Source organism: Pseudophryne corroboree, chromosome 1 (genome assembly GCF_028390025.1).
Source record: "Pseudophryne corroboree isolate aPseCor3 chromosome 1, aPseCor3.hap2, whole genome shotgun sequence".
Classification (NCBI taxonomy): domain Eukaryota; kingdom Metazoa; phylum Chordata; class Amphibia; order Anura; family Myobatrachidae; genus Pseudophryne; species Pseudophryne corroboree.
This window is the reverse complement of record NC_086444.1, coordinates 1,173,971,260-1,174,043,348: the sequence shown is the minus strand read 5'-3', so window position 1 is coordinate 1,174,043,348 and position 72,089 is coordinate 1,173,971,260. Positions and strand designations below refer to the sequence as shown.

Here is a 72,089-nt window from a genome sequence, read left to right as displayed (position 1 = left end):
ATGTACTGGGAATGAAAGTGTCTGTCTCCGTTTTTGCTGACACAAGAGTATGTATACTGTATCAGTATATACTATTAGTGTGTTTCATCTACCACTACAATTAGCCTGGCCATACTTTACAATGGTCTTGGCTGTAATTTGAAAGATAATACCTGATCTGATATGGCAATATTGTTTAGCTTTGTTGCTGTTAGTAATATGCACTGCTTTGCAACATTGGGACCATTCAGCCTCACAGGGGAGACTGGATACTTTTTAGTATTTTGTTATGTCAGCAAAGATGTAGGGATATAAGCACTGATTTTATTTTCAGTGGATTCCCGGCAGGTTTGCAATCTCCTGACATAATCTGATAGGAATTCACTGAAAATACAGACTTTAGACTCCAAAAGATCTTTCCACCACCAATCAATATTTAGCACATTAGAAGTATAGAAACCCCGTATTTGCTAAGCATTGTGTTTCAAAACAGATAGAAGCTACCTATAGTCCAATGGAGAAAATAGAAAGAAAACAATAGATTAGCAACTGAGAGGCGTGTTGGTATGTCAAAAGAAATTCAATTAATCAGAGATTCATCTCAATGCCTATAAAAAGAAGCAGTTGCAACAATAAGGCTGAGGGAAATAGGGATGAAATAATTTTTCAAATGCTCACTACTTGCATGAGGTATGCAGCACTCCACCAGCTGACTGGAAGCACCCAGGAGACAGAAGCACACTAAGATATGCAGCTTCATATGGTACTGCAGGGCCTGTGCAGGCCTACATTCTTCCATGGGTGGTTGAACCTCAATGCTATATCTGATTTCAAGGTCAATCGTTACAACTTAATGAAACTGTATGACCTCATCAAGAACTATTTAGAGCCAGAAATGGCAAGGTCACAAATCATATTAGACCCGCACTAGCTACTGACTGCTCTGCATTTTGTTGCCTCTGGCTCTTTCCAATCAGTGACCTCTAAATTGGTGGGAATAGCTCAGCCAATGTTCTCCTGCCATCTCGCCCAGGTCATGGAAGCCCCATATACCCTCTCCTACACCTATATTTACTTTTTCAGCCAGGAGTCTTAGGGCCATGAGCTAAGTGTAGCTGTCACAGGCTGATCTGATTGTATTCCCGGTAATGACCTGGGTGAACCAGTGGAGGGTGCAGGGATGCAGAAGTTAAGAGGCTTAAGATATGGACAAGTCATATGCTGGAGCACTCTGGAGAATTACACAGTGAGCACAGAGAATTGTTGAGAGCTGAAGCAGAGGTGCGGAGTCTAACTCACCAGGGGTTTTCGCCAGTGACCCCTGCCAGGAAAAATGGTCTTTGCTACGCCAGACGAGCAGGTCTCAGCCCTCTGATCAGGTTTTTCTGTGGAGGCTGTGAGACGTTCTGGTATACAGGGATGCTTAGTACTGGATTATACCAAAGTGCTTAACCATCGATAGTGAGTCTGATGGTGACGTGATAGGTAAGTATATCGGAGATGGTGAACTCAGGAGTACTTGGGCAGCTGATAGCATGAGGACAGTCTGTATCGATGGCACAGCCAAATGGCCAATAGCAGATCTGGGCAGGAAACTGATAATGCGGCCTGTGAGACGAGAGCAGGGTTGGTCTAGGAACTGATGGTATAGCCTGGGAGCTGAGAATATCCACAGCCTGTGAGGCTAAGTAATCAGGAAAGGCAGGTACAGCAGGACTCAGGTAACCGGATCTCTGGAGCAAGCCTGGAGCCTTGGGAGCTAATGCTGGAGAACTTGCAGGAGAACATACAAGTTGTTCAAGGCAATGAGGACTCTGGGAAGCTTGCTTATATCCCTCCAGAAGGATGCTGATTGGTTGCTGCTGGCAGCAGCAGCATGCACAGAACCAGGAAGTAACTACTTGGATACCTGGATCATGTGACTCAGGATCATGTGACTCTGGATCATGTGACTCTGCCAGAGTCAGTGGACAACATGCCAGTAACCACAGAAAGCACCAGCGGCTGATCTGCGGCACAGAATACACCAGCGTGCCGGTAAGTGGCGTGTGCGAGCAGTGCGTGAACCATGTTTCCTGACAGTAGCTCTCTATAGTTATCACTGGGATGTGCTTGGAGTTGCACATACAAAAACCTTTTCGCAGATTTTCCTGAATGTAATCAGACATTGCTTTAGTCTCGGGTACCGAGAGTTGGTATTTGCGCCCCTTAGGAGGGGACATTCTAGGGAGAAGGTCAATGGGACAATCCCATTTACGATGAGGAGGTAACACATCAGCTGCCTGTTCACTGAATACATCACAAAATTCTTCATATGCTGTGGGTAGGCTGGGCAGGGGCTTAATGTCAGTGGACCAGATAGGAGTTACTTTACTTACGCAATACTTCTGGCAATAATCACTCCATTCCTCAATCTGAAGTGAGTCCCAATTGATGTGAGAATTGTGGAGTCGTAACCACGGCAAACCTAGCATGATATCGTAAGAAGACTTAGGAATGATGAGAAACTCAATGCGTTCCTGATGAAGAACCCCCACTTGGATGGTAACAGGAGCTGTCTGTTATGTGACTTCACTGCCAAGAATTTTACTACCATCGACTACAGTCAAGTAGAGGTACTGAGACAAAGATGAGACTGAAATATTACATTTTTTGACAAGGTCTGAGCAAATGATGTTCCCTGCTGCCCCCGAGTCTGCCAGGGTAGAGAAGTGATAGGAACCCTCTGGAGTCACAAGGGTAACTGGAAGTACTAAGTCAGGAGAAGGAGGAGACTTTATTAAACGGTCTAACCTGACTACCCCATTGCAGGTTTAGGGCTTGGTGTCTTCACGGACGCTCAGGACAGAAGCCGATAAAGTGACCGGAAGCGGCACATTACAAATACAATTTCTCTTTTTGCCTCCTGGATCGTTATTCTGGTGATAGCCTACAGTAGATCTATCTGTTTGCTTAGGTACTTCTGTGCTATCAGTCACTGGACGATGCAGAGGCGGGGAAGAAACTCTGGAGAAAACTTTTCCTGCCGCTCTAGACCTCTCTCTTTGAGATTATTTTAACACACAGGGAGATTAAATCTTCTAACTGAACTGGAAGATCACAGGTAGCCAACTCGTCCTTAATGCACTCTGAAACTCCTAACCAGAAAGCAGCAGTTAGTGCTTGATTGTTCCACTTTAATTCGGAAGCCAAGGTCTGGAATTGGACTACAAATTGTCCCATGGGACAGGAGCCTTGTTTAATATGGAGTATCTCTGTTGAGGCAGACGCCACTCGACCTGGCTCGTCGAATATGCATCTGACTGTGGAAACAAATTTGTTGTAATCAGTGAGTAAAGGGTCAAACCTTTCCCTTGGTCCTAGCAGAAGGGAAATTCTGTGGTTGTAGTTCAAATTGAATGTCACACTGATTAAGAAATCCTCTACAGAGCTTGGGGTTGCCATCATATTTATTAGGAGCAGGAAGCTGTAAGCAAGAGACAGACACAGAAGAATGAGCAGCTGGTGGGGTGGACACTACAGGGGCAGGTGACCTGAGTGCTTGCTGGAGGGCATCCAAGCGAGTGGACACTTCCTGTAGGTAGGTAGTGACTTTCTGCTGTGTGGCTTTTTGTGTCTCTATTCGTGAAATAACATCCTGAATAGCCGCTGGGCCCACACTGTGGTCATGTGCTGAGTCCATCGGCCTTGAACATTCTGTCATGGGCTGGTCTGATTGTGTTCCTGGTAATGACCTTGGCGAGCCAGTGGAAGGCGCAGGGAAGCAGAAGTTTGGTGGCTTGAGATATGGACAAGTCATATGCTGGAGCACTCTGGAAGATTACACAGTGAGTCTAACTCACCAGGAGTTTTCGCTAGTGACCCCGTCAGGGGAAATGGTCTTTGCTGCGCCTGACGAGCAGGTTGCGGCCCTCTGCTCAGGTTTCTCTGTGGAGGCTGAGAGACGTTCTGGTATACAGGGATGCTTAGTACTGGATCATACCGAAGTGCTTAACCATCGATAGTGAGTCCGATGGTGACGTGGTAGGCAAGTATATCGGAGATGGTGAACTCAGGAGTACTTGGGTAGCTGATAGCATGAGGATAGCCTGTGAATCGATAGTGTAGCCAAATGGCCGATAGAAGAGCTGGGCAGGAAACTGATGATGCGGCCTGTGAGACGAGAGCAGGCTTGGTCTAGGAACTGATGGTATAGCCTGGGAGCCGAGAACATCCAGAGCCTGTGAGGGTAAGTAACCAGGAAAGGCAGGTACAGCAGGACTCAGGTAACCGGATCTCTGGAGCAAGCCTGGAGCCTTGAGAGCTAATGCTGGAGAACTTACAGGAGAACTGACAAGTTGTTCAAGGCAATGAGGACTCTGGGAAGCCTGCATATATTTCCCCCCAGGAGGATGCTGATTTTTTGCTGCTGGCAGCAGCAGCAGCAGCATGCACAGAACCAGGAAGTAATTACCTGGATACCTAGATCATGTGACTCAGGATCATGTGAATCTGTCAGAGTCAGTGGACAACATGCCAGTAACCACAGAAAGCACCAGCGGCTGATCTGCGGCACAGAATACACCAGCGTGCCGATAAGTGGCGTGTGCGAGCAGTGCGTGAACCATGGTTCCTGACAGTAGCTCTCTATAGTTATCACTGGGATGTGCTTGGAGCTGCACATACTTTGGTCTGACATTACCTAAGAATAGGACTGATATTTAAATAAAGAAGTACCATGCCTATTCAATATGTGTGCTGGAGATGTGTGGCACAAAACAAAAACAAAACATGAGTTTTGTAGCTGGCTATCCTGAATTGTGTCACCATGCCTTTGTCCTCAGGCAGACATCCCTCCATGCTATGCTCGAGGCAGAACACATTCCATAGGGATAGCTACTGGGTATGTAGATCATATTTGATAAATTCATGCAAAACGGACACACATATGTGTATGCTAATAATTTTTGCTTTCCCATTATCATTTTAATTCCAGGTGATTCTGGCTATGGCTTTTGCTCCTGGATTTTGACTCCGTCGTTGCTTCTGCAAACTCCTGATGAGAATGGGTATAATGAGGCCCATGAATTTGCTAGACCATTGATAGAGGTACTTTTAGATTTTTTAAATCTATGTTCAGGTGACTAGATAAGTCTGGAGGTGTTCTTATATAGTCAATCACATGTCTCAGATACAGTATTATGCTCTACTGCTGTCTATTGTAAAATCTGTAATTACATCACCTCCCCCTCACCCTCCTGATTATGCAATAGAGAGTGAGCAGGTAGGGTCTTCTTACCATCAAATGACTCTCAGAGCACAGAAAGTGTGAATGAATGACAAATGTCAGTAAAACCATAACACTTTTTTCTGTTAGAAAAGAGTTTGCACTAATTTCACGTTACTATGCATTTCATTAAAAAAGTGTAACAGTTTAGATGCAATCTACATGCTAGCCTCACTATAGTAGCTTTTATGTAAAAACATTATGAAATGCCAATTTGTTACACATAATTTAGTCACTGTACATTGTGGGGTTGAATCCATAATCATAATTAGTGGTGCAATTACTGTATATCTCATATCTTTACAACAAGTGATAGTGTTAAGGACACATTGTGAGTGACATAGGGACTTATGTTGGAAAATATTGATTCCAGGTGCAGCTGTGATATTAAAGGGATAGTGTAAATAGAGTGAATGCAAGTAATTTGGCTTGTGTTACAAACAGTAGTTTTAGTATACTCTGCTATAAAGCTTGTGGTAGGTGGAATCACAGGAAAGAGCTTAAATTAATATACTCATTATGGCTATGTGGTGTTTTAGTATCCAAGATGAAAGTCCATTGGTTTTCTCTTTTCAGTAGTTCCTTATTAAGATTATTCTTTAAATTCCCTCTGTACTCTAAGATCCTTTGGTTGAGGCAGCATGTGGTCATACCTATGTCTGTGAGGTTGCAACTGCATACCAAACATTAGATGACCCTCATTGTGCTACAGTTAATGAAGTTTTGAATCTTTATCTGGTTGCCAAATTTGTCAATGATAGTTTTGGTTTTGATCATATGGGTGGTACTCGGCTGTGTTACTGCAGCAGCGGCTCCTAGCCTCCCTCCTTGCTAGGGCTGTTGCCGGGAGCAGGACCGCGATGCCAGATTTTTTTCTTTTGCGGTACTGTGAAGAAACACACAAAAAAAAAACATTACATTTTTAAAATGATAAGCAGTAAACACATATATCCACATACCATACTTCAACACTGGTTCTTGTGTAAAAAGGGGAGCTGAGTCTGAAGACTACAGCATTACTTTCATACTATAGGTGCAGGGGGTGCTGCTGTGGCCATACAGCTCAGGGGCAAATGCAGGCTTTCTAGAGAGGAGTTTCCAAATGCAAATCACAATCTCCCACTCTGCATAACATTAGAGCAAGTGCAGGAGTCTGGGGGAGCAGTAGAAGAACCTAGTACCAACCCTGGACATTAATTTACTGTACACATTGGTCATGGAATACAATAATATATAGTATATTGTGTCATACATATTTAACTAACATAAATAAAGTGGTCAGGAAAAGGTTAAACATTACATATTAAATGGATACACAAACATAATAGAACCAGTAGTATACAAAACTGCACTTTTTAAGCACACATTCTTCCCCCTCATGGTAAGACTCCTGTCTCTTCTTCCAGGCAGCTACTCTCTGGTCCAGTGCACTGACTGAGAGCTCATATCCACACATACAGCAAACTAGGTAGAAGAAGTTGCTATCACTGGGCATGTGCAGCAGCTCTGTTCTGTCCCTTAAACTGCATGATGTGGTGGCAGCTCTTGTATTCGTAATATATACTATTGCAATTGTTGTCATAATCTGAGCCCTGCGCAACTGGAAACCCACCATGCATTTGCCTATACAGCTGATGTGGACTCATCTTCCTGAACAAATGGGGTCATTCCGAGTTGATTGCTATCTGCATTCGTTTGCTGTGCAGCGATGAATCAAAAAAATTGCACTTCTGCGCATGCGTATGTGGCGCAATGCACACGCACTATGTATTATTACAACGAATGATGTAGTTTCACACAGGGTCTAGCGAAGCGTTTCAATCACTCTGCTGGTCGCAGAGTGATTGACATGAAATGGGCGTTTCTGGGTGTCAACTGACCGTTTTTAGGGAGTGTTCGAAAAAACGCAGGCGTGCCAGAAAAAATGCAAGCGTGGCTGGCCGAACGCAGGGCATGTTTGTGACATCAAAGCAAGCGCTGAGTAGGTTTTTTTTTTTTAAGTATATTTTATTGGATTTTCACAGTATACACCAAACATGCTAAACAAATTATAATAAAGTTGACATAGTTACAATACATTTTGTTGAAGATAGTATGTTTTGTTTCGATTTTTCTTATTGTTTTTCTTCGTCGGGCAACAAAAGAGGAACAAGGGTATTTGACAAACTTAGCATTACAGATTTCAAAAAGTACATTGTATCACTGTGCTTGTCAACTTTGTATAATGATAAGATTAATTAACACAAACCTCATCCTTCTTGTCATCTTAAACTGAACATTCCTCAACACCATTGGTAATCTTCAAAACGGTAACAATTACAGACAGTCAACAAAGCAATAATGTAAAACATGGGTGTTAAGGGGAAAAAAGGGGGGGGGGGAGGATAAACCTCTTCTCTTTGTCCAATATCAGGCAATAAAGGAAAGAATAGTGGTCTTATTACTTTATCATTATACTCAGTCATCATCTAGGCAGTCAACCAATTATTGGTTATAATATCAGGTCTAGTCAAAGGAAAAAAATCAAGGTTGTGTCTAGGGTGTCATGCCGCCGCGGCCGCCGCGCTTACCCCTCTGAGTGCGCTGGGTCTACTGGCGGCCGTCCCCGCTGGTGGTCTCCGGGTCTCGGTGCTTCGTTGGCGCTGGTCCCGGCGGTCGTTCGGGGGGCAGGTGCCGCGGGTGCACCCGGCGTCCACGAAGGATGTGTGGGCGGGTGACGTCATCGGCGCTCCCCACCAATCAGACGGAGGCGGGAAGTTCAAATTCAGACGCCGGGCAGAGCTCCGGCGCCTGAGTATCATCTCTTCCTTAGAGGAGAAAAACTCCAGTGCTCCAGCGTTCTTAGTGTCTCTTACCTACCGTGCTCCCAGCATCCTGTGCTTCAGCATTCAGCGTGCTTCTCTGCTGCACGAACTTCTGTGCTCCCAGCATTCATCATTGTGTGCTCCTGCAACACTCACAAGCATCCGTCACCGTGTGCTCCTGCAACACTCACAAGCATCCGTCATCGTGTGCTCCTACAACGCTCACAAGCATCAGTCACTGTGTGCTTCAGCAACGTTCACAAACATCAGTCACCGTGTGCTTCAGCAATGCTCACAAGCATCCGTCACCGTGTGCTTCAGCATCACTCGCGAATCCTCTAAATCACTGTGCTGTCACCATCATCCTTAAATTCCTGTCTCTGTGTTTATCAGCCTCAACCTCAGTGCTCCTCAGCATCACTCACAGTGATTCTTCAGCATCTCTCACAGTATTCACCAGCACCGTTCTTAAGTCCTTGTCTTTCAGATGGCTTCCAGTATCCATCACAAATCTTTCCTGCCGCAAAATCCTGCATGAAGAAAACATAACATTCGGCCATCTCTACTTCGGCCCAGCTGTGGTTCCCCTTCCCGGTCACCAGAAGAACCCCCGAGTTCACAACACCCTCAACCCAGGTCAGTGATAGTATACTCAGGCCCCATGGACCCGGGGGATCGAAACACAGAGTCGAGCGCCATCCAAAATTTGGCTTCCCAAGTTCAGAGTCAGGAGGCGACACAGGGCCAGGTGATGCAGTATCTCCAGGAATTGTCCGGTCGATTGGATCAGATTCAAGCATCCTTAGCTTTAGTAATTCCAGTTCCAGTTCCCGTAACCGCTTCAGTTGCCGTTTCCAGTAATGTCCAACCTTCGGCCGGTACCAGGTCACGCCTTCAGCTTCCTACTCCTTCCCGCTATAATGGGAATCCAAAGAATTGCCGTGGTTTTTTAAACCAGTGCGAGGTGCACTTCGAGCTTCTCTCACATAATTTCCCTACGGATCGGTCTAAGGTGGCGTATATTATTTCCCTGCTCGAAGGGTCAGCGTTGGATTGGGTGTCTCCGCTATGGGAACGATCTGATCCATTGGTTTCCAACTACACCGACTTCATCACGTCCTTTCGAAGAATATTCGATGAGCCCGGCAGGATGACCACTGCGTCTTCCGACTTGCTCCGTGTCCGTCAGGGCTCCCGCTCCGTGGGTCAGTACGTGGTTAATTTCCAGACCATTGCCTCTGAACTGCGCTGGAATAATGACGCCCTGAGGGCTGCCTTCTGGAACGGTCTCTCCGACCACCTGAAAGATGAGTTGGTCACTAGGGATCTGCCGGAGGCATTAGAAGAGTTGATCTCCCTCTGCGTCAAGGTGGATCTCCGGATGCAGGAGCGTGTAGGAGAACGTAGTTGATCGGATCGTTCCAGGTTCCGGCTTCCTCCTCCTAGGCCAGCGGCTGTATCCAGTCCGGACGAACCCATGCAAATTAACCGGTCCCGATTGTCTCCGGAGGAACGACAGCATCGTCGTGAGGGTAACCTCTGTCTTTACTGTGGAGCCGCAGATCATTTCCTCAAGTTTTGTAAATCCCGTCCGGGAAATGGGCAGGCCTAGCTTGTTCCGGAGGAGTCAAGTTGGGAGTAACGACCAAATCTTCTCCGACTTTGGATTGTTTGCTTTCCATGTCTTTGATCTCCTAGTCAGTTGTCAAATCTTTTAATGCCCTTTTGGACTCTGGGGCTTCTGGGAATTTCGTTTCTTTCTCCTGTGCCCAAAGTCTGGATTTAAAGTTGCAGTGTATCAAACGGCCTATTTCTTTGACTGCTATCAATGGTACCAGAATATCCAATGGCCTCATTACATGTCGCACAGAGCCCGTTAGGATGCAGGTCGGAGCTCTACATCAAGAACATCTGGAGTTCCTAGTGATTCCGGAGATGCCTCACGATCTTGTCCTCGGGTTACCTTGGCTCAAAACTCATAATCCCCACGTCGACTGGAAGTCTTCACAAATTCTGTCTTGGAGTCCATTCTGTCACACTAATTGCCTTACTCCCGTCTGTCCGCTCCATGCATCTTCTAGGTCGGACGAGGAGCTCATTCCGGAGGCCTATCAGGAGTTCATGGATGTGCTCTCTGAGCAGGCGGCTGATCAGTTACCACCCCATAGACCTTGGGACTGCCCCATTGACCTCATCCCAGGGAAGATGCTGCCTCGGGGTCGCACTTATCCCCTGTCTCTACCTGAGACCCAAGCTATGTCGGATTATATTAAATCCAATCTTCGCAAGGGATTCATTCGCCCCTCTATCTCTCCGGCTGGAGCAGGTTTCTTTTTCGTGAAGAAGAAGGACAGGGGGTTAAGACCGTGTATCGATTATAGTGGCCTACACGATATCACCATCAAAAACAAATATCCCTTGCCGCTAATCACGGAGCTATTTGATAGGGTTCGTGGAGCCCATGTTTTTTTGAAGCTCGACTTGAGAGGAGCCTATAATCTTATATGTATCCGACAGGGGGACGAATGGAAGACCGCCTTCAATGCCCGAGATGGGCATTACGAATATCTGGTAATGCCGTTCGGCATTAGCAATGCTCCTGCCGTTTTCCAGGGATTCTTTAACTAAATCTTCCGAGACATGTTATACCAAAGTGTAGTGGTGTATTTAGACGACATTCTGATTTTTTCCAAAAATCTTGCAGAACACAGGACACAGGTCAAAGAGGTACTTCTCCGACTACGAAAGAATCCTCTCTACGGCAAGATTTCCAAATGCACTTTTGATGTATCGTCAATTCCATTCCTCGGCTATGTCATCTCGGGTACGGAGCTTCGCATGGATCCGGAGAAACTCACTGCCATTCGCGATTGGACTTAGCCTCTCTCTTTGAAAGCAGTACAAAGGTTCTTGGGCTTTGCAAACTACTACAGGAAATTCATTAGGGGTTTTTCAACTATTGTTGCACCCATTACCGCGTTGACCAAAAAGGGTTCCAACCCGAGTTTGTGGTCTTCCAAAGCCGTGGAAGCTTTCACCCGGTTGAAATCAGCTTTTGTGTCAGCTCCGGTACTCCAACAACCAAATTTCGAGGAACCGTTCTTGGAGGTCGATGCTTCCTCAGTCGGAGTCGGAGCCGTTCTTTCCCAATACTCTGCGGATAAGAAATTGCATCCATGTGGTTTCCATTCTCGTAAGTTCTCGCCTGCTGTACAAAACTACACTATTGGAGATCAGGAACTTTTGGCAATAAAATCCGCTTTGGAAGAATGGAGATACTTGTTAGAAGGTGCAAAACATCTTATTACTATTTACACCGATCACAAGAACTTGTTGTACATCAAAACCGCACAGTGCTTTAATCCCCGTCAAGCCAGATGGGCGCTCTTCTTTACTCGATTCTCTTTTGTTATTAAGTACCGGGCCGGGACTTTCAATACAAAAGCTGATGCTCTGTCTCGTTCTCTAACTGCCTCAGATGAAGAGAATTCCTTTGAGAGGAGTTTAATTCTCAATCCAATCTCCATTTCCGCTGCTTCCACTTCTCTAAATCCTCCTCCTGGAAGAATGTCTGTACCAGTTGAATTCCGACCAAGAATACTACAGTGGGCCCATATCTCCAAGTTTTCCGGTCATCCGGGGGTCCAAAAAATGTTCGAATTCCTGCGAAGGTCTTACTGGTGGAATACCATGAGGAGGGATATACAAGATTATGTTAGTTCTTGTCCTCAATGCACACAGCACAAAACTCCCCGTCTGCCTCCTGCCGGCTTGCTTTGTCCTCTGTCCATTCCTAGGAATCCCTGGACCCATATTTCTATGGACTTCATTAACGAGTTGCCCCACTCCAAAGGTTACAATACCATCTGGGTGATTGTCGACCGTTTTTCGAAGATGGCACACTTCGTTCCGTTGACAGGTCTACCGACGGCTCCCAAACTGGCTCTACTATTTATCCGGGAGCACTTTCGTTTACATGGCTTACCTCAGGAGGTGGTCTCAGATCGAGGGGTACAGTTCACTGCCAGGTTTTGGAGAGCTCTCTGTTCTGCCTTACAAATTAAACTCAAATTCTCATCTGCCTATCATCCCTAAACAAATGGACAAACTGAACGAGTCAACCAGGATTTGGAGACTTTTCTCCACGTTTATCGCTCTCCTTCACAAGACGACTGGGTGGAACTGTTACCCTGGGCAGAGTTTGCCCATAACCATTTGTTTCATTCCTCCACTGGTGAATCTCCGTTCTACATCAATTACGGGTTCCATCCACGGGTTCCAGAATTACCAATCCTTCCGTCGGAGGAGGTTCCGGCTGTAACTTCCACTTTACAACACTTCAGTCAAATTTGGAGTAGGGTTGATGCTAACCTCAAGAAAATCTCCGTCCGATACAAATTCTTTGTGGACAAGAAACGGCGAGCCACTCCTCAATACAAGGTTGGCGATAGGGTATGGCTCTCCACCCGCAACCTCCGTCTAAAAGTACCCGCTATGAAATTTGCTCCAAGGTTCATTGGTCCTTACCCTGTTTTACAAGTCCTGAATCCTGTGGTCTGCAAATTGGGTTTGCCTCCTCACTTTCGTATACCAAATTCTTTCCATGTCTCTCTCCTTCGTCCTCTCATCCTAAATCATTTCCATTCAGAGCCTTCTAGCCCAACCTCAGTAGAGACTGAAACTGGAACAGAATTTGAGATCAAAACTATTCTGGACTCTCGTTAATATCACAAGAATCTACAATGGAATGGAAGGGTTATGGACCTGAAGAAAGAAGTTGGATAAAGGCTTTTGAAGTCACTGCTCCCTGACTAATTCGGATCTTTTATTCTAGACACCCAACAAAACCAGGAAAGTGTCCAGGGGCCACTCCTAGAGGAGGGGGTACTGCCATGCCACCGCGCTTACCCCTCCAGGTGCGCTGGGTCTCCTGGCGGCCGTCCCCACTGGTGGTCTCCGGGTCTCGGTACTTCGTTGGCGCTGGTCCCGGCGGTCGTTCGGGGGGCGGGCGCCGCGGGTGTACCCGGCGTCCACGAAGGATGTGTGGGCGGGTGACGTCGTCTGCGCTCCCCGCCAATCAGACGGAGGCGGGACGTTCAAATTCAGATGCCGGGCAGAGCTCCGGCGCCTGAGTATCATCTCTTCCTTAGAGAAAAACTCCAGTGCTCCAGCGTTCTTAGTGTCTCCTACCTACCATGCTCCCAGCATCCTGTGCTCCAGCATTCAGCTTGTTCCTCTGCTGCACAAACTTCTGTGCTCCCAGCATCCGTCATCGTGTGCTCCTGCAACGCTCACAAGCATCCATCACCGTGTGCTCCTGCAACGCTCACAAGCATCCGTCATCGTGTGCTCCTGTAACGCTCACAAGCATCAGTCACTGTGTGCTTCAGCAACATTCACAAACATCAGTCACCATGTGCTTCAGCAACGCTCACAAGCATCTGTCATCGTGTGCTCCTGCAACGCTCACAAGCATCAGTAACTGTGTGCTTCAGCAACGCTCACAAACATCAGTCACCGTGTGCTTCAGCAACGCTCACACTCATCGGTCGCCGTGTGCTTCAGCATCACTCACGAATACTCTAATTCACTGTGCTGTCACCATCATCCTTAAATTCCTGTCTCTGTGTTTATCAGCCTCAACCCCAGTGCTCCCCAGCATCACTTACAGCGATTCTTCAGCATCTCTCTCAGTATTCACCAGCACCGTTCTCAAGTCCTTGTCTTTCAGGTGGCTTTCAGTATCCGTCACAAATCTTGCCTGCCGCAAAATCCTGCATGAAGAAAACCTACATTTGGCCATCTCTACTTCGGCCCAGTTGTGGTTCCCCTTCCCGGTCACCGGAAGAACCCCCGAGTTCACAACACCCTCAACCCAGGTCAGTGATATAGGGAAGTACAAATTTGGTTCTGTAATTCCTTTGGTTTTGAGGAGATGTATACTCCCCATTTAAGCAAGAAACCTAAACCCCTTCGTGCTGCTTGAAATGTCGCCTAATAACAATCGAAATACATATATCTCATAAGGAGAACATCAACTTCCCTCAGTGATGGGGGTATGACTAGAAATCCAAGCATTTAGAATCACCTTCTTTGCCACTGTCACAAGGTTTGTCAGGAAGGGGACTAAATGAGAGTGGGGTCCATCCAGAGTCCAGTTATCAAAATTTGCAAAAAGCAAGGGAATGGGATCTAGGGTCACCCTCACGTCCAATACTGAGTGTATATAATAGATCAACTTATGCCAAAAAATTTACATTTTTCCGCATGTCCACAAGTTATGGAATAGTGTTGCTGAAGATGCATTACACTTTGGACACCGGCCCGACTCCTCCTTTATGAAATGATGTCTCTGACTCTGAGCCATATATGCCCTAAAGATCATTTTAATATGTACCTTCTGCAAGACAGGGGTCCTTAGGATTTTGAGGGTCTTATCATAGTATTTGAATAGAGCATTGTCGGTGTACAAAGATGGCACATCATGGAGCCAATTCGATTGTGTAATGTGTATCAATTTGGGAATCTTGGGCTTCATCAACAGTCCATATAACAACCTTGTTTTATACTTATTCTCTGTGTATTGGGAAACTATTTGGTTCAAAGGATCTAATCCGGCCCCAGTCTCAGGGCCCGGAGGAATGTACATGGCAAAATGTGTAACTTGCATCAAAGGGAACAAGCTATTACTGAGAAGACTATATTCCGACTGTAAGGCTCTAAAGGATTTAACTTTGCCTCCTGGGTCAAAAACTTGTGAAACAGCTCTCAGACCTTTTGAGATTAATCTGAGGCATGCCGAGTTTTCCATACCTGGAGTAAAAGAGGGGTTACCCCATATGGGAATCCATTCTTTCCTCATCGAGTTTCTATGTATCATATTGTTCACTGCACCCCAAGCATCATAAATATCTCTAAATAATAAATCGACACCAATATGTTTAGGGATAAGGCATTTTGGGGTAAGCAATAGAGCTCCCGGAGAGTATGGGTGGAAATATCCTCGTTCCAATTCAAAGTCAGTGAACCTGCTACCCTCTGTCAACCAATCCAGTGCAAAACAGAATAAAAGCGTTCTAGAATATTGCGTGAGGTCCATCAAGCCCACTCCCCCACTTGCTTTTGGGCATCTCAACTTCGAAAAGGCTATCCTAGGTTTCTTTGATTTCCAAATAAATTTGGAGCAGATCTTGTCAATATGTTTAATGTCAGTCTTGGAAAGTTTTAGGGGCAGCATTTGCATATAATACAACAATTTGGGTAAAAGGACAGACTACACCACCTCTATCCTGCCCAAAACCGATAATGGTAACTCATGTCACTGTTCTAGGGATTTTTCCATCTTTAAAATGACGGAGCTAAAATTCAAACTGTAGATATTAGATACGTTATTAGCTATAAGGACACCAATATACTTTAAATGAGAGGGCATCATTTTTATGTCCCAGGTACTATTCTCTGTCATGGTATGTTGGTCTTTCCCCTTTATAAACAGTAACTCTGACTTATTAACATTTATTTCATACCCGGATATGTTCCCGAATTGGGAAAAATTAGATCGAGTATTATCGGGATAGAGTGAGCAGAATTAGTAATATAAAGGAGCATATCGTCTGCGAATAATGATACTCTAAGGTCTCTGTCTCCTAATTTAATTCCCTGATATAACAGAAGTTGTCTTATTGCAATGGCCAGTGGCTCTAAGGCCAGTATGAATAAGAGAGGGGACAATGGACAGCCCTGTCGGGTGCCTCTTATTATTGGGAATGTATCCGAGAGTAAACTATTGCATATCAACTGTGACTTGGGTTGCGTGTATAGCGTTCGTAGGAAGCCTTTAAATCTATCAGGGAAGGCAAAACGAAAAAATTGAGAGCCATTATAAATGCGCAGCCGCGCTGGGCAAAGGAGAGCGAATTTCTTGTTTTCCTGAATAAGACTTGAGCAAATGGGAGCAAAGTCACGTCTGGCCTTGGATAACTGTGGGCTCTTTCTATAATCAAATCGGAGTATCTGTCTTCCACATGGATTTACAAAATTACAGAGGTGAGTGCCCTGTCAACGGCTGCCGGTATAGGGATGGTTAGTCCCTGAAAAAAGTGGATCTAGGGTAAGAATATATACTGGCGCCGGCTGAGTTTCAAATAATGAACGGATAAGCGTATTTGTAAAAAAAACAAATTCATAAATTTATTACAATATATATTAAAAAAGTTTAACCATATGAGTGGCTGTTAAAAAGCTTCAGTACAGTGGACTTGAAAAGATTTGAGAGTCTCTCAAGTAGGCAAGTAGGACCACTTCAATCCCCATTAAACAAATAATACTTATTTCCGACTAGGGCTCATTCCTCCGAATAGTCCTCAATGCAATTAAATTGTGGATATTACCCGGTTTCTTAGTACAAAGTCCCCTTGGTTCTCCAATTGCAAACCGAGATCCAATAGCAGCAGGGGTGTATGTCCAGGGTGTCCAGATGGTAGCACTTAGGAGGATCCTGCGGGAGTGTGTGAGTCCAATTGTTGTCAGATAAGTAAGTGGCAGATGGAAGGGATGTTTGTGGTCATAGAGTAAAAGCTCGACGCGTATCGCTGGTCTTAGTTGCTGCCAGCTTCCTCAGGAGCAATGCGGGCAAAGATAATTTTATGAAATCAAATAAATCTTGTCCTTTGACCGTTTCTGGTTATCCTCTGATTCTGAGATTCCCTCTACGGGACCTGTTCTCTAAATCTTGGATCTTGTTATGTAGCTGCAATATATCATAAGTATTTCTAGAAGTGGACTTTTTTAAGATTTTAAGATTAGCTATGTCCGCAAAAGTCTCTCCTAATCGCTGTTCAATACCAAGAACCTTCTGTGTCAACTGTGCAAGTTGATTATTAATATCAGCAGTCTGTGCTTTAATGGCCAGCACCATGTCAGCATGTGCAAGCTGTTTCCCAGGGGGCTGCTGCAGCGCTATATCAGACAACACATTCCCCACAGTTTTCGTTTTAACCTTCCCACTCTTAGACTGCTGGGTTGGAAGGGGTTCCTCTTCTGAGGATTCTTCAGATCCCGCTGATTGGGAGCCGCCATCCTGGCTAAGAATATCCTGCTCATGGTGTCCCTGAGAGGAGAGAGCGCCCTGCGCCATTTTGATTTGGGCGTAGCGCTGCTCTTCTCCCTCTTCGTGCGCGATTTCCCTCCTGGCATCACGGACAAATATTTGTCCATACAGCGTCACACATCCCCCTCGGTCTCCGGCGGCACTAGATGCTGTAGAGAGACTTAATAGCCTTGTTAAACCGGAAGCCCAGCACTGGGTAGGTTTTGAGCTACTTTGAAACTGCACAAAAACACTTTGTAGCCGCTCTGCAATCCTTTCGTTCGCACTTCTGCTAAGCTAAAATACACTCCCAGTGGGAGGCGGCATAGCGTTTGCACGGCTGCTAAAAACTGCTAGCGAGCGATCAACTCAGAATGACCACCAAAGTCTGATGTTTTATTTAAAAAAATGTACTGTTAGCATTAACAAAAGAACCATTACTAACTTTTGATATGAGGTTCACAGATGTATAGTTAATCTTGTGCGCGCAGAAGATTACATTAACACATGTATGTTTTGCACATGTAAGCAAACACTTAAATTATGCTCACAGGCAAAATAATTTACACTCACCATGTAGTGGATGGGTATCTGAGTTGTGGACTAATTCTGGTGGTATGATCTCTCATACAGTACTAGCTCCACTTACTCCAAGTACTCTATCATGAAGGGTGAAACACCACCTGTTTCGAGTTCTGTCTTGTGCTCCTTGGCCATGTTTTATTTGACTTTGCGCTTATTATCTGAGAAGCATTTTCATCATGGCTGCCGCTTAATATCTCTTTTTATATGCCCAATAACATTCACAGCTACATTTGTATCAAAACTACAGCAAATATTTTGCCCCGATTAGGTCTTGGTGGGCTTACTCTTCTCATTAGCGCCCAAATCTATGTCCTGCCAGGGGCATTAACCACTTGCCTGGCATGGTCGCATCATATGTGACCATACCAGCAAGTGCTTTATCTGACCTGGTCGCACAGAATGCGATCAGTCAGATAAACAGTGTTTGCAGCGGCAGGGAAGAGAAATTTCCCTCCGCTGCTGCTGTCAGACGGACCCCTGCACTCTCCCCTACTGATTGCCGTGCTGCGATGGTCACAATGTTTACGATGGTCGCGATATTCCAATGGTGGCGGAAAATGTTCCGATGTATGGAAAAATGCTTTTTTTTCTAATATTAGGGAAAAAAAAATTTTTTTACTAAAATCATTTTAGATGATGTTAAATACACATTCTTCACCTAACAGACTAATAAAAAAATAATAATTTTCTGAGCGTTTTTTTTGGGGGGGGAAATTGTCATTTAAGGGGTTAAGGGACTTATTCAGGTTGGATCACTATTGAGACAGAAATTGTGATTTTCTGAATCCTGCTTCTACTAAAAATGGCATGTGAAGAGCAGCCCAGAAAGCTAAAAGATGCCCACAGATGCATTCACAAAATTGTGATGCATACGCAGAAGTCGAGTACCATCGACAATTGTGGTTGACCCAGGGCTACTCACAATAATGAGAATGCAGTTGCACTGGCGCCATGTTTTTAGTCACAATCTATTGCAACTGATGTCAGATACACACTCCGAAAACGTCCATGATCCGCCTGCGTTTTTCCAACCACTCCCCACAAATGCCATGTTAACACCCACAAATGGTCACTACCTTTCAATCAAATTGTGATCTCATTTCCCTAAATTGGAATTGCAATTTAGCCTGTGTGCATGCGCAATACGTTTGCAGCATATGCGCAGTCTGCCAATAATCGCCCGATTGGCAATTTTGCAACTGAAGCTGAATAAGGCCCTAAGAGAGGAGGGGCAGTGTGCAGTGTCTGTCTGACCCCCTCCTCTCTAGCTGGCAGCAAAAGTGAGTGGACTCTTTTTCTTTGGAGAGGTACGTATTGCAGAACATGAGTGCACCCCTTAGTTACGCCACTGTCTTCTGATTTCTTCTTCTCCTCTCCCCCTCCATACTAACACATAACACAAAGGAATGACAAGATAAGCCCCAAAAAATAAAACCTAAACTAATACACATACAGGTTGAGTGTCCCATATCCAAATATTCCGAAATACGGAATATTCCGAAATACAGAATTTTTTTAGTGAGAGTAAAATAATAAACCTTTGTTTTTTGATGGCTCAATGTACACAAACTTTGTTTAATACACAAAGTTATTAAAAAATATTGTATTATATGACCTCCAGGCTGTGTGTATAAGGTGTATATGAAACATAAATGAATTGTGTGAATATACACACACTTTGTTTAATACACAAAGTTATTTAAAATATTGGCTAAAATGACCTTCAGGCTGTGTGTATAAGGTGTATATGAAACATAAGTGCATTCTGTGCTTAGACTTGGGTCCCATCGCCATGATATCTCATTATGGTATGTAGTTATTTCAAAATACGGAATAATCCGATATCCAAAATACTCCTGGTCCCAAGCATTTTGGATAAGGGATACTCAACAACCTGTACTACACTACCCACAGACACAACACAGACACACAAATAAACACTGACAAAATATAAATATTAATGAAACAGATGAAAGATAGGACATACTTTAAAATGTCACAAGACTACAGTAAAAAAAAACAAGACAACTTTTAACAATCACTTTTCACACTCCCAAGTAACTCCTCCAATTTCTATTGGATGTCCCATTAGACAGTGGGTTGAATCTATAATAAATGCAAAATTTGATGGGCTTGTTTTACATATATATAAAAAAAATTGGGACGTCCTTGTCACGTTTCTATGGACGCTTAAATCTGATGGTTCGGAAATACTGCTTTTTAAAACTGTAATCTGCCAGTGGTGTTGTCTATTGGTTTGCAATTCACAGAAAAATAAACACTTTCTCACCTTTCACTTCATATGTTCTTTCCCTTTTCCACCTCAGTTCCTCTTTGTCCTTCCACCCCCTTCCCTCATGTCCAGGGTCGGACTGGCCCATAGGGGTACAGGAGAAACACCCGATGGGCCCCACTGCCTGTGGGACCACTTTCTCCTCTAGGGATCAGGTTCAACACTGTGCACTTCAATTATACAGTACATTATATATATGTTACTTTATACTGCACAGGACTTTGGTGTACTGTATTTTCTACAGTGCATTAATCAGGTAAATTATCATGCATGGAATATATATTGACAAAGGGGCCCAGACCATACATTCTCTAATGGTTAGCCACACCTCTGAGTTGGCAGGCAACACCCCCTCTATAGGTTGGCCACACCCCTAAGCATGGGCCCCTACCACTGTATCCCCCCTGTGGGCCCTTCTTGCCCCAGTCCGACACTGCTCGTGTCACCACCTGACACCCCCCCCCCCATTTCCAACTGGGTTAAGCTAAAAATATACCTTGTAAAGTCTCATTACCCTGTTAAGTCTCCTTACTCTATAAAGTCTCAGCCAGGGAGTGAGCTATGAGTGGATCCTGTCTTTTCATCTTCTACATAGTCACTCACATGTTACAGCTATGTTTTGGGAGGACATATTTATAATATACATTTTGGGTGAAATCACCAGAAAAATCAGGATACCCTTAAAATGAAAACTTTCCCTTCTTCTCATCGCAACAGCCATTGTAGTTTATGGGCTAAATAACATGATTTACTTGGAGAGGGATTGTCCAGATCCCTCCCCAGTAACAGCCTCCGGTGCTTGCACAGTCTAATGACCACACATATGCAGTAGGTCCACAGAATAAAGTAGTGATCCCTGATGTGATCATTTTATCTTACACATTGCAAGGAGGGGCTTCTGTCAGAGTGCCTGTCCCTGGATTTGATTTTTAATGCATCTTGCCGGAAATTAATTTCTTATTGACCAAATGTCATCAATCAGAAATTCTATTTATCACCAATGTGAACAAGCTATAGTGAAACGTACGTCATCGGGATTCTCGGCGTACATCACTTCCGGGTCTGTGGATCTGACACCCGACCCGGTGTCCAGACCAAAAGCAGCTCCACGGGTAGCGTGCAAAATCTCCAGTGTGCTCCCAATCCTACAGGCAGTGGCAACTAAGGTATTCAGAGTGGCTCTCTCAACCCCAACATACACCCACTTCCCCTGCAATGTGTTCTCACAACAGGGTTAGAGGTGCATGAAACGGGGATAGCAGAAGCGGCTCGCACTTTCTCTTGATTTCTGTGCTGGTGCACGCGTCTCCCTGCTTTCATTGCTACTATTCTCTGCCTCAGGCACATGGAGCAACAGCAGAAGGGATGACTCGGAATTCACACCGGGACCTCTATCCTCTCTATCTAGTGGAATCTCAATATTAAGAAAAAGGGTACATGTTTGAAAACTAGAGATGAGCGGGTTCGGTTTTACTCGGTTCTCAAAACGGCATCTTATTGGCTCACGGACGTCACGTGTTTTGGATAGCCAATAAGAAAAATCCGGATAAAACCGAACTGGCGTTAATTCTGGCGTTACATTCGAACCCGCTCATCTCTATAAACAGGTGATAACTTCCTTCAGATTGTCTGATTGCCACAATATTAACTATTACAGCATCTGTGGTGGATTGGTTAATTTATAAACTCAGCCCACCTTGTCCTTTTCATTTAGTATTGGGGAAAAGGGTACATGTTTGAAAACGGGTGGTAACCTCTTTCAGATTGTGTGATTGCCACAGTATCAACTATTACAGCATCTGTGGTAGAGTTGTTGATTATATAAACTCAACCAACCCTGTCCTCTTCAATCAGTTACAAATACACAACATAGAGAAAGTTGCTCTGCACCTCAATGTTGAGATATTAATAACAATCTCTAGTCTAATTCCAGTGGTAACATATTATATTATAAACAAAGTTGCCATTGTCTTAGAAACCAGAATTGGTACATGATACAAAGTTAATAAACATGTTTTTGTTGCTTCAATATTTAACCAAAGTTTAGAACGTGGATCAACACATGATATAATGTTTAACCAGTGCTCAGGAAGCTACACCATATAAATCAGTTATACTTAAAAAAGTATTTGCATCTATGAGTCATACTCAGACACATCTACTCTATACATAGGGTATATCCCTGCCGAAAATTAAAAGGCGGGTAATCAGTACATGATAGAGTATATACTCTGCAGAGAGCTGCAAATCTCAGTTTCTCATTGAGACCAAAATTTAGTTATCAAGGATCTCAAATATACTATTACTTTTATTGGATTAGAGATGCTGAAAAATAGATATAATTGTGTTATATTTTCACATAGCTAAAGTATTGATGATTAGAATTGATAAATAGAATAAGTATTTAAGAGGTTCAGAAGAAACCACTAGTGGGTTTGCAGCTAAAGAAGGCTTAATGTGTGGTGCACTCTTTTGGTATCTTTAATGAATGGATTAAAATGTAACATTTATTTATGTAATCTTAAATTAAATCTTCTAACAGGCTGAATTACCTTAATTATTTGTCAGCCTAGAAGTGAAAAGGTATAACAATTGTTAAAATTGCCCTATAGACACTCCACCCATTAAGGGTTACTGTGTTCTTCTGTAATCTAATCATCAATAAACAGTAAATGGGCCCCTAAATTATATATTTTTCTTATAATACAATACTATCTGCTTTCCCCATAGTGTCCTCTATGCTGCTTTTTACATAAATGTGTGCGTATGCAAGTGTATGTATGTTTATATAGATAGAACATGTAGATAGATAACCACTGTTGGCATCCTCACAACGGGGATACTGACTGTGGGATTTTGTGCCCCGACTGTGCATAAGTCATAAGTTCAGGTGAAGCAGCCATGATCTGAAGGTGCAAATGTACAGTAGGCTCCAGATAGTATATCCTGTACACAGTAGTGATGTAGTGCTGATTCTTATTTTCTTTGTGCAGGTTAATCTAACTGGCTAGTTATCCTCAGGAAATATTGGGAAGAAGAATAAGTTAAGACTACATCTGTGCACTGTGGAGTAGAAGCCATTTTCTTGTAGCAAACCTCCTCTGATTAATTAACAGATGCAGTCATTGTATATTTTTTACCCCAGTCTTTCCTCCAATGAATGATAACATAATGATAACCATCTGTTATGACTCTGCCAGCTGTTATGTTCTTGTCTGCAGTACTTCTGGGCTGCCAGGGTTGCTGCTGTCATGTTCTTACCTGCAGTACCTCTGAGTGGCCAGGGATGCTGCTATTGTGTTCCTGACTGCAGTACATCTGGCCTGTCAGGGGGTGCTGCTGGCGTGTCTCTAGCTTGCAGTACCTCTGGGCTGCCGGTGTTGCTGTTATCTGAGAGTAGTCTCAGCTGGGGTAGTAAGCTGGAGCATGCTGCTCTTCTGATTATCTTTTCCAGCTGCTGCACATTGTGTGTGCTGTAGTGATTGGCCCTGGACACTTTAAATGTTTGTCAGTCTTGAGGATCTGGGCCAGTTATAGTTTGTTACAGCTCCTACTGTGTTTTGTTACTTGGAGCCTAATTCAAGGTTGAGTGTAAAACAACATTTTCCTCTAATGGGCAAAACCACGTGTACTACAGGTGGAGCAGATACAACATGTGCAAAGTGTTAGATTTGGGTGAGATATTATTTCTGTGCAGGGTACATACTGACTGCTTTATTTTTACACTGCAATTTAGATTTCAGTTTGAACACACCCCAACCAAATCTAACTATCTGCAAATGTTATATCTGCCCCACCTACAGTGCACATGGGGGTTTATTTGCTAATATTCGTGTCTGTGCCATTTTTAAGGGAGTTTGATCTCGAATTTTATCGGACGTAATTTACTGCAACTTTTTGAATCCATATACGGTAACTTACTAAGCTGCCGAGTTTGCTAGTTTCGTATTTTCCGATGTCGATGTGATTCGTATTGTTGGGCAATGTTTTATGGGAGTGATTAGTAAAACACTGCCGGACATAACACAATGAATCCCGGCCGGATCTGTGAGATCCGTATAGGGCTTCATTGTGTGCATTCTGAGAAGTGCTGAATGGGTTAAAAATTAAAAAAATTGCGTGTGGTCCCCCCTCCTATGCGTAACCAGCCTCGGGCTCTGTGAGCCGGTCCTGGTTGTAAAAACACAGGGAAAAAAATTAATAGGGTCCCCCCATATTTAAACAACCAGCACCGGGCTCTGCGTCTGATCCTGGTTAAAAAAATATGGGGGACAAAAGATGTAGGGGTCCCCCGTATTTTTTAAACCAGCATTGGGCTCCACTAGCCAGAGAGATAATGCCACAGCAGGGTGACGCTTTTATATTGGTCCCTGCGGCCGTGGCATTACCCCCCCAACTAGTCACCCCTGGCCGGGGTACCCTGGAGGAGTGGGGACCACTTAAATAAAGGGGTCCCCCCCTCCAGCCACCCAAGGACCAGGGGTGAAGCCCGAGGCTGTCTCCCCCATCCATGGGCGGTGGATGGGAGGCTGATAGCCTTTTGTGTAAAAAAATATTGTTTTTTGTAGAAAAACTACAAGTCCCAGCAAGCCTCCCTCGCAAGCTGGTACTTGGAGAACCACAAGTACCAGCATGCGGGGGGGAAACGGGCCCGCTTGTACCTGTAGTTCTACTACAAAAAAAATATCCCCCAAAAAACACAACACATACATCGTGATAGTACAACTTTAATTTACATACATGCACACTTACACACAGACATACTTACCTATGTTGACATGGAGCCCCTTGGTCCTCTTCTCCAGTAGAATCCACGGGGTACCTGTAAATAAAATATATACTTACAAACAATCCTGTGAAGATCGGTCCTCTTCTTTAAGTTTGTAATCCACAGACTTGTAAAAAAAAAAAAAATGAATAACCCGAACCACGAACTGAAAGGGGTCCCATGTTTACACATGGAACCCCTTTCCCCGACTTGCGGAACCCCCCATGACTCCTGTCAAAGAGGGTCCCGCCAGCCAATCAGGGAGCTCCACGTCATAGCACTCTCCTGATTGGCTGTGCGCTCCTGCACTGTCACTCAGAGGAGCGCACTGGTTACAATGTAGCATAGCGGCGCTCCATTGTAACCAATGATGGGAACTTTGCGGCCTGCGGTTAACCGTGAGATAATTGGGGTCACTCTTGTGGGTGACCCCAATTAACTCGCTGTTAACCGCAGACCACATGATGTGGCTACACTGCATGTTTGCTACATTTGATTTTTACATTTACAGATTTTACCACTCCAGCTGATGCTCTGGCTCCAAGGTGAATATTGGGACTGGACTTTGTCTTCATTCATCTTTGTCTTTTCTTCTGCATATATATATCCCTTACGTGATTTGGATGACGTTTCAAACACTATGCTGTACAGCATAAGACTGTCTTTGCTGCGTAGCTGGGATGGACTTTCCTGTTTTGTTGAGATTTGAATGGAGTCCTCAAGTTTCTGGATATTTACCTGTTTCCTTGATATTCTGCACTGATCATATGCTGAATATATTTTTGGACGCTGCTGTTCATATTATATTATTGTTCCTTTGTGGGTATACTTGCTAGGGATAACTTATATAGGGGGTTGGAACCCCCTTCCCCAGCTATGTTGCTCTGGAGTTTTTTGGGGACTGTTTGTCCTTTTACTGGCAGTTTCCTTCCTTCCTTTTTTCCCCCCGGAAGATCACATAGTCGGTGTGATGCACCGTGAGAGGCTGGACTTTCTGTTTTATGTTTGTTTGTCTTGTTCTGGGTAGGTGAGGGGGGGTAATCTGGTCTCGGCATGGCAGTTCTGTTGTTTTCTTGCTTATCTTGTTATTGTATCTGTTTTAAAAGTGTTTCCTGGAATGTGGGTTGGATTAATTCCCCTATCCAACGGAAGAGAATCCTATTGTATTTGAGGACATCTCAGATTGATATTGCAATGTTACAGGAGACCCATCTGACTGACCAAGAACATGCAAAGTTGGGCTTTCTAGGTTATACGTTAGCTGCTTTTTCCTCTTATAACTCTAAGGCTAGAGGAGTGGCCATTTTAGTTAAAAAATCCCTGACCCCGCGATGTTACACCTATATACTCTGATGCGGACCAGCGTTTTGTGATATCTGAAATTACTGTGTTAACTGAGAAATTAGTTTTTTGCAATGTGTATGCTCCAAACTCTTACTCAAATGTTTTCTTCCAGAGAATCTTATCTAAATTATATCCGTATGTAGACTCTAATTAATTTTTAGGTGGGGACATGAATACGGCTACTTCTCATGTCCTGGATAAATCTTCCTGTTCTAAATGCCCCCCATTTACGCCCCCACCAGGGATCGGCTATATCTTAGATCAATTATACCTTGTCGACTACAGATGGGTATTGCATCCAACAGATAAAGACTATACATGTTTATCTGTGGCACACGGGACTATGTCTCATATTGATTATTTGTTTTCCACTTCCCTCATTTCTTCTTAAATATTGGATTCAGGTATTGCTCCAATGTGTATATCAGATCATGCTTTGGTATGGTGTACTGTTGTGACTTCTGTAGATGTGGATGACCATCACCAGTGGAGTTCCCCCTCCTATCTAGCATCATCATTGAAGTTTAGGAATATACTGGAGGCAAAAGGACTTTCTCCCATGAAGAAACGGAGAATAAAATAATTTTACCTCTTTTGTGGGGCACTCTTTTATTATTAAGTAAAACTTAACTTTTAATTTATATACTTGCTTAAAAAATTATAATATCAGATACAACTTATTATAAAAGACTCTACTTGTCCCCCATTACAGGGAGTACAAAAAAAAGTATTATTGATGGTAATCAAATTGGGTGAAATATGGATTAGTATTGGGGTTTTAATTATTGCAAAAATGGGTATCTGCTTATGCACCCCCATAGGGCTTTCTTGGTTGTAGGGGTGAAGAGTATCTCCTACGATCTGTACAATAGATTTTGCCAAGAATTCAGAGAGAGGTATCTTAAACATGCATATATAGGCCCTCATTCCGAGTTGATCGGTCGCAAGGCGATTTTAGCAGAGTTACACACGCTAAGCCGCCGCCTACTGGGAGTGAATCTTAGCTTCATAAAATTGCGACCGATGTATTCGCAATAATGCGATTACTAACTACTTAGCAGTTTCAGAGTAGCTCCAGACTTACTCTGCCTGTGCGATCATTTCAGTGCTTGTCGTTCCTGGTTGACGTCACAAACACACCCAGCGTTCGCCCAGGCACTCCCACCGTTTCCCCGGCCACTCCTGCGTTTTTTCCGGAAACGGTAGCGTTTTCAGCCACACGCCCCTGAAACGCCGTGTTTCCGCCCAGTAACACCCATTTCCTGTCAATCACATTACGATCGCCGGAGCGAAGAAAAAGCCGTGAGTAAAAATACTTTCATCATAGTAAAGTTACTTGGCGCAGTCGCAGTGCGAACATTGCGCATGCGTACTAAGCGGATTTTCACTGCGATGCGATGAAAAATACAGAGCGAACAACTCGGAATGAGGGCCATAGCCTGTATTATTGCTTTTAGAACCGGAGTAATATGCAATGTTTAGCTGATCTCCACACATGAGAAAGTTACAGTGTATTTAAGCTAGACACACTTAACATTGATACATTGTGCATTTTATAGGTATACAGTTGATTCAATGTGTATCCATTACAGCATTTTCATTAGACAACTGCCAGCTTGATTAAGTATTACATGCATTGAAAAGAATTGATAACCAGTGTATTATAGAGATATAGACTAGAGCCATTTTTCCCGTAACCTCTACTTCCTTCCCATGTGTTGACACAGTGAATGGGAGGTGAAAGGGTTACCAGGATGGCGCTAGTTGAGGAAAGAAAAGTGACGTTTCTGCTGTTAGGGCACTGCCGGCGTTAGCACTCTGATAACCTGTCGGTCATTGCAGGGCGCCCCCCGCCGCTGTTCCCTAATGAGAGAACATCGAAATACCTCAAGCTGTATCCAGTGTGAGTCTCTATTTCAGACCAATTGAATGTCAGGAGTGGTCTCTCGCTGCGCCCTGTGCCGGGATCCGTGTGCGCTGCACGGAGTCCCGGATGTGACGTCAGGATGACGTCAATGATTCGAACGTACGTTTCACCCATAATTGGGCTTGATCACCGATGTGATTCTGGATTCCCCCACTGAGGCTCTTAACTGGCCGTCAGCCTATCTGCAACATTGCTAGTGTCTGGTTGACAGCCAATGCCGCCTATATGTGAATATATTTATTGGAACTTATTCTGATCCCTTGTAGCAATTCGTAATTGCATAGTAATATAGGGGCAGATTTATTAAGCTCGGTGAAGTGATAAAGTGGAAGGTGATAAAGCACCAGTCAGTCAGCTCCTAACTGTAATTTTTCAAACCCAGCCAGTAACATGGTAGTTAGGAGCTGATTGGCTGGTCATTTATCACTTTTCACTTTATCACTTCACCGAGCTTAATAAATCTGCCCCATAGTAACATACAAGGATTAAAGTCTAAATCCACCTGCACCCTTTGCTATATATGTGTGTCCCGGTGTGTGTGTGTGTGTGTGTGTGTGTGTGTGTGTGTGTGTGTGTGTGTTTACTATTGTCAGCATAATTCACCTATGCTTCGACTGTTTGAGACGGGATCCTGAAAGAATTATATTAAGGTTATAGAAATTAAAAACCTGTTGGGCATAAATAGTATTTCTGAAGGTTATGCATATTTTAAAGTTAGCATCTTGTCAGATATTTTTATAGATTTAATTATACAAGAGCAAGGGATGGTTATTTGTCCATAATGGTATTGCTACTGTACCCAGAGATATTCTACTAATGTTCAAACGATACGGTTTGGAAATTTAAACAAATAATAATGATAAGAATAGTAGATGATAAATAATAATTAATGATAAAAGTTATATAGAAATTGTATGGTCTTTTCAATGCATGTACATATGGAGCCACGTGCATCTTGGCTTCTCTGCTGTGCATAGGTGTGTGGTGCCCCACTGCTGTGAAGATGATAATTTTGCACCACGGTAGTAAATATAGTGGTATTGTTGTCACCCACTGGGCAGTGAATTTATTGTATCTAAATTTATTGTATTTATTGTATTGAATTTATTGTATCTAAAAATCTGTGCTGCATGAACAATAGTCTGGGGGGACCCGCACATGGGGGATATGGAGAGAGACTGGCCCTGCACGAGAATAAAACTGTTGGGTCCCGGCGGAAGGATACAGGGACTCGGGGAAAGGAGGTGAAGGGGAGTGAGGACTGGTCAGTTGACAGTTGAGCAACGGATGAGAGAGGGACTGAGCTAACGAAGCAGGGGAAGCGCTGTAAGGCTACGGAGCTTGAGGACAGGGTTTGGTCTCCCTTCGCGATCAGCGACTCTCACCCGGTGTTTGGCACCCAGCAGCAGTAGCGATGTGAGCTCTCCCTCGGCAGCAGTGAGCGGAAAATCCACGCCGGCGGGACCCGGGACGCAAGCCTCCAGCGGCGGTGGTGAGGAGCTGAGCTGAGGCAGCTGGCAGTGACGCAGAGATCCGGAGGGAGAAGAGAGGAGCGGCCTGTTGGTGAGTGACGGCCAGGGAGGCGGAGCCATCTATAATAAAAAGAAACAAAGAGTCAGCCACAGCTGAGAGTATTGGAAAGGTACCTTAACTTTATTAATCCTACAACTCCACGCAGGCACACCACACAGAGAGTCAAGCTACCTGCAAATAGCAATAAGTGCACTTATTAAACAGACTGAAAAGTAGTAAAAGACACACTGCAGTGTAATTCAGCATTGATTCAACACGTTCATATAGTAGTCCGGAGGCAGCAATCGACACAACTAGTAAGCATCGATAGGAGAAAAGATTGTATCGCAGTTAAGAGCTATCACATTTCCGTCAGGAATCAAGCCTCTGCTACCCTACTATGCTAACAACAAAGAGAGGGAATCAGTGTAATACGTCCTAAAGTCAGGAGAATGAACTGAATCCGTCAAGTTACATAGATGTGCATGTCCACCCAGTGAGAGAGGAATACCAGTGACTTGGTAATGGAGTGACTAATAAATACCTTCATTAAGGCACTCACAGTCATTTACAGTAACAGGGCGTTTTACAGATCTCAACAGTAAATTCTGAACGAGAGACTATAGCTTGGACGGGAATTAATTGTGATAGATCCACTAAGAGACGTCACCCATATTAGAGTGGTAACTGTATTCGTCCATCAATAAGGACAAGTTCAATTAACATGATAAAAGTAGTACCCAATTGAACTGCATTGTGAAGTCAGACTTGGGGAGTACCGGGGACGTGATTCATGTACTAATCTTACAAAGTTGTAGTACGTACATTTAACCAGCAATACTGGTCTGTTAGAGTTTTACCAAATGTTTTATGCTTGTATTCACGTATAACCGGCATGTTATTAGAGAAAGTTGGGTATCCATTTATTTACAGGCGGAATTGACAGCACGGAGTAGTGTAATAAACACGGTTACTAACTGTAAAGTTAATTATTCTGTTGACAATGAAACCGTATTGTGATGGTTTATCGAATTAATACTTATTTAATTTACCAGGAATTTCTTAAGCACCATTGCTATATCAATAAATTGAAATTAATTCTAAGCAACTAAAGGCAACGGTTATTTCTTAGGAGTTGTCCGACACACCTCTCAGCAAAGTTCTATACTGGTAAAGGTCCAGGCGGCAGGAATAAAAAGGTAACTCAACCAATTATCATATCCGTCCAAACCCGATACTTACCTGGTTTGTCACAGGTGCACCATGGTTTATTAGCATAAGCCTTTCATCTATTGTTCTCAGCTGCAATATAATACATTACAGAGAGAACAATACAGCAGGGGATTAAGTCCGACTGCCCTGGCTCAATTAATCCTATTAAAGGCAAAGATAAAGAGGGCTCCATCTGTAATACTTAATCAATCACCCCTACAACCAAGAATGCCCTATGGGGGTGCATAAGCAGATACCCGTTTTTGCAATAAAACCCCAATACTAATCCATATTTCACCATCAATAATAAAACATTGTGTACTCCCTGTAATGGGGGACAAGTAGAGTCTTTTAGAATAAGTTGTATCTGATATAATAATTTCTCTGACGTCCTAAGTGGATGCTGGGGACTCCGTCATGACCATGGGGAATAGCGGCTCCGCAGGAGACAGGGCACAAAACTAAAGCTTTAGGATCAGGTGGTGTGTACTGGCTCCTCCCCCTATGACCCTCCTCCAAGCCTCAGTTAGGTTTTTGTGCCCGTCCGAGCAGGGTGCAATCTAGGTGGCTCTCTTAAGGAGCTGCTAAGAAAAAGTTTTTAGGTTTTTTATTTTCAGTGAGTCCTGCTGGCAACAGGCTCACTGCATCGAGGGACTTAGGGGAGAGAAGTTCAACTCACCTGCGTGCAGGATGGATTGGCTTCTTAGGCTACTGGACACCATTAGCTCCAGAGGGAGTCGGAACACAGGTCTCACCCTGGGGTTCGTCCCGGGGCCGCGCCGCCGACCCCCCTTGCAGATGCTGAAGATTGAAGGTCCAGAAACCGGCGGCAGAAGGCTCTTCAGTCTTCTTGAAGGTAGCGCACAGCACTGCAGCTGTGCGCCATTGTTTGTCACACACTTCTCACCAACGGTCACGGAGGGTGCAGGGCGCTGCTGGGGGCGCCCTGGGCAGCAATGTAAATACCTTTTATGGCTAAAAAATACATCACATATAGCCCTTGAGGCTATATGGATGTATTTAACCCCTGCCAGATATTACAAACTACGGGAGAAAAGCCCGCCGGAATAGGGGGCGGGGCTTATTCTCCTCAGCACACAGCGCCATTTTCCTGCTCAGCTCCGCTGTGAGGAAGGCTCCCAGGACTCTCCCCTGCACTGCACTACAGAAACAGGGTAAAACAGAGAGGGGGGGCACTTTTTTGGCGATATTTTATATATTTAAGCTGCTATAAGGATACAACACTTATATAAGGTTGTTCCCATATATATTATAGCGCTTGGGTGTGTGCTGGCAAACTCTCCCTCTGTCTCCCCAAAGGGCTAGTGGGGTCCTGTCTTCGATAAGAGCATTCCCTGTGTGTCTGCTGTGTGTCGGTACGTGTGTGTCGACATGTATGAGGACGATGTTGGTGTGGAGGCAGAGCAATTGCCGGTAATGGTGATGTCACCCCCCAGGGAGTCGACACCGGAATGGATGGCTTTGTTTATGGAATTACGTGATAATGTCAGCACATTACAAAAATCAGTTGACGACATGAGACGGCCGGAAAACCAGTTGGTACCTGCCCAGGCGTCTCAGACACCGTCAGGGGCTGTAAAACGCCCTTTACCTCAGTCGGTCGACACAGACCCAGACACGGACACTGAATCTAGTGTCGACGGTGAAGAAACAAATGTATTTTCAAGTAGAGCCACACGTTATATGATCACGGCAATGAAGGAGGCTTTGCATATCTCTGATACTGCAAGTACCACAAAAAGGGGTATTATGTGGGGGGTGAAAAAACTACCTGTAGTTTTTCCTGAATCAGAGGAATTGAATGATGTATGTGATGAAGCGTGGGTTAACCCAGATAGAAAAGTGCTAATTTCAAAAAAGTTATTGGCATTATACCCTTTCCCGCCAGAGGTTAGGGCGCGCTGGGAAACACCCCCTAGGGTGGATAAGGCGCTCACACGCTTATCAAAACAAGTGGCGTTACCGTCTCCTGATACGGCCGCCCTCAAGGATCCAGCTGATAGGAGGCTGGAAACTACCCTAAAGAGTATATACACACATTCTGGTGTTATACTGCGACCAGCCATCGCCTCAGCCTGGATGTGCAGTGCTGGGGTGGTCTGGTCGGATTCCCTGACTGAAAATATTGATACCCTGGATAGGGACAGTATTTTATTGACTATAGAGCAATTAAAGGATGCTTTTCTTTATATGCGAGATGATCAGAGGGATATTTGCACTCTGGCATCGAGAGTAAGTGCGATGTCCATATCTGCCAGAAGAAGTTTATGGACGCGACAGTGGTCAGGTGATGCGGATTCCAAACGACATATGGAAGTATTGCCGTATAAAGGGGAGGAATTATTTGGCGTAGGTCTATCGGATCTGGTGGCCACGGCAACTGCCGGAAAATCCACCTTTTTACCTCAGACCCCCTCCCAACAGAAAAAGACACCGTCTTTTCAGCCGCAGTCCTTTCGGTCCTATAAGAACAAGAGGGCAAAAGGACAGTCATATCTGCCCCGGGGCAGAGGAAGGGGTAAGAGAGGGCAGCAAGCAGCCCCTGCCCAGGAACAGAAGCCCTCCCAGGGTTCTGCAAAGCCCTCAGCATGACGCTGGGGCTGTACAAGCGGACTCAGGAGCGGTGGGGGGTCGACTCAGGAATTTCAGCGCACAGTGGGCTTGCTCACAGGTGGACCCTTGGATCCTGCAGGTAGTATCTCAGGGTTACAGGTTGGAATTCGAGAAGTCTCCCCCTCGCCGGTTCCTAAAGTCTGCTTTGCCAACGTCTCCCTCAGACAGGGCGACGGTATTGGAAGCCATTCACAAGCTGTTTTCTCAGCAGGTGATAGTCAAGGTACCCCTCCTACAACAGGGAAAGGGGTATTACTCCACGCTATTGTGGTACCGAAGCCGGACGGCTCGGTAAGACCTATTCTAAATCTGAAATCTTTGAACCTGTACATACAAAAATTCAAGTTCAAGATGGAATCACTCAGAGCAGTGATAGCGAATCTGGAAGAAGGGGACTTTATGGTGTCCCTGGACATAAAGGATGCTTACCTGCATGTCCCAATTTGCCCTTCACATCAAGGGTACCTCAGGTTCGTGGTGCAAAACTGTCATTATCAGTTTCAGACGCTGCCGTTTGGATTGTCCACGGCACCCAGGGTCTTTACCAAGGTAATGGCCGAAATGATGATTCTTCTGCGAAGAAGAGGCGTATTAATTATCCCTTACTTGGACGATCTCCTGATAAGGGCAAGGTCCAGAGAACAGCTGGAGGACGGAGTAGCACTAACCCAAGTAGTGCTGCAACAACACGGTGGATTCTGAATTTTCCAAAATCTCAGTTGACCCCGACAACACGTCTGCTGTTCCTGGGAATGATTCTGGACACGGTTCAGAAAAAGGTGTTTCTTCCGGAGGAGAAAGCCAAGGAGTTATCCGAACTTGTCAGGAACCTCCTAAAACCAGGAAAAGTGTCTGTGCATCAATGCACAAGAGTCCTGGGAAAGATGGTGGCTTCTTACGAAGCAATTCCATTCGGCAGATTCCACGCACGAACTTTTCAGTGGGATCTGCTGGACAAATGGTCCGGATCGCATCTGCAGATGCATCAGCGGATAACCTTATCGCCACGGACAAGGGTGTCTCTTCTGTGGTGGTTGCAGAGTGCTCATCTGTTAGAGGGCCGCAGATTCGGCATACAGGACTGGGTCCTGGTGACCACGGATGCCAGTCTGAGAGGCTGGGGAGCGGTCACACAGGGAAGAAACTTCCAGGGAGTATGGTCAAGCCTGGAGATGTCTCTTCATATAAATATACTGGAGCTAAGAGCAATTTACAATGCTCTAAGCCTGGCAAAACCCCTGCTTCAGGGTCAGCCGGTGTTGATCCAGTCGGACAACATCACGGCAGTCGCCCACGTAAACAGACAGGGCGGCACAAGAAGCAGGAGAGCAATGGCAGAAGCTGCAAGGATTCTACGCTGGGCGGAAGATCATGTGATAGCACTGTCAGCAGTGTTCATTCCGGGAGTAGACAACTGGGAAGCAGACTTCCTCAGCAGACACGATCTACACCCGGGAGAGTGGGGACTTCATCCAGAAGTCTTCCACATGATTGTGAACCGTTGGGAAAAACCAAAGGTGGATATGATGGCGTCTCGCCTCAACAAAAAACTGGACAGGTATTGCGCCAGGTCAAGAGACCCTCAGGCAATAGCTGTGGACGCTCTGGTAACACCGTGGGTGTACCAGTCAGTGTATGTGTTTCCTCCTCTGCCTCTCATACCCAAAGTACTGAGAATTATACGACAAAGGGGAGTAAGAACGATACTCGTGGCTCCGGATTGGCCAAGAAGAACTTGGTACCCGGAACTTCAGGAGATGCTCACGGAAAATCCGTGGCCTCTACCTCTAAGACGGGACCTGATTCAGCAGGGACCGTGTCTATTCCAAGACTTACCGCGGCTGCGTTTGACGGCATGGCGGTTGAACGCCGAATTCTAAAGGAAAAAGGCATTCCGGAAGAGGTCATTCCTACACTGGTTAAAGCCAGGAAGGAGGTGACTGCACAACATTATCACCGCATTTGGAGAAAATATGTTGCGTGGTGTGAGGCCATGAAGGCCCCCACGGAGGAATTTCAACTGGGTCGATTCCTACATTTCCTGCAAACAGGATTGTCTATGGGCCTCAAATTGGGGTCCATTAAGGTTCAAATTTCGGCCCTGTCGATTTTCTTCCAGAAAGAATTGGCTTCAGTTCCTGAAGTCCAGACTTTTGTAAAAGGAGTACTACATATACAGCCCCCGGTTGTGCCCCCAGTGGCTCCGTGGGACCTGAATGTAGTTTTGGATTTTCTCAAATCCCATTGGTTTGAGCCACTCAAATCGGTGGATTTGAAATATCTTACATGGAAAGTAACCATGCTACTGGCCCTGGCTTCAGCCAGGAGAGTATCAGAATTGGCGGCTTTATCGTATAAGAGCCCATATCTGATTTTCCATTCGGACAGGGCAGAACTGCGGACGCGTCCTCAGTTTCTGCCTAAGGTGGTGTCAGCGTTTCACCTGAACCAGCCTATTGTGGTGCCTGCGGCTACTAGCGATTTGGAAGATTCCAAGTTGCTGGACGTTGTCAGGGCATTGAAAATATACATTTCAAGGACGGCTGGAGTCAGAAAATCTGACTCGCTGTTTATACTGTATGCACCCAACAAGCTGGGTGCTCCTGCTTCTAAGCAGACGATTGCTCGTTGGATTTGTATCACAATTCAACTTGCACATTCTGTGGCAGGCCTGCCACAGCCTAAATCTGTCAAGGCCCATTCCACAAGGAAGGTGGGCTCATCCTGGGCGGCTGCCCGAGGGGTCTCGGCATTACAACTCTGCCGAGCAGCTACGTGGTCGGGGGAGAACACGTTTGTAAAATTCTACAAATTTGATACCCTGGCTAAAGAGGACCTGGAGTTCTCTCATTCGGTGCTGCAGAGTCATCCGCACTCTCCCGCCCGTTTGGGAGCTTTGGTATAATCCCCATGGTCCTGACGGAGTCCCCAGCATCCACTTAGGACGTCAGAGAAAATAAGATTTTACTTACCGATAAATCTATTTCTCGTAGTCCGTAGTGGATGCTGGGCGCCCATCCCAAGTGCGGATTGTCTGCAATACTTGTACATAGTTATTGTTACAAAAAAAATCGGGTTGTTATTTGTTGTGAGCCGTCTGTTCAGAGGCTCCTACGTTTGTCGTACTGTTAACTGGGTTTAGATCACAAGTTATACGGTGTGATTGGTGTGGCTGGTATGAGTCTTACCCGGGATTCAATATCCTTCCTTATTGTGTACGCTCGTCCGGGCACAGTATCCTAACTGAGGCTTGGAGGAGGGTCATAGGGGGAGGAGCCAGTACACACCACCTGATCCTAAAGCTTTAGTTTTGTGCCCTGTCTCCTGCGGAGCCGCTATTCCCCATGGTCCTGACGGAGTCCCCAGCATCCACTACGGACTACGAAAAATAGATTTATCGGTAAGTAAAATCTTATTTTTTTAAGCAAGTATATAAATTAAAAGTTAAGTTTTACTTAATAATAAAAGAGTGCCCCCACAAAAGAGGTCAATGTATTTTATTCTTCCTGTTTCTTCTTGGGAGAAATCCTTTAGTCTTTGATGTAATTACCAATTTCCTCAGGTGAGCACCACCAACATAAATAAATAAGACAGTGGAATTTACCACTAATAATATGTATCATCAGTTGGTATAAAATTGTAGCTAGCTAAGATTGTTATAGGTGGTGCAGGATCAATCCCACTTCTTATAGAATATACCTGAGGCTAAATGGGAGGAATTTAAATACACTAATATTGAACATGTTGGGGACCCCTTTCTGTACTGGCAAACTGCTAAACCGGTTATGCAGGAGGAGATTATCTCCTTTCTTGCTAAATACAGAAAAGATAGGTCAGCTTCATATATCCAAGCTCAATCTGACTTAACTATTTCTTATTCCAGGTACAAATCAGCTCTGACTGTGGCTAACAGAACCCTAAATCTTAATGCTAAAACTCATTTTAATGCTTTCCTTGACCAGCAGACTGTTGTGCATACTTCTAACACTAAATTTAAATTTTACAAACATAGGAATAAAACTGGACATTTATTATCTAACTTATTACGCAGTACTAGATCTAATAATCAAGTTATTTCATTACAAACTACAGTAGTAGAGGGAACCGAGTGCATCAGGGTTCTGAAGTTTTAGAGGTATTTTGTGACTTTTATGCCAATCTTTATGCTCATCAGGACATTGATGTTGTTAATAAGAAGGCTTTCTGGCTATATCTGAATCACAGGCTGAGGCTCTTATAGCTCTTATCACTACTGAGGAAGTATTAAAATATTTGCCTCTAGGGTGGGAGATACATTGACCAGTGTTTTTAATGAGTTATTGAAGGGCCAGCAGATTTCCCTGTATTTTAATTTAGCTGTCATCAGAATGTTGCCAAAACTGGGACGTGATCTTTAAGATCTTGTATCTGAGTGATCATACATTATCTCTTCTTAACATTGTTTACAAATTGTTCACTAAGATCCTAGCTGACCAGCTGAAATTGATATTGCCATCGGTAATTTCTTATGATCAAACTGGCTTTGTTCATGGGCGACACTCTGTTGTCAATGTCTGAAAAGTATTGGCCGCAGTCCAGAAATTGGATCAGGGGGTGGCTCAGGTGATCGGGTCATTATCTCTATGGACGCTGATAAAGCCTTTGACCTGTTCACCTGGGATCATTTATTTGAGTTTTTGAATAAATTTGGTTTCCCTAAATCATTTACCACTGCTTTACGTGTTATAGTTCACTCCCCTCTTACTCAAGTTGCCAGCAATGGTTATGTTTCTTCCCCCTTTGAGGTGTATAGGGGCACCCGACAAGGATGCCCCTTGTCACCTCTGCTGTTTGTCCTTGCTCTTGAGCCTCTGGCGATTGCCCTCTGGGCTAACCCTCTCTTCGAGGGCATCTCCATTGGTTTGACTGTGTTGAAAATATGTTTATTTGCAGATGATATGTTATTATTTGTGTCTAAGTTATCTGTCTCAGTCCTGATTATTCTGGATACTTTGACCAACTTTAGCTCCTTCACTGGGTACAAGGTTAATGTTCAAAAGTCAGAAGTTTTGATGGATACTAGAGTCCTAATTGTACTGGGTTGCCTCAACATTTGCTAGACAATTTTAAGATTTCTACTCAGACTATTAAATATTTGGAAGTCTCGATCCCCGCCCACATTTCCCATTTATATAAGGTTAATTACTCCCCGGTTATTGCCAGGATTGTATGCCTTGATAACTGGAAATACTTACCACTTTCCCTATTAGTATGAGCTGCAGTTCTTAAATCTATTGTCTTCCCTAAGTTATCCTATTTTATCCAAATGCTCCCCATCACCATTTCTAGGAGAGATACTGATTTGATTACTCGTGAGTTCTTTCATTTTCTTTGACAAAATAAGAAACTGCGCATTTCTAGGAATAAACTGTATCTTGGTAAGATAGATGGTGGCCTGGGAATCCCCAACATTGCTGCTTTCTCCCACTCTGTGTTTTTTAGATACATTTTGGATTGGTGTACGAGTACTGATTTTTATACACATAGATCCCTGGAGGAGAGCATATTATTTCCTTACTCCCTGGCAGCCCTCATACATGTTTCGTGCTCAGAATTGCCCACAGTTGCTTTAACCGATGTGTTATTCAGAGATGCATATGCTGTTTGGGTAAAGATAAACAAATAGTTGGGATGCAGACATACATACAGACATACATTACATTTTGGGGTAACCCTGCTTTCCAACCTGGTCTGCTTAATAGTTCTAACTCACACACTGAAGAGTACAGGGTTTCTCTAATGGCAGCCTCTCCTGAGGTAAATTGCAATTAACCTGGTAATGTGCTTCCAATTACACTGTTTCAAGCACTGGTGCAGGGTTACCTCAAGTACGGATAGGGGCACTCTCCAGTCTCAACTGCACTAGATGGAGTGACTCAGTCTCTCTCTCTCTACTCCCTCCTCTCTACCCTGCTCAGCGATGTGAAGTGACACTTTTTGTTGATGGGTACTATCTGGGCTGAAAGTGTGGCTGGAGCTAGTACCTGTTAGTGGTGACAGTGACTAGCGGTTCTCCAGCTCATTAACGGTGGGTACCTGGTGTTTGTCTCTCCTAGTGCCGTGCAGCATCTGAGGCTCTGGCTTGTTGAAGGGTACTATCTGGGGTGAAAGTGCTGTCTCCCTCTCACTGTCTCCAGCGCGAGGTTCTCCTCAGCATCACCTCAGTGCAGCATCACTCTCCGCGCTGTTACTTCAGAGCACACACACTTTGCACTGTTACCTTAGGGCACTCTCTGGGTGGTAATTCCGCCTTTCTCTGTTCCCGCTCTGCACCACCCAATCAGAGGCATCAATTCCTCCTGCTCTGCTGGTCTGCTCCTGGGTCCTAGTGCTCCACAACTTGCAGTCCTTTGGTTGCTGGCGTTGCCTAGCAACCCAACCAAGGGGAAGCTATTAACCCTTTCAGCTGCACTGTGCCGGCTAGTGAGAAGTTTAGGTGTCTCACCCAGGTTGTCTCCAGTATATGGGTGATGGTACCTATATAGCCACATATATCCCCATAAATCCAAGTTAATAGGATATCCATGTCAGAGTGTCACAAGCATATTCATCATCCTTTAAATGTCACAATTTCTACATTATGCAGGGGATGTAGAAATTGTGACATTTATCAAATTCCAGAAAATAGTTTTTTTCTGGAGTTTGAACATGAAACTGTTCACCATCATAAGATGGCGACCAGCCCCAGAATCTCTTCATAAGCTGGAGGACCAGCCGACCAGCCCCAGTCAGCCAAACAACATGTCATAGGTTGGGTGTGGGAATGGGAGTGCAGGGGGGCGTCTCTGCAGGACCAGCCGGCCATTGAGACAACATGCCACGGAAGGGAGGGGGTTGTGGGGGGCCACTGCTGCAGGACCAGCCAAACAACAAGCTGCGGGGTGGGGGGGGGGGGGGGCAGGGGGCAGTGGCTGCACACCACTTCAGCAGCCAGGCAGCACGGCAATATGATGCAGGGGGCTGTTAAGGGTGCCATGGCAATAACATGCCACCATGGGGCGGGGTTCTGGGTGGAGGTGCTGCAGCTGAAGTGATCCTTTCTATAACTGGGCACCCTGGCAGCCGGAGAGGAAAATTATCACTTTCATGGGGGCATGATGAATCATGAAAAATTGTGAGTGAATACAATGAGAATTGAAAACTAAAAATTCTCATTGCAGAATTTTTTAATGATGAATATGCCCCATGATGTAATTCATTTGCATATTTCCTGTTTTACATACACAGCATCTGATGTTATTTCCCTAGAGACTTCACATGATATAAATAGTCTGTCTGGAAACCCTTTATCCACGCCATAAAGATGATTTGTCTGACATATCTACTCTGTGTCTTTTGTCTTTACATCCAAGGTAAAGGAATATTTTGTATTATTAGCCTATATAATAAATATACTAATACAATGTTGATGTAGATATATTAAGATGATAGCATAAAATGTATATTATCTATTGTGATCATTAATTGCATATCACCCATTGTGATCATTAATCTCTTATCTCGGTCTTGTTATTATTATTATTAGCTTCATATGGAGACATTGTGATGACTCAGACCCCAGGTTATATCTCTGTGTCACCAGGAGGATCAGTCACCATCTCATGTAAACCCAGCTCAAGTATCCTTTGGAGCACAAATTCCAAAGATTGCTTAGCCTGGTACCAACAGAAACCAGGACAGCCTCCAAAGCTTCTAATCATCTGGGCAAGTGAACGTCAGTCTGGGATCCCAGAACGTTTCAGTGGATCTGGATCAGGATCTGATTTCTCTCTCACAATTAAGGGAGCAATTGCAGAAGATGAGGCAGAGTATCACTGTCAGCAGTATCTCAGCTTTCCTCTCACACAGTGATACAGAGTCGTACAAAAACTTCCTTCCCCTTTCTGTACTTATTGGGACTAATGCAGATGTGGACGAATGGTGCATTGCTTACTTGTTCAAACCAATGTTGTCCTGTCTTACTATACTGTTTATTATATCAGGGTCGGATCTAGACTTTTCTTTTAGGGGGGGCGGTTTACGGTTTAATCTTGACCACTCCCCTCTCCAGTCCCGACTCCTCCCCTCTCTCATATTGACTCCTCCCCTCTCATCTTGACTCCTCCCCTCTCCAGTCCAAATTCCTCCATCACACAAATAAGTATAATTGCAGGTAAAGGATTTGTTAGTGGATGTTAGGTATAATAATCACTTCTACAACACATCAAAGCAAAGTTGCCCAATTTGACATCTATCCAAATACCTCCTTATGTTCATCATAATGTATGACACGTCACGTACAGTTGTGTTACCTACAGTATAAAAAGTTATAATCCCCTAATATTGGGGTATAGCAAAAGAAAATTAAATAAAATAATTAAATAAAAACAAAATATCTGGAGTAATTATTTGCATCTATTTCTCATCTTAATATGAGGTACTGATATAGACAGTCAATCATCAAGGTTTATATGTCAACGTCGTTATGAAATACAGTATTATCATAAACCTTGATGATTGACTGACTCTATATAAGCGCATTATATTAAAATGAGAAACATTAACAATGTTATAATAATACCTATAATTCCTTTCTTTGGGATACTAGCAACTATTATGGATACAAATGGTAACAACTGGCATACTATATGTGTTACTGAACCAGGAAAGGAAGACACATTATAATACCCTGTTATATTATTATAATAAGGGGAACTGCTGAATAGTACCAAGGGGATTTTAGGCACAGAGTCTTGGGGGGTTAGGCCAATTATTTGATAATCCCACACAGTACTCAACACTTGCCAACCCTAACAGATGAATTCCACATTTGTAATTGTCCAATAATGGAGTTTGAGACTAACCAGGATTAAGTGAGAGTACGTAATACTCGCAGGAGTTCACCCGTGGATTAAAATCCCTTTTGCATCTATGTGCCACATAGGTTTGGGAAATCCCCCCACCACCCCCTTTTTTTTTTTCCAGAAAAATGTTGCTAGTATACCAAAGATATCTGATTGATACAATTAATTTAAGGAATTATGGGGGTAATTCCAAGTTGATCGCAGCAGGATTTTTGATAGCAATTGGGCAAAACCATGTGCACTGCAGGGGAGGCAGATATAACATGTGCAGAAAGAGTTAGATTTGGGTGGGTTATTTTATTTCTGTGCAGGGTAAATACTGGCTACTTTATTTTTACACTGCAAATTAGATTGCAGATTGAACACACTACACCCAAATCAAACTCTCTCTGCACATGTTATATCTGCCTCCCCTGCAGTGCACATGGTTTTGCCCAATTGCTAACAAAAATCCTGCTGCGATCAACTTGGAATTACCCCCTATAGGTATTATCACATTGTTGTATAGAATTTAGCCAGTGCTACTGCATATGTTTGTTGTTCATAAATATACCACTTCAGATACAGCAGATGTCATACTTCTTATTAGGCTCACTCAGCTATCCCCAAAATGAAAGGGATAAGCAAATATAGTGAAGTACTGTTTAATAATTGTAAATTTCAGCCAAACCTGAGCCTGCACCAGTGGGAGAACCCAGGACTTGCACGGTTTCAAGTGCATTCTGAACTGCTTAAAAACAGTTCATGTCTAGCTGGTAATTGTCAAAATGTGGCCACTTGGAAATACATGTAATCTGTGTGGAGTTTATATGTTTTTGTTTTTCTCATATTAAATCTTACAATTACTAAACAGTATTTCACTATAATTGCTTATCTATTACATTTTGGGTATATCTGAATGAGCCTAATAAGAAGTATACTGTGAGATATGACATCTGCTGTATCTGAAGTGGTATATTTATGAATGACCTACATACTGTATGCAGTAGCGCTGGATAAGTTCTATTCAACCTTTTTTGGCACATATTTGGTGAAGATGTGAGGATAACTTTAAGTAAAATATTGAGCTCACCAAGCTGCTTTTTTTCTGCTTGTGCGCACTGCTAGGATTGTCTATTTTATATATCTATTATCAGATTGTTACTGTTTCTCATGTTAATATGAGGTGCTGATATAGAATAAGTCAATCATAATTAATCCAGCATTCTGCTTTAATTTAATATTTTTTTGCTATACCCCAATATTAGGGAATTACAACTTTGTATACTGTAGGTAACACAACTGTACATGACGTGTCATAAATTATGATGAACATATGGATGGTATAATAGAGGGCCATCAAAATATGTCATTTGTGGCAACAACAGTGACAAGACATTGGGCATAATTCAAACTTGATGCGGGGGACACTCAGCACAGGGCTAGTCCGCCCCGCATGTCTGGCTCTGCCCCACTGTACAAGTTCAAAAGCATCGCACAGCGGCAATGCTTTTGTACTTGATGAGTAGCTCCCTACCAGCGCAGCTCCTGGGCACAGGCAGGGAGCTACTAGTCACTGATCGGGTCGCAGCGGCTGCGTGTGATGTCACACAGCAGCCGCAGCCTGCCCCCCGCACGGTCCGGGCACACCTGCGTTGCCCAGACCGCAACCCTAAAAGGGCGGCCAAACGCCACCGGCCTGCACCCTCCTGCCCAGCGACTGCCTCTGCCTGGCAGGGCTGAGATGGCCGTCGGCTGTCTGGCATGCGCCGGCGTATGCGCAGTTCAGACCTGATCGGCTGCTGTGCAAAAATGCACAGCAGTGATCAGGTCTGAATTAGGCCCCTTGTCTGTAATGACATCAGTTATAAGAGAGTGAGGCTCCCGAGGACACACCATATCAAGCAATTTAAATATTTTTAGGGATTTGGATAGATGTCATATTGGGGGACTTTGATTTGATGTGTTGTAGAAGTGATTATTATACCAAACACCCACTAACAAATCCTTTACCTGCTTATCTTGCAATATATCCCTACCAGCTATTAGGGTGCCATTTATAATCAAGGGATCTCTCCCACTGATATATAAACTGTTTGATGCACATTATAGGACCAATGCTATACAGGAACTTGAAGACAGTTGTAACTAAAACTCATTTGTGAGGTCACCTTGTAGGTGAATTATACGGTGAGGACAATTCCAAGTTGATACCTCATAGAAGGAGTATGGTGTTATTTATGAGAAATTAACCAAATAGAGGACAAATTAGCATACACCATATTTTTTTTTATAGCATTTTTATGCACACTTTCTTTCTGTAGTTTTGCACGCATCTCGCTATAATTTTAGTATTTCACTGACAGGACGTGATATGTAATGTTTAATATTATGAAATACAAGGAATGTTTTAAAACCTATACACTACTACAGACATCCTCTGTTCTACTGTGTTGCACATATGGGAGACTCAACCTGTAATACCCTGCCTAGGGAATATAGCAAGAAGATCTCTTACTGGCTGGTTCCACTGCAACAGGCTGGTAAGATGGTCCCTTTTCCACAGGCTGGTCAATGGTACAGGTTGGCAGGAAAGTCCCTCTGGCAGCTGGCTGGTCTCTGGGTGCAGAAATCCAGCATGCTCTCAGTGTGCAGAAAAGTCAACACACTATACTGTTTCCATTAGCCCACTAGCCTGTCATGTAAGTGAAGCCACGCCCCCAACACACAGCCACTTCCTGGATCTCCTATTATCAGCACAGACTGAAAGCTGGGAAGATGAAAGCAGTCTCAATAAACAAACTATGTTGATTGATTAACTGCTGTGCAGGCCAAAAGGGTGAGTGGGGAGGAAGGGGCACCTGCTGTGAGCTGCTGCAACTCACACCACTGACTATAGCTGACAGCCAGCTGAGATAGGAATGGGTTAAGGAGCAGGACTTCACAGACAGTTTGTCCATAGGCAGGAATGTGCTAGGAGGGGCGACCGCCCCCACCGCCCCCCTCTGTATCCGTGCCTGTATTATATATATAGAATAAATAAATAAATATATATACAGACTGATTCAAAAGTCACAGTGCACCCTTTTGTTTCAAAAACTGTGCAGGAAATAAGAAAACTGAATACTCCAGTAAGGTATGGGTGAAGTGGGCTATCCTTTAGGATATGTACCAAAAATGGGCGTCATCTTGAAGTCGGCCATCTTGAATCTAAGTCAGTTTTTTTCAAATGTTAGTGCATACAGAGTCCTGTTCTAACTAGAGATAAGCGGGTTCGGTTCTCAGAACTGTTCGAACTGTACCGAACTTCACCATTCGAGTCCGGATCCGAGCCAGACTCGGGTTTTACCGCCTGACTTGGAAAACCTAACAAGGCAAAACGTCATGAGTGGGGGCGGGAAAGTGGGGTGGCGAGTCTTGTGCTGTGTTGTGCTGTCCAGTTCAGTGTAGTCAGTGTATTGTGCTGCATCAGTCCAGCCAGTCACAGTGTTGGTGTTCTCTGCTGCCAAATATCCAGTGTAGCTGTATAAAGTGGTGCTGTGTTGTGCAGACCAGTGGTAGTGTCCTGTCTCATCAGTCATTCCAGTGACGATATACACTGCTGCTATATGTCCACTGCTGCAGTATAATAATTATAACAACAACCACAAGTCCCTTACAGTGTTGTTGTGTTGTGTTGCATCAGACCAGTGGTAGCTTCCTGTCCACCAGTCATTCCTGTGCCACATATTGTCTCATATAACTCCCAAAAAATAATGGAGAACAAAAATTTGGAGGATAAAATAGGGAAAGATCAAGAAGAACCACTTCCTCCTAGTGCTGAAGCTGCTGCCACTAGCCATGACATAGACAATGAAATGCCATCAACGTCGTTTGCCAAGGCTGATGCCCAATGTGATAGTAGAGGGCATGTAAAATCCAAAAAGCCAAAGTTCAGTAAAAAGACCCAAAAAAGAAATTTAAATGGTCTGAGGAGAAACGTAAACTTGCCAATATGCCATTTATGACACGGAGTGGCAAGGAACGGCTGAGGCCCTGGCCTATGTTCATGACTAGTGGTTCAGCTTCACATGACGACAGAAGCCCTCATAACTGAGGACTTGACACTTATGTTGGTGTTAGACATGCACCCGGTATCCACCATTAGTACAGTGGGATTTAGATAATTGATGGAATTATTGTGTTTCCGGTACCAAATCCCATAGATTCCACTTCACTAGGCAGGCGATAGCAGGATTTTGCCATTTAATTACAGTGATTTGGACGTATAATTACAGTGATATTGCCAAGTGTCAGTGATTTATAATTATTAATTCCAGTGATTTCACCAATTAATGTCAGTGATTTATAATTATTAATTACAGTGATCTTGCCAATTAATTCCAGTGATGTGGACGTAGTATTTCAGTGATTTTGCCAAGTGTTAGTGATTTAAAATTATTAATTCCAGTGATTTTGCAAATTAATGTCAGTGATTTATAATTATTAATTACAGTGATTTTGCCAATTAATGTCAGTGATTTATAATTAATTACAGTGATTTTGCCAATAAATTTCAGTGATTTATAATTAATAATTACAGTGATCTTGCCACTTAATTCCAGCGATTTGGATGTAGAATTACAGTGATTTTGCCAATTAATGTCAGTGATTTATAATTATTAATTATAGTGATCTTGCCAATTAGTTCCAGTGATTTTGACGTATAATTCCAATTGGAATTGTTTGTGTCGCTTGGCTTAGTCATACAGCTACCTCATTGCACCTCTTCAACATCTTTGCTTGAGGTGCTGTTTGGGGCCTGGTTTTGAAAAGTGCCATCCTGTGTGACACTGCCGTATGAGTCCAGGGGTACTGCTGTATTAGTCCTGGGGTGCTGCCGTATAAGTCCACCGATTGCAGATTTTTTAAAAAGTGACTGGAGCGTGCTGGAGATGCTGTAAGTGGACCGAACAATTGCGGCCCACTCTTGACATTCAGCCACTGACACTACTAGATGGTAGAGATGAGCGCCTGAAATTTTTCGGGTTTTGTGTTTTGGTTTTGGGTTCGGTTCCGCGGCCGTGTTTTGGGTTCGAACGCGTTTTGGCAAAACCTCACCGAATTTTTTTTGTCGGATTCGGGTGTGTTTTGGATTCGGGTGTTTTTTTCAAAAAACACTAAAAAACAGCTTAAATCATAGAATTTGGTGGTCATTTTGATCCCAAAGTATTATTAACCTCAAAAACCATAATTTACACTCATTTTCAGTCTATTCTGAATACCTCACACCTCACAATATTATTTTTAGTCCTAAAATTTGCACCGAGGTCGCTGTGTGAGTAAGATAAGCGACCCTAGTGGCCGACACAAACACCGGGCCCATCTAGGAGTGGCACTGCAGTGTCACGCAGGATGTCCCTTCCAAAAAACCCTCCCCAAACAGCACATGACGCAAAGAAAAAAAGAGGCGCAATGAGGTAGCTGTGTGAGTAAGATTAGCGACCCTAGTGGCCGACACAAACACCGGGCCCATCTAGGAGTGGCACTGCAGTGTCACGCAGGATGGCCCTTCCAAAAAACCCTCCCCAAACAGCACATGACGCAAAGAAAAAAAGAGGCGCAATGAGGTAGCTGTGTGAGTAAGATTAGCGACCCTAGTGGCCGACACAAACACCGGGCCCATCTAGGAGTGGCACTGCAGTGTCACGCAGGATGGCCCTTCCAAAAAACCCTCCCCAAACAGCACATGACGCAAAGAAAAAAAGAGGCGCAATGAGGTAGCTGTGTGAGTAAGATGAGCGACCCTAGTGGCCGACACAAACACCGGGCCCATCTAGGAGTGGCACTGCAGTGTCACGCAGGATGGCCCTTCCAAAAAACCCTCCCCAAACAGCACATGACGCAAAGAAAAAAAGAGGCGCAATGAGGTAGCTGTGTGAGTAAGATTCTCGACCCTAGTGGCCGACACAAACACCGGGCCCATCTAGGAGTGGCACTGCAGTGTCACGCAGGATGTCCCTTCCAAAAAACCCTCCCCAAACAGCACATGACGCAAAGAAAAAAAGAGGCTTTTTACTGATATTTGGTGTTTTGGATTTGACATGCTCTGTACTATGACATTGGGCATCGGCCTTGGCAGACGACGTTGCTGGCATTTCATCGTCTCGGCCATGACTAGTGGCAGCAGCTTCAGCACGAGGTGGAAGTGGATCTTGATCTTTCCCTAATTTTGGAACCTCAACATTTTTGTTCTCCATATTTTAATAGGCACAACTAAAAGGCACCTCAGGTAAACAATGGAGATGGATGGATTGGATACTAGTATACAATTATGGACGGGCTGCCGAGTGCCGACACAGAGGTAGCCACAGCCGTGAACTACCGCACTGTACTGTGTCTGCTGCTAATATATAGACTGGTTGATAAAGAGATAGTATACTCGTAACTAGTATGTATGTATAAAGAAAGAAAAAAAAAACACGGTTAGGTGGTATATACAATTATGGACGGGCTGCCGAGTGCCGACACAGAGGTAGCCACAGCCGTGAACTACCGCACTGTACTGTGTCTGCTGCTAATATATAGACTGGTTGATAAAGAGATAGTATACTCGTAACTAGTATGTATGTATAAAGAAAGAAAAAAAAACCACGGTTAGGTGGTATATACAATTATGGACGGGCTGCCGAGTGCCGACACAGAGGTAGCCACAGCCGTGAACTACCGCACTGTACTGTGTCTGCTGCTAATATATAGACTGGTTGATAAAGAGATAGTATACTCGTAACTAGTATGTATGTATAAAGAAAGAAAAAAAAAACCACGGTTAGGTGGTATATACAATTATGGACGGGCTGCCGAGTGCCGACACAGAGGTAGCCACAGCCGTGAACTACCGCACTGTACTGTGTCTGCTGCTAATATATAGACTGGTTGATAAAGAGATAGTATACTCGTAACTAGTATGTATGTATAAAGAAAGAAAAAAAAACCACGGTTAGGTGGTATATACAATTATGGACGGGCTGCCGAGTGCCGACACAGAGGTAGCCACAGCCGTGAACTACCGCACTGTACTGTGTCTGCTGCTAATATATAGACTGGTTGATAAAGAGATAGTATACTCGTAACTAGTATGTATGTATAAAGAAAGAAAAAAAAACCACGGTTAGGTGGTATATACAATTATGGACGGGCTGCCGAGTGCCGACACAGAGGTAGCCACAGCCGTGAACTACCGCACTGTACTGTGTCTGCTGCTAATATATAGACTGGTTGATAAAGAGATAGTATACTCGTAACTAGTATGTATGTATAAAGAAAGAAAAAAAAAACACGGTTAGGTGGTATATACAATTATGGACGGGCTGCCGAGTGCCGACACAGAGGTAGCCACAGCCGTGAACTACCGCACTGTACTGTGTCTGCTGCTAATATATAGACTGGTTGATAAAGAGATAGTATACTCGTAACTAGTATGTATGTATAAAGAAAGAAAAAAAAACCACGGTTAGGTGGTATATACAATTATGGACGGGCTGCCGAGTGCCGACACAGAGGTAGCCACAGCCGTGAACTACCGCACTGTACTGTGTCTGCTGCTAATATAGACTGGTTGATAAAGAGATAGTATACTACTAATATTATATATACTGGTGGTCAGGTCACTGGTCACTAGTCACACTGGCAGTGGCACTCCTGCAGCAAAAGTGTGCACTGTTTAATTTTAATATAATATTATGTACTCCTGGCTCCTGCTATAACCTATAACTGGCACTGCAGTTGTGCTCCCCAGTCTCCCCCACAATTATAAGCTGTGTGAGCTGAGCAGTCAGACAGATATATAATATATATAGATGATGCAGCACACTGGCCTGAGCCTGAGCAGTGCACACAGATATGGTATGTGACTGACTGAGTCACTGTGTGTATCGCTTTTTTCAGGCAGAGAACGGATATATTAAATAAACTGCACTGTGTGTCTGGTGGTCACTCACTATATAATATATTATGTACTCCTGGCTCCTGCTATAACCTATAACTGGCACTGCAGTAGTGCTCCCCAGTCTCCCCCACAATTATAAGCTGTGTGAGCTGAGCAGTCAGACAGATATATATAATATTATATATAGATAATAGATGATGCAGCACACTGGCCTGAGCCTGAGCAGTGCACACAGATATGGTATGTGACTGAGTCACTGTGTGCTGTGTATCGCTTTTTTCAGGCAGAGAACGGATTATAAAGTAAACTGCACTGTCCTCACTAGTAAACTCTCTCCACTCAGTCTCTACACTTCTACAGTAACAGTACTCCTCCTAGTCAGCTCCAGTAAATCTCTCTCAGTCTCTTATAATCTAAATGGAGAGGACGCCAGCCACGTCCTCTCCCTATCAATCTCAATGCACGTGTGAAAATGGCGGCGACGCGCGGCTCCTTATATAGAATCCGAGTCTCGCGATAGAATCCGAGCCTCGCGAGAATCCGACAGCGTCATGATGACGTTCGGGCGCGCTCGGGTTAACCGAGCAAGGCGGGAAGATCCGAGTCGCTCGGACCCGTGAAAAAAAACATGAAGTTCTGGCGGGTTCGGATTCAGAGAAACCGAACCCGCTCATCTCTACTAGATGGGCCAGGTGGTTCTGTCGCTTAGCTTAGTCCTACAGCATCCTCGGTGCACCTTTTTTTCTTCTTTGCATCATGTGCTGTTAGGGGCCTTTTTTTTATATCTGCTCTCTCGTCTGACACTGCAGTGCCACTCCTAGATGGGCCAGGTGTTTGTGCTGCCCACTTGGGTCGCTTAGCTTAGTCATACAGCCACCTCGGTGCAACCTTTTGGCCTAAAAACAATATTGTGATTTGTGAGGTAATCAGAATAGACTGGAAATGATTGGAAATTATTGTTATTGAGGTTAATAATACCGTAGGAGCAAAATTACCCCCAAATTCTGTGATTTTAGCTGTTTTTATGGTTTTTGTCAAAGATCATCCAGATCCAAAACCAAAACCTCGAAAGGGTGGATTTGGCAAAACCAAGCCAAAACCAAAACACGAAAGTGGAATTAGAAACAAAACCAAAACACAAAACATGAAAAGTGTCAGCCGCACATCTTTAGTTCTAACTTACACACTGAAGAGTACAGGGTTTCTCTAATGGCAGCCTCTCCTGAGGTAAATTGCATTTAACCTGGGAACGTGCTTTCAATTACACTGTTTTAATCACTGGAGCAGGGTTACCTCAAGTACGGATAGGGGCACTCTCAAGTCTCAACTGCACTAGATGGAGTAACTCAGTCTCTCTTTCTACTCACTCCTCTCTACCCTGCTCAGCGATGTGAAGTGACACTTTTTGTTGAAGGGTACTATCTGGGCTGAAAGTGTGGCTGGAGCTAGTACCTGTTAGTGGCGACAGTGACTAGCAGGTCTCCAGCCCATTAACGGTGGGTACCTGGTGTTTGTCTCTCCTAGTGCCGTGCAGCATCCGAGGCTCCGGCTGCCCTGGCGGCTCCCCTCAGCCGCAGTGGTCAGATCCTGGCTCTGGCTAATGGCTCTCCTCATGTCACCCCGCTCCGCTCAGCGTTGTCTCCCTCTCACTGTCTCCAGCGTGAGGTTCTCCTCAGCATCACCTCAGCGCAGCATCACTCTCCGCGCTGTTACTTCAGAGCACACACACTTCGCACTGTTACCTCAGGGCACTCTCTGGGACGTAACTCCACCTTCTTCTGTTCCCGTTCTGCACCACGCAATCAGAGGCATCAATCCTCCTGGTCTGCTGGTCTGCTCCTGGGTCCTAGTGCTCCACAACTTGCTGTCCTTTAGTTGCTGGCATTTCCTAGCAACCTAACCAAGGGGAAGCTGTTAACCCTTTCAGCTGCACTGTGATGGCTAGTGAGAAGTTTAGGTGTCTCACCCAGGTTGTCTCCAGTATATGGGTGATGGTACCTATATAGCCACATATATCTCCATAAATCCAAGTCAATAGGATATCCATGTCAGAGTTTCACAAGTATATTCATCATCCTTTAAATGTCACAATTTCTACAATATGCAGGGGATGTAGAAATTGTGACATTCATCAAATTCCAGAAAATAGTTTTTTTCTGGTGTTTGAACATGAAACTGTTCACCATCATAAGATGGTGACCAGCCCCCGAATCTCTTCATAAGCTGGAGGACCAAGGTGACCAGCCCCAGCCAGCCAAACAACATGTCATGGGTGGGGGGATGGGGGTGCAGGGGGCCGCCTCAGCAGGACCAGCCGGCCATTGAGACAACATGCCACGGATGGGAGGGGGGCGTGGGGGGCCACTGCTGCAGGATCAGCCAAACAACAAGCTGTGGGGGGGGAGGGGCAAAGGGCCCGATTCAGCTTCATTAGCAGAAGTGCAGAAATCATTCTTCATCGATTTCTGCACTTTGGCGCATGCGTGCACATGCGTGAGGACTTAGATTCCAATCACATTCTAAATCCCGTCAGGGGGCAGTGATGGGGCGGTGGGGGTAGACCTGCCATTCAGGGCTGTCCTAGGGATGGTGGTCTCTGCTTATTGGAGCTGCAGGATCAGTGGTTGTAGATGGGAAGGAGGAAGGCCCGATTCAGTGCAGGTTACCACCTGCTGTTTCCCTGCCCACAGGTCTATATAATCCTAGGAGAGAACAATAGGTGCTAAGGAAATTTGTCTCCAGGTTTAAGATAGTGTCACCCCCAGAATTAACACTGTGCATGCTCTTTGTGACATGAAAGGGATTTCAACTACTATTTACTAGAGATGAGCGGGTTCGGTTTCTCTGAATCCGAACCCGCCAGAACTTCATGTTTTTTTTCACGGGTCCGAGCGACTCGGATCTTCCCGCCTTGCTCGGTTAACCCGAGCGCGCCCGAACGTCATCATGACGCTGTCGGATTCTCGCGAGGCTCGGATTCTATCGCGAGACTCGGATTCTATATAAGGAGCCGCGCGTCGCCGCCATTTTCACACGTGCATTGAGATTGATAGGGAGAGGACGTGGCTGGCGTCCTCTCCGTTTAGAATAGATTAGAGAGACACTTGATTTACTAATTTTGGGGAGCATTAGGAGTACTCAGTACAGTGCAGAGTTTTGCTGATAGTGACCACCAGTTTTATTTATAATCCGTTCTCTGCCTGAAAAAAGCGATACACAGCACACAGTGACTCAGTCACATACCATATCTGTGTGCACTGCTCAGGCTCAGGCCAGTGTGCTGCATCATCTATTATCTATATATAATATTATATATATCTGTCTGACTGCTCAGCTCACACAGCTTATAATTGTGGGGGAGACTGGGGAGCACTACTGCAGTGCCAGTTATAGGTTATAGCAGGAGCCAGGAGTACATAATATATTATATAGTGAGTGACCACCAGACACACAGTGCAGTTTATTTAATATATCCGTTCTCTGCCTGAAAAAAGCGATACACACAGTGACTCAGTCAGTCACATACCATATCTGTGTGCACTGCTCAGGCTCAGGCCAGTGTGCTGCATCATCTATATATATTATATATCTGTCTGACTGCTCAGCTCACACAGCTTATAATTGTGGGGGAGACTGGGGAGCACTACTGCAGTGCCAGTTATAGGTTATAGCAGGAGCCAGGAGTACATAATATTATATTAAAATTAAACAGTGCACACTTTTGCTGCAGGAGTGCCACTGCCAGTGTGACTAGTGACCAGTGACCTGACCACCAGTATATATAATATTAGTAGTATACTATCTCTTTATCAACCAGTCTATATTAGCAGCAGACACAGTACAGTGCGGTAGTTCACGGCTGTGGCTACCTCTGTGTCGGCACTCGGCAGCCCGTCCATAATTGTATATACCACCTAACCGTGGTTTTTTTTTCTTTCTTTATACATACATACTAGTTACGAGTATACTATCTCTTTATCAACCAGTCTATATATTAGCAGCAGACACAGTACAGTGCGGTAGTTCACGGCTGTGGCTACCTCTGTGTCGGCACTCGGCAGCCCGTCCATAATTGTATATACCACCTAACCGTGGTTTTTTTTTCTTTCTTTATACATACATACTAGTTACGAGTATACTATCTCTTTATCAACCAGTCTATATATTAGCAGCAGACACAGTACAGTGCGGTAGTTCACGGCTGTGGCTACCTCTGTGTCGGCACTCGGCAGCCCGTCCATAATTGTATATACCACCTAACCGTGGTTTTTTTTTCTTTCTTTATACATACATACTAGTTACGAGTATACTATCTCTTTATCAACCAGTCTATATATTAGCAGCAGACACAGTACAGTGCGGTAGTTCACGGCTGTGGCTACCTCTGTGTCGGCACTCGGCAGCCCGTCCATAATTGTATATACCACCTAACCGTGGTTTTTTTTTCTTTCTTTATACATACATACTAGTTACGAGTATACTATCTCTTTATCAACCAGTCTATATTAGCAGCAGACACAGTACAGTGCGGTAGTTCACGGCTGTGGCTACCTCTGTGTCGGCACTCGGCAGCCCGTCCATAATTGTATATACCACCTAACCGTGGTTTTTTTTTCTTTCTTTATACATACATACTAGTTACGAGTATACTATCTCTTTATCAACCAGTCTATATATTAGCAGCAGACACAGTACAGTGCGGTAGTTCACGGCTGTGGCTACCTCTGTGTCGGCACTCGGCAGCCCGTCCATAATTGTATATACCACCTAACCGTGGTTTTTTTTTCTTTCTTTATACATACATACTAGTTACGAGTATACTATCTCTTTATCAACCAGTCTATATTAGCAGCAGACACAGTACAGTGCGGTAGTTCACGGCTGTGGCTACCTCTGTGTCGGCACTCGGCAGCCCGTCCATAATTGTATATACCACCTAACCGTGGTTTTTTTTCTTTCTTTATACATACATACTAGTTACGAGTATACTATCTCTTTATCAACCAGTCTATATTAGCAGCAGACACAGTACAGTGCGGTAGTTCACGGCTGTGGCTACCTCTGTGTCGGCACTCGGCAGCCCGTCCATAATTGTATATACCACCTAACCGTGGTTTTTTTTTCTTTCTTTATACATACATACTAGTTACGAGTATACTATCTCTTTATCAACCAGTCTATATATTAGCAGCAGACACAGAACAGTGCGGTAGTTCACGGCTGTGGCTACCTCTGTGTCGGCACTCGGCAGCCCGTCCATAATTGTATATACCACCTAACCGTGGTTTTTTTTTCTTTCTTTATACATACATACTAGTTACGAGTATACTATCTCTTTATCAACCAGTCTATATATTAGCAGCAGACACAGTACAGTGCGGTAGTTCACGGCTGTGGCTACCTCTGTGTCGGCACTCGGCAGCCCGTCCATAATTGTATATACCACCTAACCGTGGTTTTTTTTTCTTTCTTTATACATACATACTAGTTACGAGTATACTATCTCTTTATCAACCAGTCTATATATTAGCAGCAGACACAGTACAGTGCGGTAGTTCACGGCTGTGGCTACCTCTGTGTCGGCACTCGGCAGCCCGTCCATAATTGTATATACCACCTATCCGTGGTTTTTTTTTCTTTCTTTATACATACATACTAGTTACGAGTATACTATCTCTTTATCAACCAGTCTATATATTAGCAGCAGACACAGTACAGTGCGGTAGTTCACGGCTGTGGCTACCTCTGTGTCGGCACTCGGCAGCCCGTCCATAATTGTATATACCACCTAACCGTGGTTTTTTTTTCTTTCTTTATACATACATACTAGTTACGAGTATACTATCTCTTTATCAACCAGTCTATATATTAGCAGCAGACACAGTACAGTGCGGTAGTTCACGGCTGTGGCTACCTCTGTGTCGGCACTCGGCAGCCCGTCCATAATTGTATATACCACCTAACCGTGGTTTTTTTTTCTTTCTTTATACATACATACTAGTTACGAGTATACTATCTCTTTATCAACCAGTCTATATATTAGCAGCAGACACAGTACAGTGCGGTAGTTCACGGCTGTGGCTACCTCTGTGTCGGCACTCGGCAGCCCGTCCATAATTGTATATACCACCTAACCGTGGTTTTTTTTTCTTTCTTTATACATACATACTAGTTACGAGTATACTATCTCTTTATCAACCAGTCTATATATTAGCAGCAGACACAGTACAGTGCGGTAGTTCACGGCTGTGGCTACCTCTGTGTCGGCACTCGGCAGCCCGTCCATAATTGTATATACCACCTAACCGTGGTTTTTTTTTCTTTCTTTATACATACATACTAGTTACGAGTATACTATCTCTTTATCAACCAGTCTATATATTAGCAGCAGACACAGTACAGTGCGGTAGTTCACGGCTGTGGCTACCTCTGTGTCGGCACTCGGCAGCCCGTCCATAATTGTATACTAGTATCCAATCCATCCATCTCCATTGTTTACCTGAGGTGCCTTTTAGTTGTGCCTATTAAAATATGGAGAACAAAAATGTTGAGGTTCCAAAATTAGGGAAAGATCAAGATCCACTTCCACCTCGTGCTGAAGCTGCTGCCACTAGTCATGGCCGAGACGATGAAATGCCAGCAACGTCGTCTGCCAAGGCCGATGCCCAATGTCATAGTACAGAGCATGTCAAATCCAAAACACCAAATATCAGTAAAAAAAGGACTCCAAAACCTAAAATAAAATTGTCGGAGGAGAAGCGTAAACTTGCCAATATGCCATTTACCACACGGAGTGGCAAGGAACGGCTGAGGCCCTGGCCTATGTTCATGGCTAGTGGTTCAGCTTCACATGAGGATGGAAGCACTCAGCCTCTCGCTAGAAAAATGAAAAGACTCAAGCTGGCAAAAGCAGCACAGCAAAGAACTGTGCATTCTTCGAAATCCCAAATCCACAAGGAGAGTCCAATTGTGTCGGTTGCGATGCCTGACCTTCCCAACACTGGACGTGAAGAGCATGCGCCTTCCACCATTTGCACGCCCCCTGCAAGTGCTGGAAGGAGCACCCGCAGTCCAGTTCCTGATAGTCAGATTGAAGATGTCAGTGTTGAAGTACACCAGGATGAGGAGGATATGGGTGTTGCTGGCGCTGGGGAGGAAATTGACCAGGAGGATTCTGATGGTGAGGTGGTTTGTTTAAGTCAGGCACCCGGGGAGACACCTGTTGTCCGTGGGAGGAATATGGCCGTTGACATGCCAGGTGAAAATACCAAAAAAATCAGCTCTTCGGTGTGGAGGTATTTCACCAGAAATGCGGACAACAGGTGTCAAGCCGTGTGTTCCCTTTGTCAAGCTGTAATAAGTAGGGGTAAGGACGTTAACCACCTCGGAACATCCTCCCTTATACGTCACCTGCAGCGCATTCATAATAAGTCAGTGACAAGTTCAAAAACTTTGGGTGACAGCGGAAGCAGTCCACTGACCAGTAAATCCCTTCCTCTTGTAACCAAGCTCACGCAAACCACCCCACCAACTCCCTCAGTGTCAATTTCCTCCTTCCCCAGGAATGCCAATAGTCCTGCAGGCCATGTCACTGGCAATTCTGACGAGTCCTCTCCTGCCTGGGATTCCTCCGATGCATCCTTGCGTGTAACGCCTACTGCTGCTGGCGCTGCTGTTGTTGCCGCTGGGAGTCGATGGTCATCCCAGAGGGGAAGTCGTAAGCCCACTTGTACTACTTCCAGTAAGCAATTGACTGTTCAACAGTCCTTTGCGAGGAAGATGAAATATCACAGCAGTCATCCTACTGCAAAGCGGATAACTGAGTCCTTGACAACTATGTTGGTGTTAGACGTGCGTCCGGTATCCGCCGTTAGTTCACAGGGAACTAGACAATTTATTGAGGCAGTGTGCCCCCGTTACCAAATACCATCTAGGTTCCACTTCTCTAGGCAGGCGATACCGAGAATGTACACGGACGTCAGAAAAAGACTCACCAGTGTCCTAAAAAATGCAGTTGTACCCAATGTCCACTTAACCACGGACATGTGGACAAGTGGAGCAGGGCAGGGTCAGGACTATATGACTGTGACAGCCCACTGGGTAGATGTATGGACTCCCGCCGCAAGAACAGCAGCGGCGGCACCAGTAGCAGCATCTCGCAAACGCCAACTCTTTCCTAGGCAGGCTACGCTTTGTATCACCGCTTTCCAGAATACGCACACAGCTGAAAACCTCTTACGGCAACTGAGGAAGATCATCGCGGAATGGCTTACCCCAATTGGACTCTCCTGTGGATTTGTGGCATCGGACAACGCCAGCAATATTGTGTGTGCATTAAATATGGGCAAATTCCAGCACGTCCCATGTTTTGCACATACCTTGAATTTGGTGGTGCAGAATTTTTTAAAAAACGACAGGGGCGTGCAAGAGATGCTGTCGGTGGCCAGAAAAATTGCGGGACACTTTCGGCGTACAGGCACCACGTACAGAAGACTGGAGCACCACCAAAAACTACTGAACCTGCCCTGCCATCATCTGAAGCAAGAAGTGGTAACGAGGTGGAATTCAACCCTCTATATGCTTCAGAGGTTGGAGGAGCAGCAAAAGGCCATTCAAGCCTATACAATTGAGCACGATATAGTAGGTGGAATGCACCTGTCTCAAGTGCAGTGGAGAATGATTTCAACGTTGAGCAAGGTTCTGATGCCCTTTGAACTTGCCACACGTGAAGTCAGTTCAGACACTGCCAGCCTGAGTCAGGTCATTCCCCTCATCAGGCTTTTGCAGAAGAAGCTGGAGGCATTGAAGAAGGAGCTAAAAGGGAGCGATTCCGCTAGGCATGTGGGACTTGTGGATGCAGCCCTTAATTCGCTTAACAAGGATTCACAGGTGGTCAATCTGTTGAAATCAGAGCACTACATTTTGGCCACCGTGCTCGATCCTAGATTTAAAGCCTACCTTGGATCTCTCTTTCCGGCAGACACAGGTCTGCTGGGGTTGAAAGACCTGCTGGTGACAAAATTGTCAAGTCAAGCGGAACGCGACCTGTCAACATCTCCTCCTTCACATTCTCCCGCAACTGGGGGTGCGAGGAAAAGGCTCAGAATTCCGAGCCCACCCGCTGGCGGTGATGCAGGGCAGTCTGGAGCGACTGCTGATGCTGACATCTGGTCCGGACTGAAGGACCTGACAACGATTACGGACATGTCGTCTACTGTCACTGCATATGATTCTCTCAACATTGATAGAATGGTGGAGGATTATATGAGTGACCGCATCCAAGTAGGCACGTCACACAGTCCGTACTTATACTGGCAGGAAAAAGAGGCAATTTGGAGGCCCTTGCACAAACTGGCTTTATTCTACCTAAGTTGCCCTCCCACAAGTGTGTACTCCGAAAGAGTGTTTAGTGCCGCCGCTCACCTTGTCAGCAATCGGCGTACGAGGTTACATCCAGAAAATGTGGAGAAGATGATGTTCATTAAAATGAATTATAATCAATTCCTCCGCGGAGACATTGACCAGCAGCAATTGCCTCCACAAAGTACACAGGGAGCTGAGATGGTGGATTCCAGTGGGGACGAATTGATAATCTGTGAGGAGGGGGATGTACACGGTGATATATCGGAGGGTGAAGATGAGGTGGACATCTTGCCTCTGTAGAGCCAGTTTGTGCAAGGAGAGATTAATTGCTTCTTTTTTGGGGGGGGTCCAAACCAACCCGTCATATCAGTCACAGTCGTGTGGCAGACCCTGTCACTGAAATGATGGGTTGGTTAAAGTGTGCATGTCCTGTTTTGTTTATACAACATAAGGGTGGGTGGGAGGGCCCAAGGACAATTCCATCTTGCACCTCTTTTTTCTTTTCTTTTTCTTTGCATCATGTGCTGATTGGGGAGGGTTTTTTGGAAGGGACATCCTGCGTGACACTGCAGTGCCACTCCTAGATGGGCCCGGTGTTTGTGTCGGCCACTAGGGTCGCTAATCTTACTCACACAGTCAGCTACCTCATTGCGCCTCTTTTTTTCTTTGCGTCATGTGCTGTTTGGGGAGGGTTTTTTGGAAGGGACATCCTGCGTGACACTGCAGTGCCACTCCTAGATGGGCCCGGTGTTTGTGTCGGCCACTAGGGTCGCTAATCTTACTCACACAGCTACCTCATTGCGCCTCTTTTTTTCTTTGCGTCATGTGCTGTTTGGGGAGGGTTTTTTGGAAGGGACATCCTGCGTGACACTGCAGTGCCACTCCTAGATGGGCCCGGTGTTTGTGTCGGCCACTAGGGTCGCTTATCTTACTCACACAGCGACCTCGGTGCAAATTTTAGGACTAAAAATAATATTGTGAGGTGTGAGGTATTCAGAATAGACTGAAAATGAGTGTAAATTATGGTTTTTGAGGTTAATAATACTTTGGGATCAAAATGACCCCCAAATTCTATGATTTAAGCTGTTTTTTAGTGTTTTTTGAAAAAAACACCCGAATCCAAAACACACCCGAATCCGACAAAAAAAATTCGGTGAGGTTTTGCCAAAACGCGTTCGAACCCAAAACACGGCCGCGGAACCGAACCCAAAACCAAAACACAAAACCCGAAAAATTTCAGGCGCTCATCTCTACTATTTACTTCCTGGCTGGGAAAACCAGGTAATCAGTGGTATGAAATCAGGCAGACCTCCATGCGGCATTTAAGAATATTCAGAGCAGGATTATTGACTTTGGGGGCAATGCTTCATTCTGTTTTCGGTATGGGGGCACGGACGTGCAATTGCATCATCATGGCCCCACCCACTACAATTCAATGACCAAATACCAGCATTCACTAGTGGGGGGGCGGGACTATGATGATGTGATTCAGTTTGAATTGCTTCATCGCCCTCCCCGGAATACCCACTATGAGGAACAGCTGATGGGGGTGAGGCCAGATCCAGGAGACTTACATACATTTCCGGGGGAGGGGGGAGGTGGGATTGCCACCTGATTTTTGGGAGACTATCCGGGAGGGTAGACAAGAATGATTCAGAACCCAGTGGCGCCCTTCTGCATCCACCCATACTTATGAGTCAGTAGTACAATTCCTGTCTAAAAAATAGGAAACATTCTCAAACAATCCCAATCCATAGTCCTAGCTCAAAGTAGCCATGTGGACAAACCTGTGAGGCCACGGAGGATAGCACTCAGGTTCTTACCCAAACGTTGGTCAGACTACCTCCAGATGTCATTCGAGCGGTCAACTGTTTCTCCCCTGGACCATTGCTGTCAGCAGTGCACCCCTACTCACCATGCAAGTTCCCTGTGATCTTTCCTGCCATCTATGGCTGCTGGGCACCGCCATGTTGCTGATGACCAGCTGACAACTATCCCACCAACCGCAGGCACTGATCAGGATAGCTGATTCTCTCCACCAGTCACAGTGCAGCAAGAGAGATAAAGAACTTCCAAAGCTCCAACAACGTGCCCAGAACAACATTGCCATATTAGCTGCGTCCCTAGGCTCCAGACTCCTGTGTTCAGAATCAGTTCCCAGAAGCTCTGTGTCTAAACCTTGTGGTACTACAGGTCCCAGCATGTCTCTGTGATTTGCTTGAGTCTCCTGTATTCAGTATATCACTGGAAGTCAGTAGTTATTTTTGAACTCCTGTATTCAGAGTATTACTGGCACCTGTTTCCAGTTCCTGTTCTGTCAGTTTCAGTCCAGTTCAAGTACAAAGTCAGTTCCAGCCGGACTCCAGTACCAGTTTCGCTAGTTCCAGCCTGGTTCAAGCATACAGTCAATCTTATTTATTCCCTCTTGTGTATTCCTTAGTTGCTACTTATACCTCTGCAATCCCAGGCAGCTTCCTTCAGCAATTAGCTCTGTCTCCTACTCTGTATCCAGTAGTGTTCCCAGTGGAGCCGAGAGTGTTGGGGAGAGTACTAATTACTAAGGCCCAGGTCTAATGGAGGGGCCTAGCGGAGGCCCTGGTCTACCCCATTTCCTGGCAACAGCAGCTGCAGCTCTTCTTTTCAGCCCACCACATGCTGCTGTGTGCTGGGCTGCAATATGGCCGGAAAGGTGCTTAAAATACAATTTTTTTTCAAAGGATAAATGACCATGCCTCCTGTGATTAGACCACACCCCCTAAAAAGTAGACAAGGCCTAGCCAAGCTCACTACTACCCTGAGTGTTCTACCTCATGTGCAAGAGTTACATTTGCCCACCAAGTTTCCTGCACTACTGAATCATTGCCAATATCACCTTTGGGTTCACTAGAATCCCCTGATGTTACAGAACCTCTTGGGGTAGTTAGAAAATATGTTTAGGGAGCAGTCCGAACTGGCGCTAAGCAGCTTAGATGTAGGAGACAGCAGGGGACTGTGCGGGACTGCAATAGGTAGAAGCAAACTACACTAGCATCCGTTGCCTCTCGCTGTTCCGTGCACTGCAGGAAAGCCGGCTAACCAGAGCCCCGCGGTGAACGTATCATAACATCCCCATGCTGGCTCCGCCCTCCCAGCGTATACCGGACTTGCGCATGAGCAGTACCACTTTTCATGGAGGTACACTAAAAACCGGGAGGAGAAGCAGGGTTTTGTTAAATCTCTTACTATATTTCAATTAGTGATGAGCGGGTTCAGTTTCTCGGAAAGCGAACCCCCCCGAACTTCACCCTTTTTACACGGGTCCGAGTCATACTCGGATTCTCCCGTATGGCTCGGTTAATCCGAGCGCGCCCGAACGTCATCACCCCGCTGTGGGATTCTCGCGAGATTCGGATTCTATATAAGCAGCCGCGCGACGCTGCCATTTTCACTCGTGCATTGGAAATGTTAGGGAGAGGACGTGGCTGGCGTCCTCTCCATTATTGTTGAACTTGATTGTGCATTATTGCTTAATTGTGGGGAGGACTGGGGAGCAGCTGTATAATAATGGAGGAGTACAGTGCAGAGTTTTGCTGATCAGTGACCACCAGTTTTATCCGTTCTCTGCCTGAAAAAAACGCTCCATATCTGTGCTCAGTGTGCTGCATATATCTGTGCTCACACTGCTTAATTGTGGGGACTGGGGAGCAGCTGTATTATATAGCAGGAGTACAGTGCAGAGTTTTGCTGACAGTGACCACCAGTATACGTTGTCTGCCTGAAAAACACTCCATATCTGTGCTCAGTGTGCTGGTTTATTGTGGGGACTGGGGACCACCAGTATAATTAATATTATATAGGAGGAGTACAATGCAGAGTTTTGCTGACCAGTGACCACCAGTATATAATATATAGCATTACGGTACAGTAGGCCACTGCTGTACCTACCTCTGTGTCATCATTAAGTATACTATCCATCTACATTCTATACCTGTGGTGCATTTTAGTTTTGCAGTTTGCTGACCCAGTGACCACCAGTATATATAGCAGTACGATACGGAAGGCCACTGCTGTACCTACCTCTGTGTCGTCATTAAGTATACTATCAACCTACATTCTATACCTGTGGTGCATTTTAGTTTTGCAGTTTGCTGACACAGTGACCACCAGTATATATAGCAGTACGGTACGGAAGGCCACTGCTGTACCTACCTCTGTGTCGTCATTAAGTATACTATCCATCTACATTCTATACCTGTGGTGCATTTTAGTTTTGCAGTTTGCTGACACAGTGACCACCAGTATACTATATATAGCAGTACGGTACGGAAGGCCACTGCTGTACCTACCTCTGTGTCGTCATTAAGTATACTATCCATCTACATTCTATACCTGTGGTGCATTTTAGTTTTGCAGTTTGCTGACACAGTGACCACCAGTATATATAGCAGTACGTTACGGAAGGACACTGCTCTACCTACCTCTGTGTCGTCATTAAGTATACTATCCATCTACATTCTATACCTGTGGTGAATTTTAGTTTTGCAGTTTGCTGACACAGTGACCACCAGTATATATAGCAGTACGGTACGGAAGGCCACTGCTCTACCTACCTCTGTGTCGTCATTAAGTATACTATCCATCTACATTCTATACATGTGGTGCATTTTAGTTTTGCAGTTTGCTGACACAGTAACCACCAGTATATATAGCAGTACGGTACGGAAGGCCACTGCTGTACCTACCTCTGTGTCGTCATTAAGTATACTATCCATCTACATTCCATACCGGTGGTGCATTTTAGTTTTGCAGTTTGCTGACACAGTGACCACCAGTATACTATATATAGCAGTACGGTACGGAAGGCCACTGCTGTACCTACCTCTGTGTCGTCATTAAGTATACTATCCATCTACATTCTATACCTTTGGTGCATTTTAGTTTTGCTGTTTGCTGACACAGTGACCACCAGTATATATAGCAGTACTGTACGGAAGGCCACTGCTCTACCTACCTCTGTGTCGTCATTAAGTATACTATCCATCTACATTCTATACCTTTGGTGCATTTTAGTTTTGCAGTTTGCTGACACAGTGACCACCAGTATATATAGCAGTACTGTACGGAAGGCCACTACTCTACCTACCTCTGTGTCGTCATTAAGTATACTATCCATCTACATTCTATACCTTTGGTGCATTTTAGTTTTGCAGTTTGCTGACACAGTGACCACCAGTATATATAACAGTACGGTACGGAAGGCCACTGCTCTACCTACCTCTGTGTCATCAAGTATACTAGCTTAGTCACACAGCGACCTTGGTGCGCCTCTTTTTTTCTTTGCATCATGAGCTGGTTGGGGACAATTTTTTTGAAGTGCCATCCTGCCTGACACAGCAGTGCCACTCCTAGATGGGCCATGTGTTTGTGTCGGCCACTTGTGTCACTTAGCTTAGTCACACAGCGACCTTGGTGCGCCTCTTTTTTTCTTTGCATCATGTGCTGTTTGGGGACAATTTTTTAGAAGTGCCATCCTGCCTCACACTGCAGTGCCACTCCTAGATGGGCCAGGTGTTTGTGTCGGCCACTTGTGTCGCTTAGCTTAGTCACACAGCGACCTTGGTGCACCTCTTTTTTTCTTTGCATCATGTGCTGTTTGGGGACAATTTTTTAGAAGTGCCATCCTGCCTCACACTGCAGTGCTACTCCTAGATGGGCCAGGTGTTTGTGTCGGCCATCCAGCAACCTTGGTGCAAATTTTAGGACTAAAAATAATATTGTGAGGTGTGAGGTGTTCAGAATAGACTGGAAATGAGTGGAAATTATGGTTATTGAGGTTAATAATACTATGGGATCAAAATGACCCCCAAATTCTATGATTTAAGCAGTTTTTTAGGGTTTTTTGAAAAAAACACCCGAATCCAAAACACACCCGAATCAGACAAAAAAAATTTGGTGAGGTTTTGCCAAAACGCGTCTGAATCCAAAACATGGCCGCGGAACCGAATCCAAAACCAAAACACAAAACCCGAAAAATGTCCGGTGCACATCACTAATTTTAATAAGAGTTTTTTTTATGTAACCAGCACACAGGGGGAGTGTTGCATGCTTCTTTACTGGAGAAGTACAGGAAACCAAAGAACACAGAAATAGATTCATACACCAACTAATACAAATACAAAATAAGATCCGTTGTAACCTTTCACCAGAACACATATACAGCAATGGGAACTATATACACCACAGGTTTGCGGGGCAGCAGGGGACTAAAAAAGGGGAGCCTCCTGCTGAATGCGGGAGGGTAGGCCAGCCTGGTACACACCAGTCACTGTCACACTGACACCACAGAGGACATCACACTGACATCCTGTCTCTAGTACACACCAGTCACTGTCACACTGACACCACAGAGGACATCACACTGACATCCTGTCTCTAGCACACACCAGTCACTGTCACACTGACACCACAGAGGACATCACACTGACATCCTGTCTCTAGCACACACCAGTCACTGTCACACTGATACCACAGAGGACATCACACTGACATCCTGTCTCTAGCACACACCAGTCACTGTCACACTGACACCACAGAGGACATCACACTGACATCCTGTCTCTAGCACACACCAGTCACTGTCACACTGATACCACAGAGGACATCACACTGACATCCTGTCTCTAGCACACACCAGTCACTGTCACACTGACACCACAGAGGACATCACACTGACATCCTGTCTCTAGCAAACGCCAGTCACTGTCACACTGACACCACAGAATTTCCATCTTATTTCCATACACAGTCTCTGGGGGATTTCCTGTCACACCTCACCTGTCACTCTCTATATATATCTCATTGTACAGGAGACGTCTTATAGTGTCTGTCTGACAGCCCAGATACAGCAAGATGGTGTCTCACAGTTACCTGCTGGCTGTGATACTCATTTATATTCAGGGTGAGAGATTGGGGGCATTACATGATGCTGTGTAGGGGAATCTATACATGTAACATAAATAATCAGAGCAGGATGTATATGACTATATACAGACATTTATCAGTAATGACTGTGTCTCCTCTAATCCTCAGGGTCCTGTGGGGAGATTGTGATGACTCAGACCCCAGGTTATATCTCTGTGTCACCAGGAGGATCAGTCACCATCTCATGTACAGCCAGTGCTGGTATAAGCAATGCATTAAACTGGTACCAACAGAAATCAGGACAATCTCCAAAGCTTCTTATCTATGGTACAAGCAGCCGATATACAGGAGTCCCAGACAGGTTCAGTGGATCTGGATCTGGAACTGCATACACACTAACAATCAGTGGAGTGACAGCAGAAGATGAGGCAGAGTATATCTGTCAGCAGTATCAGAGTTGGCCGCTCACACAGTGATACAGAGCCGTACAAAAACCTCCTTCCTCTTTTACACAGATGAAAGCTAGATTATTTTTCAAGTGTCCTGTATCTATAATTATGTAAAACAATATATTGTGAGGCTTTTAATTTATTTATTTATAGATCACCAAAGTATTAGAGGGGATATTTATACATACAATATAAATAACATACAGTGATATGTAAAAGAGAAGCAGGGGCGTCGGAACGGGGGGGGGCTAGGGGTCAGCTTGCCCCGCCCAAATATGACAGAGGCGCAGGGGAGCGCTTACCTCCTGATCCCTGCAGGCAGAGCCGGCGCTGCTCTCTCAGCAGCAGGGGTATGCAAAGCAGGGAGGCGCTCTCCCCGCTTTGCTACCCTGCTGATGCAGCTGTGCCTATCATACTGGATGACAGGTAGCGGCAGCGCTGGCAGCGTGTAGCAACGCTTCCCTGCCCCCCCCCCCCCCCGGTGTCACTGACGACATCCTACAGAGCCGCTGTTGCTGGAGTAACGGAGCCTGCCATAAACTGGAGGAGAAGGGAGAGGAGGAGCTGCGCCGAAGCCGGGCCGCACTGTGGAGGGAACGAGGGCTTTACCTGGCATAGGGGGTTATTCAGAGATGAAAGCAGATTGCTGCATACGCAGCCAGATCTGTATTCATCCCTGCACATGCTCAGGGCCGCCCAACACAGGGCAAGGCCGCCCAGCATGTGTAAGGCCGCCTTCCGATGCATCCGCAATTACATTGCGGACACATCTGATCTAAGGTTGTGTTAGCTGGATGCGCTGTCAGGCAGTCAGCAGACATTTTTTTTGGAGCGTCTGTGTGTGACGTCATGCAGCCACCTCAAAAATGGTCCCGGTCTGTCCCCGTTTTTCTGTCACCACCCTGCCTTAACCCCGCTAAGCTGTCACCTGTCAATCACATTGTGGTCGCATCCATCAGAGAAGCGACCACAATGTGTATGGCCTCACGCCCACTGCCCAACATACTGCGCTGCGGGCCGCTATTGCGGCAGGGTCATGTGTATAATTGGCTGTACCTGGCATAATGTGTATAATGGGCACTACCTGGCAAATGTTTATAATGGGCTCTAGCTGGATAACGTGTATAAGGGACTCTACCTGGCATAAGGCTGGTCTTCAGTATGCCGAATGTCGGGATCCCGGCACACAGTATACCGGCGGCTGAATCCCGACACCAGGCACACCGACAGATATTCTCCCTCATGGGGTCCACGACCCCCCTGGAGGGAGAATAAATTGCATTGCGCGCCACCGTGCACGCAGCGTGGCGAGCGCAGCAAGCCCGCAAGGGGCTCCTTTGCGCTCCCCACACTGTCGGAATGCCGGCGGTCGGGCTCCCGGCGCCGGTATGCTGGTCGACAGGAGCCCGGCAGCCGGCATACCATACTACACCCTGGCATAATGTGTATATGCTGCTCTACCTGGCATAACATGTATAAGGTACTCTATTGTATGGCTCTCCTGTGTGGCGTAACGTGTATAAGGGTACTTCTGTGTAGTGTAATGTGACTAACGGACACTGCAGCACAGGGTAATGTGAATTGGTACTATTCTTTGGACCTATATTTTTTTGGCGTGACTTCAGTGCACACTGTCCCTGTTTTCAGCATGGCGGGTACCAAAGGAAACTTTCGACCTGAGCTCCTCACGGTCTAGAACTGGCCCTGTCATTGATATTTTTTAAACTATCTTTTTCCTTTCAAATGCAAGATGCCCCCAATTCAATACAGAGTAGGTGGCGCTGAAACATACCTTTGCTCAGGGCACCATGGCACTTAGCTATAAGGGGCACTACTGTGGGCATTGTGTATAAGGGACAGTACTGTGTGGCATAACGTATATAAGGGGCACTACTGTGCAGGGGTGTATCTAGGGGTCTGGGCGCCCCTGGCAAAGTAAGGGACTGGCGCCCCCATATTTGAAATAGGGAAGGTGCATGTACAAAAAAGCAACATGATCTTGTGGGAAAGGATCATAACCATACAATAGTTCCCCAATTCAAATTACACAACACAGTAGTAACCCTTATACACATCATGCCCAGACAGTAGCAGTTCCCTTTACACATTATGCCCATAGAGTAATTCTTATAACACTGAGGAGACATCAGCAGTGCCTGGCCGAGGAGGCAACGCCACCCAAGGCCAGGTAGTATAATCAAATAGTAGCGCAAAGAAGTGCAGTGCAGCACACTACCAAGTGGTGCAAGTAGAAAAAAAATCTTAGTGGTACTGTGTGAGCACCTTCGTCACGCACACACCAAAAAAATGGGTGTGGCCACATGGAGCATGGCCAGTGAAAATGGGGGCATGATACACATATGACCCCAATAGTGCAGTGCCAGATACACATATGCCCCCACAGTGCCAGATACACACATGCCCCAACAGTGCCAGATATGCCCCCATGGTGCTAGATATGCCCCCATGTTGCTAGATATGCCCACACAGTTCCAGATACACATATGCCCCCACAGTGCCAGATATGCCCCCACATAGCCAGATACACATATTCCCCATGTTGCCAGATATGGCCCTACGTTGCCAGATATGCCCCCACATTGCCAGTTACACATGCCCCCACGGTGCCAGATATGCCCTCATAGTGCCAGGTATGCCTCCACAGTGCCAGATATGCCCCAAGCAGTGCAACTCCCCGTTGTTGATGCTGCTGCTGCCTGGGGCCAGCACTGGCTGCTGCTGCTGTTGGGGAGAGGACAGTGCAGCATGCGCCTCTCCTGCCCTCAGTCCAATCTCTTCCTGCAGTGGTGGCATCCTGTAGCTCAGATTCTGGCACCAGTCCACGAGGCAATCAGAGCTTGTGGTCCGGCAGCGGCAGCTGCTGATTGGCTGTCTGTCTGCGAGCTCTGATTGGCTCATGAACCAGCGTTTTAGTACACGCCGCCGCAGCCACTGGACTCAAAGGGGGAAGAAAGCACCGGTCTACGGACTGAAGGGGGCAGGAGAGGCGCATGCTGCGCTCTCCTCTCTACACGGTGTCTGCAAGGTGGCATATCGGCTGGGAATGTCTTACCGGTACGCAGTACTGCCATACTTGCAGCACTGGCACTACCTAACTCTCCTATGCAAATGTACATAGCTGTAGTCCCCCCTCAGCACATAGCCAGAGCCCCCACCAGAACACAGCATATAGTTTTTTCCCACCTCCCAGCACAGTCATAGTCCCCATCCCCCTCCCAGCACATAGCCATAGTCCCTTCCCAGTAAATAGCGATAGCCTCCCCACCTCTCCAAGCAATAGCCGTAGTCCCCCCCAGCACATAGCCGTAGTCCCCACCTCTTCCAACACAGGCATACAGTAGTCCCACCCCCTCCCATCACAATAGTTCCCTGCCAGCATAGATAGCCATAGTCCCTCTCCCTGCACATAGCCCCTCACCTCCCCAAGCACATAGCCATAGTCCCCATTCCCCTCCCAGCACATAGCTGTAGTCCACCCTTAGCACATAGTATTAGTCTCCCCCACTCACAACACATACATAGCCTCCCCACACAGCACATAGCCCTAGTCTCCACCCCGCAACATCCCAGCAGATAGCCGTAGTGTCTGGCAATACCTGCTGTGCCGAGATGTCTGGGATGGAGGGCTGAGGATCACTCTGCAGGCAGGAGCTGGCGCCGGTTTGTCCGACACCGCACCAAAGGGTTGTTGAGAGTTGTAGTTTATTTTCAGTTTCTTCCCTGTAGTGCATTGCGGTGCCGGACACCTGCGCCAGCTCCTGCCTGCTGAGCGATACTCCGCCCTCCATCCCAAGCAGCTCGGCACAGCAGGTATTGCCAGACACTGTGGCTTAAGGGATTCCACCCGTTGGCCGAGTGTGGCACTGTCGGAAGCGCCCCCTGCTCAGCTGGCGCCCCTGGCGAGTGCCATCCTGGCCAATGGGTAGATACACCCCTGCTACTGTGTGACGTAATGTGAATAAGGGGCACTATTTTGTGGCGTAATTTAAATCAGGTGCACTACGTTTGGGGTAATGCAAATAAGATTGTAATACTGTGTGGCATAATTTGAATTGTGGGTACCATTGTGGTCACGCCCCTTCCTTGTGAGAGCACACCCCATTTTGCTGTGCGCGCTGTCCCTTTTTTATGGACGGTAGGGCGCAAATTTATCATTTGCAGGGGGTGCCAAAAACTCTAGCAACGGCCCTCCTGCGGGCGGCATCTCCTTTAAAAACAGCCTACTACCGCAGGATGCTGTTTCCTCCTATCTTCATTCATTGTGTCCTAGCCGCCACTTGCTGTCTCTCCTTCACAGTTGCATTAGGAGGCGTGGCTATGGTCCCGGGATATCCCAGCCTGGCCACGCATCCTCCAAGTAATGCATTTGTGAAGGAGAGACAGCCGGCGGCGGCTAGGACACTATGAAGATAGGAGGACACAGCACCCTGCGGTAGCAGGCTGTTTTTAAAGGAGATGCCACCCTTGTGGATCTGCAGGTAAGCGCTCATCTGCACAGCGGTGGGAGGCTAAAATGGTAGAGGAGGCCGGCACCATGGGGTCTCCAAAATATTTTTTTTTTACGCCCCCCCCCCCCGACCTAAAAACAATCCAGCACCCCTGAAAAGAAGGTAATGGTGGCTTTGTATAAATGTGCTTGCAATGTAAGAGGGGCCGGATGTAAGGACGCCCGAGTTCAGCAGCCAAGTGGGATGCCGGCCAAACTCGATTTATTTTTTTTAAATGGCAATCACTTATAGGGAAAAACCAAGCCTTGCAAGTGATTGCTCCTTTAAAAACAGTCTGAGTTCGGCCGGTATCCCACATGGCCTCAGAACTCAGGCATCCTTACATCCGGCCTGAGATGTGCAAAATGTAACAGAGAGGAAAGTAGACTCACTGGGGTATATTTACTAACATTCGTAATTCTCCCGATTTGGTGGGAGAATAATCACGAATGACATCGAAAGTGTAAAACTGCAACTTTTTGAATTTGTTACGACGGATTTACTAAGCTGTCGTATTCGGGTTTTTCTTTTGTTCCGATGTCGATGTCATTCGTGTTTTTATTTTTATTTTTACGGCAGTGATTAGCAAAACACTGCCGACTTTTTTACAATGAATCTCGGCCGCATCTGTGTGATCCGTGCTGGGGTTCATTTTTTTTTTTTTTTTTA

The 72,089-nt window shown here is 45.3% G+C and overlaps 1 long non-coding RNA gene across 1 annotated transcript; it reads left to right on the top strand.

Moving 5' to 3' along the window:
* The first annotated feature begins 29,293 nt into the window (after positions 1–29,293).
* On the top strand, positions 29,294–41,735 carry LOC135008978 (uncharacterized). The gene is made up of 3 exons (XR_010208619.1): positions 29,294–30,765; positions 40,679–40,803; positions 40,977–41,735. It is a non-coding gene; the product is annotated as an uncharacterized LOC135008978 (long non-coding RNA).
* The last annotated feature ends 30,354 nt before the right edge of the window (positions 41,736–72,089 follow it).